Source organism: Macrobrachium rosenbergii, chromosome 45, assembly GCF_040412425.1.
Source record: "Macrobrachium rosenbergii isolate ZJJX-2024 chromosome 45, ASM4041242v1, whole genome shotgun sequence".
NCBI lineage: Eukaryota > Metazoa > Arthropoda > Malacostraca > Decapoda > Palaemonidae > Macrobrachium > Macrobrachium rosenbergii.
The window spans coordinates 30,606,470-30,667,417 of NC_089785.1; the positions used below are offsets into that span (position 1 = coordinate 30,606,470).

The following is a 60,948-nucleotide window of genomic DNA, read 5'->3' on the forward strand; positions in this document are numbered from 1 at the left end:
CGTTAAGTTATATACAATACCTTTAGTTTAAGGTGTCCCGAAAACACAGACTGAACTTTGTCGATGCTTTTCAAGACATAAAAAGGCAATTTTCTCTTAGAGCTAACCCAAATATATGTCATATTTGATCAAAGAAATTTTTTTCTTGAAAAAGAAAAAGTGATTTCCAAGAGCCTTCATAGTCTTAGTCAACACTCTGGTCTCCTGCACTTACAAAATGACAAGTGTGGGGATGAACAGTTCCCCACCGTTCTCAGAGATTCCAGTCAGAAACACACTGCACATTTATTTACTGTACATGGTCATCATATGGGTCTACATTCTGCAGATACAATGCTTCAATTACAGTAAGATGAATAATGCATGAGCGCCAGGTATAATGCAGAATGGAAAAGGAAATCTAGGCCGAAGGCCAAGCACTGGCACCTACGAGGTCATTCAGGGATGAAAGGGAAATTGAGAGTTGAGAGGTTTGAGAGGTGTAACAGGAGGAAATCCTCGCGGTTGCACTATGGAACAATGGTTAAGGGAGGGTGGAAAGTAAGATGGAAGAGTGAGAATATGAAAGGGAGCACAGTAAAAGGAATGAAAGAGGTTGCATCTAGGGGCCGAAGGGACACTAAAAGAGCCCTTAGTAATGCCTACAGTATACCACATGAGGCGCACTGTTGGTACTACACCGCCTCCCCCCCGGGGAAAATGAAAGGGGATACAGTAAAAGGAATGAAAGGGGTTGCAGCTAGGGAAGTCGCAAAGAACCTTATTAAGTAATGCCCACAGTGCATCATGTGAGGTGCACTGACAGCACTATCCCCCCCTATGGTGACAATACATGAATTCCAGTAAGAAGGGTGCATGAACACCCGGTATATCACAGATGTGGTAATCTGTTACATCAGAATTCCTGCCACTCTACAAACATCACAGTCAACTACTGTACTGTAGTAGACAGTCTTCAATTTTAACAACTAACCGAGGATACACAGACATAAATCCGTTTCTAGGTACCATCAGTCTGAAACAATAATATTTTGCATTCCAAGCAACTGTGCTTCCACTCAGTCCCTTGATGGACACAATAAGGCAAGAGGTCATATAAGACCGCATAGGAAGTAGGCCTATATATCTAAAACTACAGAATGAGGTATTAACACCAAACTGCTTTCAAAAACATTTCTGTGCTTTCTCTCTCTCTCTCTCTTTATGAACTCTTTCTTTACCAACAATTGAATGTATTGACGAAAGTCTGATTGCAGAGATCATGTGGCTCTCTCTGTAACTCAACAATTTGTAGACCTAGACATTTTACCTTTGTCCAACTGCCATTATGAAATGAAAATTCAAACGGGAGCAGTGATGCATGTAGCCCCATATGAATTATAATAATTATAATTTAGAAGATGAGCCCTATCATATGGAACATACCTGTAGTGGCCATTGACCTGAAATTCGAGCTTGCAAAGAATATGGCGTTCATTAAAAAGATGTAACAGAAGGTAATGGGAAATGCGGGATGAATTTCATTTCTTCTCTCCCGTGAAGATTTTCATCAAATATGTAGAATATCTTTGTCATTCATATATACATGGATGAAGTATACATATGTAACAGAACTGCTCATTACACTTACACCCAGCCAACAATGCCAGTTTCACGTGATCACTTTTCCATTGCCTAATTTAAATTTACGACTATTTTTTCACCGATATTAAAGCCACTTTTAAATTTCTTTGGGGAATTGTTATTAATAATGATAAGGACTAATCACAATTGGTGTAGGAAATTCCCCTTACGAGCATCTTTATATATAACAGAACCCCATCTATTCGAGAACGACTCTTATATTGTTTTGTTTGATTTCTTCCAAGAACATTAGATTTACTTGATTTATGAAGCTTTTCATTGCTGCTACATATATGGCATGTGGTCAAAGTTAAACATTGTTATGAGGTTGGCTGTCATCTGATAAACATTATACTGAGATACGAGTTACTATTTTGAACTTGAGCAAGAAGCTTTAGTCTCAAGGTGACATGATGAGTCCTCTACGGTCTGAAAATCTACCAGAGAGAGAAGAGAGAGAGAGAGAGAGAGAGAGAGAGAGAGAGAGAGAGAGAGAGAGAGAGAGGGGGGAGGCACTTCAGGAAGGAACCAAAAAGAATCGGCAATATCAAAGGAAAAGCACTTCCCCCCTCCCGAAAGACACAGGTGACCATCTTTTGGCCCTTACCTGCTGCTTCCTAACCTCTCCACTGTGAAAGATTCCAGCCAGAACACTTGCCCCAGGACCTACCCCTGTAGAACATCACTCCCCTCAGGACCTACCCCTGTAGAACAGCACTCCCCTCAGGACCTATCCCTGTAGAACAGCACTCCCCTCAGGACCTACCCCTGTAGAACAGCAAGCTTTCCTCAGGACCTACCCCTGTACAACAGCACTTGCTTCAGGACATACCCATGTAGAACAGCACACTTACCTCAGGACCTACCACTGTAAAACAGCACACTACCCTCAGGACCTACCCTGTAGAACAGCACACTTCCCTCAGGACCTGCCCCTGCAGAATAGCTCACTTGCATCAGGACCTATCCCTGTAGAACAGCACACTCTCTTCAGGACCTACCCCTGGAGAACAGCTCACTCACCTCAGGACTTACCCCTGTAGAACAGCACGCTCTACTCAGGATGCACCCCTGTAGAACAGCTCACTCGCCTCGGGACCTACCCCTTTACAACAGCACATCTGCCTATTTCAGAATTACCCCTTTATGACAGCACACTTGGATAATAAAAACCTGTACAACAGCACACATTTAGGAATTACAATCCTCATGGTAAACCACTGCAGAACAGCTCACTAAAACAGGATAAAAATGATAGAACAGCACACTTGCCTCAGTTTCTACCCCTGTAGAGCAGCACTCTCTCCTCAGAACCTACCCCCATAGAACAGCACAATTGCCTCAGGACCAGCACCAGTAAAAAGGCACACTCACCTCGGGACCTACACCTGTAAAACAACATTTTCCTTTTTTATTTTGTTAGAATTCATTACAGTTTATTATATATCCCTGCAGAACAGCACACTTGCCTCAGTACCTACCCTTGCAGAACAGCACACTTGCCTCAGGACCTACCCCTGTAGAACAGCTCACTTGCCTCAGGACCTATCCCTGTAGTTAACATAAATCCCCTCAGGATGACCCCCAGAACAACACTTGCCTCAGGAATAAAAAGTAGAACACACTTGCCTCAGGACCTATCCCTGTTGAACAGCACACTTGCCTCAGTACCTACCCCTGTAGGACAGCACACTTGCCTCAGGACCTATCCCTGTTGAACAGCACACTTACCTCAGTACCTACCCCTGTAGGACAGCACACTTGCCTCAGGACCTACCAATATAGAACAACAAACATACCTCAGGACCTACCCCTTTAGAATAGCACACTTGCCTCAGGACCTACCCCTGTCCAACAGCAAACTTGCTTCAGGACCTACCCCTGTAGAACAGCACACTCACCTCAAGACCTATCCCTGTACAACAGCACACTTGCCTCAGGACCTACCCCTGTTAAACTGCACACTTATTTTAGGCCCTACCCCTGGAGAACAGCTCACTCACCTCAGGACCTACCCTTGTAGAACAGCACACTTGCCTCGGGATCTACCACTGTACAACAGCACATTCACCTTGCCTGAGGACCTACAGCTGTAGAACAGCACACTCTATAGAACAGCTAACTTGCCTCAGGACCTACCCCTGTCCAACAGCACACTTGCCTCAGGACCTACCCTTGTAGAACAACACACTCGCCTCAAGACCTGTCCCTGTACAACAGCACACTTGCCTCAAGACCTATTCATGTAGAACAACACACTTGCCTTAGGACCTGTCCCTGTAGAACAGCACACTTGACTCAGGACCCACCCCTGTACAACAGCAAACTTGCCTCAGGACCTGCCCCTGTACAACAGCACACTTGCCTTAGGACCTACCCCTGTATAACAGCACACTTGCCTCAGGACCTACCCCTGTACAACAGCACACTTACCTTGGTTACAACAGCACACTGCCTTAGGACCTACCCCTATACAACAATTTTTTTGCCTCAGGATTTACCCTGTAGAACAGTACACTTGCATCAGGACCTATGCCTGTAGAACATCACACTTGCCTCAGGACCTACCCCTGTAGAACATCACACTCCCCTCAGGACCTACCCCTGTAGAACATCACACTTGCCTCAGGACCTACCCCTTTACAACAGCAAACTTGCCTCAGGACATACCCTTGTAGAACAGCACACATGCCTCTGGACCTACCCCTGTAGAACAGCACACTCCCCTCAGGCACTACCCCTGCAGAACAGCACACTCCCCTCTGGACCTACCCTTGTAGAAGGCCACACTTGCCTCAGGACCTACCCCTGTACAACAGCACACTTGCCTTAGGACCAACCCCTGTAAAACAGCACACTTACCTCAGGACCTACCCCTATACAAAAGCTCACTTGCCTCAGGGCCTACCCCTGTAGAATAACACACTTGCCTCAGGACATACCCTTGTAAAACAGCACGCTTGCCTCTGGACCTACCCCTGTAGAACAGCACACTCCCCTCAGGACCTATGCCTGTAGAACAGCAAACTTGCCTCAGGACCTACCCCTGTAGAACAGCACACTTGCCTCAGTACCTACCCTTCCAGAACAGTTACCTTGGACCTACCCCTGTTAGAACAGCACACTTGTTCAGTATCAGTATAAATGCAGAACAGTATATATGCCTTGGAAAAATATGTGGAACAGTTTTTTATCAGGACCTACCCCTGCAGAACAGCACACTTGCCTCAGGACCTACTCCTGAGGAACAGCACACTTCCCTCAGGACCTACCCCTGTAGGACAGCTCACTTGCCTCAGGATCTACCCCTGCAGAACAGCACACTTGCCTCAGGACCTACCTTTGTAGAACAGCACACTTGCCTCAGGACCTACCCCTATAGAACAGCACACATGCCTCAGGACCTACGCCGGTAGAACACCACAATTGCCTCAGGAGCTACACATGTAGAACAGCACACTCCCCTCTGGACCTACCCCAGTAGAAGGCCACACTAGCCTCAGGACCTACCCCTGTACAACAGCACACTTGCCTCAGGACCAACCCCTGTAAAACATCACACTTGCCTCAGGACCCTGTACAAAAGCTCACTTGTCTCAGGACCTACCCCTGTAGAACAACACTTGACTCAGGACCTACCCTTGTAAAACAGCACACGTGTCTCTGGAAACCCCTGTTGAAACACTTGTCAGGAGATGCCTGTAGAACAGCAAAACTGGAAGGAGAGAATAACAGCACACTTGCCTCGGGACCTAACCGTTATTATATATACTTGCCTCAGCACCTACCCTTCCAGAACAATTGCACTTGCCTCGGGACCGTTTTTTAGAACAGCACAATAATGTTTCAGGAAATTTATGCCTGCAGAACAGCACACTTGGAATCAGGATTATCTCTGTAGAAAATAAAACTGCCTCAGGAAAATCTTTTAGACTAAGCACCTTGCCCAGGACCTCCCCTCTAGAAAACACTTGCCTCAGGACCTACCCCTGTATAATACCACACTTGCCTCAGGACCTACCACTGTAGAACAACACACTTGCCTCAGGACCTACCCCTGTAGAACAACACACTTGCCTCAGGACCTACCCCTGTACAACAACACACTTGCCTTAGGACCTACCCCTTTACAACAACACACTTGCCTCAGGACCTACCCCTGTGCAACAACACACTTGCCTCAGGACCTACCCCTGTACAACAGCACACTTGCCTCAGGACCTACACCTGTAGAAGAAAAATAGTCCATAAAGAAAAAAAAGATGAAAGAAACTTGAACTTGACAGATAGTTAGTCAGAGTGCAGCATGATGTCTTAACTTGACCACTGCTGAAGGAAAAGTGCTGGCTTCATGCAGGGCAGAGAGGTTTCCCTTCACTCACCTGCCTACCTCCAATTGAACACTGTTGCCAAGTTTTGACAACCATTTCCAGATAGTCCTGAGGGAACCCCTACATACATGGTGATGGTTGCATTTTGTAGCAACAAATAACATTTTGAAAGTGGAAGGTTTATCAGTGGACTGTTCTGTTTTCATCATTACCTGCACTTCTCATGCAGTTTGTTGGGACAGCATAACATGGGGCTTTACAATACAGTTGCTTTATTCATGCTTTTCATTACAGACTATAGATAGAGGTACAATTACAACTGTGCAAATTACTGTTCAATACTGCGTGAGATACAGCTTCAACTTCAAAGTTGCAATAGGCCCTAGTGTGGTCTTACATTTTGACAAAGGATTTCTTTCTAAATGGCATTGCAAGACCAATGCTCCATTGCTTATCACTTCGTAAAACAAGCTTTTTGTTGACAACAAAATTAATGTCTCACCTACCTCAAAGTTGGCAAAAATTAATCTAGGTTGTTGCTTGACACACTTGAGACTTATGTATTGAGCATTGCCATGAATGTGGATAATGACGCAGTTTCTCCAGAAAAGAACAGTGATAATGAAAAATGTACATGATTTTGAAATATTTTATTGAACATTCTATAAAAATATTTTTATGAAAATTCTTAAGTATAATATTATCAAAACATGAAGGATTAAATTAACCAAAACTTATCATAATTAAAGAGTGCATACACAAAATACCTTAAATGTTCTAATGTGTGGAATAAAAATTGGCCCTTAATTCTTTCTTCTGCCTCACTTTCCAAACTTCATTCAAGTCTCAGAAGCAGGCCACATCCCCTTTAGACCTCTCAGCTTTCACAGAGGTTTGTGGTCATAAAGCTACAAATCTTATATCACTGTTTTCAAGCATATCCTTTGGTCAAATACAAACACTTTATGTGCATTTTAATCTGCATTTTAAAAGTCCATCTTAACAAGATTTCTTAAATTCATTATTCAGCCCACTTAAAATACATTTTAATCTTAACCTTTAAAGTTTAACCAAGAAAAAACTAAAACACACTTAACAAGTTCTTGCCATTTCATTCTTCACTGAACTTATGTCATTTGGCCCACCAGAGTTGGGGACTCAACCTGACCATCTTCTCCAGATCAATTTCTTGGCTGCTATTCTCACACCAGAAAAAGAGCAGAACCCTCAGTGTATTATCCTTCACATAATCACCATTTATTGGCCACGTTATTCCTAGTTTGGACAAAAACTACTGAAGCAACAACTGCATTACAGGTTCTTTGACAAAACTCTCTTCCAGATTACCAGCAAAATTTTTCCATAAAGGTTACAATGTCATATGAGAAAATCCTCTTCATCTAATCATTTTCAGGGAAAGGAATTACCATCATCTTGTGCATACAGCCACACAGGGTTTGATACTATGAAAACAGCTTTCCATAAAACTGCAACTGAGCTTCCATCGTAAGCTCACTTTTTTCCTATGGCCATAGCTTTCCACATTCCATATGGCTCCTGTCCTGTGTGAGTGATAATAATATGTTCCAAGACCAGTTGTGCAACCCTGAAATCCTGCATAATTGCAAACCCCTACCAATCATGCAACCCTGAAATCCTGCATAACTACAAACCCCTTATGTAACAGAGTACTAACACATGCCACTCATAACAAACAACCTGTACATGCCCATATAAACCCCATTATAACTTTATCATAACCATTACTGGTTATGCAATGCAGAAAAATTATACATTACAGTGTTAAGAGGAAAAAACATTTTCCAGTAAATGGAACCGTGCAAGAGTGAAACCACTATTAATAATAATAATAATAATAATAATAATAATAATAATAATAATATTTGAGAAGTCATAATGTTTCATTAAAGATTACTTTGTTCCAACAGAATTTCTTCTTTAACAACATTTCTCAATTTTTCTGACAACTGCCTTTTCTGTGGTAGGAAAGTCACATAACAATTGTCCTCTGTTCATTTCATTCATCATAGGGTATGGACAGTTTTAAGTAAATTTTCATTTGGCTAAAGAAATTATGCAAAGAATTATAAAATAGAAATATTGCAAATTCTTAAGAGCAATCTGTATTTTTCCTAGACAAGTATGAGTGTTCCTCAGCAAGAGTAGAATAATTTGTTGAATCTTGGGAACAAGGTCATTAACTGATTAAGGGGGAGCAGGCAGGGGAGTACCCCTCACCTACCATCACCAGTAACTTTTACCTTTAGTCACAGAGTCAAGGATGGGTGGCTGAGGTGGGTTTAAGTAGTAAAAGACCCTGGTTTGTAAACTGTATCTAAGAAAAATAAAAATGACTTAAAAAATCTGTGATTTGTTCCTATGGGAAACCAAGCCACGACCTCTCATATAGGAGACTTACTCCTTTGGTGGGAGTTCATCTCTCTTAACTGATTGGGAGTTGAAAACCACTTGGAAATGTCATGTCCCAGGTTGTGTACTGAGAACAATGCCACTGCAGTGAGGCTCAAAGCCTGAGTAACAGTGTCTGGAGTCTCGCGGTTGAGTAAATTCTCAGAGGATCAGATTGGACATGAGTTAGAAGGCAACTGAATCTGGCCCTGAATGATTAACTCTACTGCCACTACCTCCTCCACCTTTTGTAAAAAAGAGAGAGAGAGAGAGAGAGAGACTGCCTGCTGAAGCTCTAAGACTGGGTGCTCAACAAAGTAGAGACCTACATGATCTGCTGCCCCACAGAAGAATGAAGAAGCAAGAATGGGCAGAAGGCAGTCACTTTATCATTGGGCCCCAGGATTACACCCTACAAATGCCTTACGCATGATACTTGCCTGTCTGAAAGAAACTTGGATGCTACAAGACCTGATGAGCAGCCACCACAGGTCCTGAGTCAGGCCCTGTGGGTGACATCCCTCACGTTGAACACGGTTGAGGTGGTTTGTTGTTTCAGACACCTGCCCTCATAACCTGTACTACCAAAAAGTTACTCAAAAAAGCAGCAGTGGTTCCATGCCCCCTGACTTCATGAGGTTTTGCCTAGACTGTAGGACCATCTGCTTCACAAGAACTATTGTCAGCATTTGTGATTTGGCACAAAGCCCAGAGAGATGTAGGTATTCCTGGACACCCACTTTCTGTGTTCACCCACTACTAACAAGAGCTACTGGTACTCTGGCCTAAGAGGTAGCACCTATGTCTCACACCAGGCATAAAAGCTTCTTTACTGAACCACCTGTAGGGTCCCAAAGAGAGGAACAAAAACTCTTATGTCTCTCGTCAGGAATTGACAAGTTCTGGATTTCCAGAATACATTCATGAACTAATGAGACTGAAGAGACTCCACACCATATAACTCACCAACATGCTTTGTCAAGGTTAAGAATAGCAGGAAGACAAGAGAACATTCTTGTCAGGAGATATGAGACTGAAGCCTTTTTCAAGTGCTCATATGGCCCCTGAGTTATGCTGTGAAGTACAGAAGTCACATCCTACTCTGGAGGCCAAGATCCTCAGGATTGCAAGACTGCTTGTAGCTCTTTAAATGGGTCAACTGAAACTGAGAGACCTATGTCCTTCATTGTGAAGGCATGACTCAAGGCTGCAATAGCCTTCCATCATAGTGACTGAGAGGAGCTTGTCTTGAAGAAGGTACACTAGGAAGTCCAAGATCCATTAAACAGAGGCTCTGATTGTAGAGAGCCCTTCTATGACCTCAATCACAGAAGATGGCCCACTCTCCTTGGTAGCATTTCCAGAGGAAAGGGAGGGATACCAAGCTATTTCTTGAGCAATCCCATGAGAAAAAAGCCCCTCTCTCTCTCTCTCTCTCTCTTCACGGGTTGTAGAAGGTTGAGGCTCAAATGTGGTCGAAGGGGATGGCACCGGAGTCGTTTTCTTAAGGAAGGCATCTACTGTAACTTGCAAAGTGCATGTTTTTACATTCTTGAGCAAACCGTTCCAAATTCACATCCATTTTACTAAGCAGTTTCAACATAGTATCAGTTGAGGCAAATACCTCTGCCACTGTCTTCGTCGTAAACTTTTCCTCTGGCTCTTCTTCAATTTCTTCTTCCTCTTCTGCCTTTCTTCTATCTTCTGCCAGCTAAATTAAATCTTCTGCCGTTAGCTCTACATCTTGTACATCTATGAGCTCTTGGATATCATCCTCTTCAAGTTCTAAATCTAAACTTTTCCCAAGTGACACGATCTTTTCAAAGTGCCCACATACACTTTTAGCAGATTTTTCCAAATCCCATTTATACATTCTTTCTTTACCTCCATCCACAACCTTGAGATGTTCAGAATGGCATTCTGAACACTGAATTCCTTCCAGAAAGTTCTGAGCTCTTTGTCCTCATTATTCGTAGCCTCAACAGCCTGAACAAATGTGTTCCAAAGATAACAGACCTTGAATATAGCCATGGCACCCTGACCCATGGGTTGTAAGAGAGATGTTGTTTTGTGGCAGAAACACAACTTTTACGTTCTTGTTGATATCTCCGACGTGCTGAGGGTGGCCAGGAGCATCGTCAAGAATCAGCAGAATTTTGAAGGGGATGTTGCTTTCCCTACAATATTCCTTTACTTCTGGAATAAAGCAACGCACAAAGCAGTCTCTGAACAGGAGTACAGTCATCCATGCTTTCTTATTATGCTGGTAATGCTCAGGAAGCGTATGTTTGCCGATTCTTGCTAAAACCCTCTGATTTGCAGTGATAAATCATGAATGGCTTGAGTTTATACCCAGCCACATTACCCCCACGAAGAAGAGTCAGTCGATCTTCGTATGCCTGAAACCCAGGCATTGTTTTTGCCTCTTTGTGGATGTAGGACCATTCAGGCATCCACTTCCAATACAACCTTGTTTTGTCGACACTGAAGATTTGATCTGGCAAGTACCCTTCATCAACGATGATCTTATGCAAAGCGTCCCTAAATTTAATGGCTCCTTCAGCATCAGCATATATGCTGCTTCACCGCTAACTTTCGCACTATGATAATTACGGCGGTTTTTGAAACGCTGAAACCACCATGACTTGCTACAAAACCTTTGGTGTGGGTATCATCGTAGCTTTTCTTTAGTTCCTCAAAAAAGAAGCGCGCCTTTGTTTGAATGGTTGACGCTGAGTGTCATACGCTTTTGTATCTGGTCCTAAATCCACATGACCAGTAATCGCTCCATTTCTTCCAAAGGCCCTGATCTCTTCTTTCTTATAATCATGGAATGAATTAAAGCGGATGACTTTACAGCGTCCATTACCCATTTCTTATTTTCAGTGATGGTGGGTACCACTGACTGCGATAGATACTCGTCTCATGCTCTAAAGTGATGGAATGCCTCTTCTTTGTCCCACCACCAGCAGATTTACAATCATTGCATTTAAATGGCTTCTCTCTCGTGTGGACACTGATATGCCTTTCAAGATGAGTTTTCTGAGAAAATGCTTTCCCAGTCATTACATTTAAAAGACTTCTCTCCAGTGTGCACCCTCATATGAATGTTAAGATTACCTTTATGAGTAAATGCTTTCCCAGTCATTACATTTTAAAGGCTTCTCTTCTCCAGTGTGAACCCTCATACGACTTTTCTGAGAAAATACTTTCCCACAGTCATTACATTAAAATGGCTTCTCTCGTGTGAACCCTCATATGATAATCAAGACCAGTTTTCTGAGAAAATGCTTTCCCACAGTCATTACATTTAAATGGCTTCTGTCCAGTGTGAACCCTCATATGATATTCAAGATAAGTTTTCCGAGAAAATGCTTTCCCACACTCATTACATTTAAATGGTTTCTCTCCAGTGTGAACCTTCATATGCCTTTTAAGAGGACCCCTCCGATAAAAAGCCTTTCCACAGTCATTACATTTAAATGGCTTTTCTCCAGTGTGAACCATCATATGATATTCATGAAGACTTTTACAAGAAAATGCTTTCCCACACTCATTACATTTAAATGGCTTCTCTCCAGTGTGAACCCTCGTATGATATTCAAGATGAGTTTTCCGAGAATATACGTTCCCACACTCATTACATTTAAATGGCTTCTCTCCAGTGTGAACCCTCATATGATATTCAAGATGAGTTTTCCGAGAAAATACGTTCCCACACTCATTACATTTAAATGGCTTCTCTCCAGTGTGAACCCTCATATGCCTGTTAAGAATACCACTCTGAGAAAATGCTTTCTCACATTCATTACATTTAAATGGCTTCTCTCCAGTGTGAACCCTCGTATGATATTCAAGATGAGTTTTCCGAGAATATACGTTCCCACACTCATTACATTTAAATGGCTTCTCTCCAGTGTGAACCCTCATATGATATTCAAGATGAGTTTTCCGAGAAAATACGTTCCCACACTCATTACATTTAAATGGCTTCTCTCCAGTGTGAACCCTCATATGCCTGTTAAGAAGACCCCTCCCAGAAAATGCCTTCCCACAGTCATTACATTTAAATGGCTTCTCTCCAGTGTGAACCCTCATATGACTTTCAAGACTAGTTTTCTGAGAATATGCTTTCCCACAGTCAGTACATTTAAATGGCTCCTCTCCAGTGTGAACCCTCATGTGACTGGTAAGATGACCCCTCCGAGAAAAAGCCTTCCCACAGCCATTACATTTAAATGGCTTCTCTCCAGTGTGAACCCTACTATGACTTTCAAGATGAGCTTTCTGAAAAAATTCTTTCCCACAGTATTTACACTTGAATGGATTCCCCACAATGTGAGCCCTCATATGATATTCAAGATGAGTTTTCCGAGAAAAATCTTTCCCACTTCTAAGGCTTCTTTTCATGGTGAGTTTCAATATGCTTCAAGAGAATTTGTTACTTTGAAAATGCTTTGCCACATTCACAGAATCTGAACTGCCTCCCTCCAGTGTGAACTAACATTCAAGTAAGTTGGTGTTTCCAACCAAGTTGATTCCCAATACAGTATTTCACACACACATATGGCTCCTTTCTCATGTGACCCGTAGTATCTTTTCCCACAAGAGGTTTTTCAGAATTCACTTCAGTTTTTCTAATCAGGGAAAGTGTCCACTTACCATAGCTTTCAATGTGCTACATAACAAAAGCAGACTCTACACTTCATACACCAGGACATTAAACTTGACAAGAATATCTGGTAACATAAACCAATGTATGTCTCCTTTCTCCCTCAGTCCTAAATTTCTTGCAAAAATCTCCAGAAAGTTTCATACTCTTGATGGAAGGTTAAGTCTGGAATGAGAAAATACAACACAATTAAAGAAAAGAAAACAATGACAGAAGTATGTCTATGAAAATGAAATAACAATTCTTAAAGTAAATTGTATTTTTCCTAACTATACAAACCAGAGGTCCTTTACATTAGGAATTACTTTCAGGCGTAGGCTGGAAACGGCCATTAAACTCTTGAGCAAGGTGGTTAGGCAGTAACTACCACCAGGTAGGTGGGGATACCCTCCTGCCCACATGTAAACATTCCAGTTTGCCTTTCGGTCCAGGTTCAGATTGAGGGGTGGCATGAGGTGGGCATAAAGTGTAAAGGACTGGTTTGTATAGTTAGGAAAATACAATTTACTTTTAAAATTGTTATTTGTTTGTATGAAGACTAGTTGGAGGGAGGAAGGAAAAATACAATTTACTTTAAAATTGTTATTTGTTGTCAGATACACAATAATAGGCTGGAAGGAAACCGAGGCAGTAAGGAAAAGCCAAGATAGGGTTCCATTAGGAAGACTCACTTGTTGGAGGGAGGAAACTAAGAAAAGTAGAGTCTTCTGAACTGACTGGAGTTCTCCACACCTGGGAGTTACTCCTCCTGGTCGGGAAAGAAGAGGAAGAGAGGAGGAATCCTTCTCACTTCAGAACCAACGCCTCTGACATATTGCCCTCTTGAAGGAGTGTAAGGAACAAATTGTTGAGATCAAATGTCAGAATACTGGACCTTTTCACAAGAGAGAGGAAGAAAAGTGTGGTCTAAGAGAACTCCTCCAGACCGACAGAAACTTCCCGGAATGCAGGGGATGGACCAAGCCATCAACTTCGTGAGCTCAGGTGAAAGGAAATAGGCTGAAGGTACCTCCTTTGATCGCTCAGAAGTCAGGAGGAAGGTGTGTCATTAGACACTTCTTCCTAGGAAGGACAGTACTAGCGAAAAACTGAGACATCCAGGTTAGGAATGTCGAGCCTTTCGAAAGTACTACAGCTCCCAATAGGGTTCCCTACGACATCCGAGAAGGAGTTGCCATGTCCCTCCTTCCTCCATCTTGCTAGAGGAAGGAGAGATGGTCCTAAGATTGCATATCTCTATGATTCTATAAGAGCAAAATAGCCACCCAGGGTGAACACTTGATGTGTAGTCTTACTGCATCAGTGCCAGTTCCAGCAGCTATTGGTTCGAGTTTCTTCCAAATCCTCTCATCCCTAAGGAGGAAAAGTTGGAGGAACGGGGAAAGAAGAGGAAGAGAGGCCAGTCCCTGGGACAGTGTTGCAGAGGACTTCAAGGGATATCCACTTGGCGCAGAACCAAAGCCTTCCAGTCCTGGGGATGCTACTCAAGAACCCTCTTGAAGAGGTTGGAACCGAATTTTTCTCGATGCCTCGGCAATAAGACAACACAAATTGTTGAGCAGCCACGAAACACAGAGAAAAAAGGACACCAAAAGACAGCATGTTCCAACAGGGCCTGTGGGCGAGAAAAAAGACCAGGGAGGAGACCTTGAGTCCAGATCCCATGAAGAAAGAAAGCATGTTCCGTCCGACCCTCAAAACCCGGCTACCTGGTTATAATACATCCCCACCAGGAATGCATCTGGTTAATTCAGCTGTCGAGTGTGCTATAGAACAACACTCAAGTACCTACAAATGTCGAGATGAAAACAGGGGACCGATTGCCTCTTGTTTGTCGACAAATGCCACTACTGTAGTTTTGTTGTTCAACGAAACCAAAGCATGCCAGGCCCTGAGCCCAGGAAATCCGGTCACACAAATTCAAGACAAGGTCTTACCAGTGTGCGCCTATTCCTCAATCTGTGAATCCGTAAGCCGGAGACACTCGAAGGTTCTTCAATCATTAGCCTAACTCTTTCCTCATACATCAAGAGGAAAGAACGGAGGAAAGGGAAGCAGACTTCCATTCTCCACCATGGGAAAGCTTCTGCAAGATGACAAGGTACCGAGGCAATAAGCTCTAGCCGGCTGGCATTTCCTGAATCAGAGCATGGGAGAGGTGGTGGGATGGAAGTTCGATGGAAAGAAAGACCTAAGGGAAATAGGAGAGGTGGCCACTTCCAGAGACTCGATAAGTATCATTTCGTCCAGGCATCAGCAGTTCAATGTTCTTCTGAAGCCTAAGACTTCTTAGAGAGTTGAGGGGGCTGGCTTGAACTCGAGGTCGAGTTGAGATGACTAAGACCCAAAGTTCTTGGCCATTGTCCAAAGGACAAGTTGTGCCCTGGCAAAGCTTGCGGGGGAATTCTCTGGGAAGAGCAGAAAAAGTTCATTCCAACACAGCCAAAAGTCCTTCCCTAGCACCACAATTGCCCAAAAAAACTGCAGTCGGCAAGGAAAAACTCATATTCTGTCGGGCAGGGGTGGAAGCTTGGTGTCTCAGCCTGAATTAACCTTAGAAGAAAAGAATTCATCAGGTTGAGAACGCTCTTGGAAAACAGGACCGGGGCGGTCCCGACACTCGCCCCTCGGGAACTGCCAGCTGGTAATGGTATTGGGGGAGCCGCAGTCCTGTCCTGGGGACTGGGAAAACAGGGACGGGAAGTGACCTCGCTGCCGATGCCTGAAACTCCTATACCTCTCCCCTGGGAAGGAGACCAGCTACCTGGCAAGCCAAGTCAAAGAGTCGAGCCAGTCGTCGGAACAACCGAGAGGAGAAGAGAACAGGTGAGGAGAAAGACCTACCTGGGGCCAAGATGAGCCAATCAACCGAAGGAGATTACTGCCACATGGGGGAAGAAGAACTGGGCAGGCCGGACTCGCGCTGCTGGAGAGAAAATTGCTAGAATTGGAAAAACTCTAACGCTCCAGCCTTTGAGGCCCGCCGAGAGCCCTCAAGAAGGTTCAAGGTCGAGCCGAACGGGGCCGAGATGAGCCAATCGCCAACACGATCGTAACTGGGCAGGCCGGAATTCTGTGTCTGCTATCTTGCTCTAAACTCCGAACCCTCAAGAAGGTTGGAGACATCTTGCAAGAATGAGACACAGCCGAGCAACCGAAGCAGCTGGCGGGCAGATCGCACCCAGACACCCGGTCGTCTCGGCACCCAGACACCTGTGTGTCCCGGCAACCAGACACCTGGGTGTCTCAGCACTTTCTCTTGTCCTGTGCCTCTTGTAAGGAGAGCGCTCGTGATTCATAAAATTTGAGCTACCGACGAGGCTTCCAAAAATCGGGAGCGGCTGCTGTGTTTCCTAATAGATCGATAGAGCCAAGCACAGAACCAGTCTTAGACGCAGACTTCCAAGACTGGCAACGAGGGCGTGGCCTCGAGAGGCCGCGCTCTCATGGCCCCCGAAACGCAAGATCCCACAGGAGAATGCGAATCGGTTCCCGCCCGAGGGCAGCAAGAGCCAACGAGAGAAACTTGTCTCCCGGAAGAGAGTCAGTCCCTGAGAAGTCCCGCAGGACTGAAGGGAATCTCTTCCCTGCTTCTTCTGATGTTCGAACCAACAGGATCGAGACACCAGGCTGGGAACCCGACGGAGCACTGGCAAACAATCAGGGAGCGCTTGCGGTGCTGGCAGGAAGAGGAGCTGAGACACCTGGGTGCCTCGGCCCTTTCTCTCGCACTGCTCCCGAACTGGGCCGAGAAAAATCTCTCCAAACCAGATCGGGATACTCGATATTCCATAGAATCTTGAGCACTCGGAGCGGCTCGCGAAAGAGCGCCTGAAGCAGCCCCCGTCTTAGAGGCGGAACCTCTAGGACTGGGAATGGGATCGCAAACCCTGGGGCAGCTGGCAGGGACACAACGGAAGCGGCCCCGGGCACGACCGGCAGGAGGACAGCCGATGCAAGAACTACAGCAGGCAGGAGCTATTGCAACAGCCAGGAACGTCACTTCCACAAGGCGACTTCCTTCCCCTTCACGCCAATATCTTCTACAGGATGGCGGACATCGTAACCTCCAGGCCAGCTGGCAGGAACACAATGGAAGCAGCCCTGGGCACGACCACTAGGAGAAGTAGCGGGCACGATCAGGACACCCAATGCAGGAGCTACGTTAGCGGTTCGGAAGGCAGGAGATACTGCAACGGACAGAAATGTCACTTGAAAGTCACCAGCAGCGACAGGAACGATCAGGGCGGCTGCGGCAGGAGACCAGGAAGAGCAGCCCACAGTCTGTCGTCGAGTTGACAAGAGCATAACACAGGGAACAGCAGGAGCAGATGGACCACAGATACGCAGGAAGCATTGCAACAGCATACATGAAGACCAGCAATGACAGCGATCGATCCACATCGGCAGGAAAGAGTCAGAACGATCCAGACGTGGAAATATATCATCTAACCAGGTATTGTGGTCGATCCCGAAGCAACACTGAATGAATGTCAGGACTGCTTCATGCAAGGTATCCTTTGATATATCCAGCCAACTACTGCTGTGTCTGCAATGCTCACTGTCAACCTGAAAGAAAAGCAAAGATGATTAGTAGAGGGAGATTCCTCCCGCTACAAGGGGAACTGCCCTACGCAGCGGGAGGAGGTACTCTGCAAGAGGTCGCCCGATTGCTCCCTACCCCTGGAGTTCGCCCGACGAGCGGGCGAAGAGGGCGAAAGAGAGAGATCTACTAAAGGGGAGAAGGAAAAACCTACAGGAAGAGAAAAAAGGATGGAGGGGAGGCCATCAAGGGCGCAGTGGAAGCGCAACTTATCGACGACGCCCGCAACCTCCCACCCGGCCCGTAATTCTCCAAGCACTGGCAGCGAGCAACACTCAGCATAAGTAGGAAGAAATTAGTGATGCCCCTTATACACGGAGGGCGGAAGCCCAAGAAGGGAACAAACTCTTGCGTCCCGATGAATGTAGGGGAGTGAAGATATTACGTCCCAAACTATATCTCCGAAAGTACAGGGGCGCCTTCAGTATTTACGTAAAGGGCTGCTGGAAGAGAAGCATTACCATTTGGTTACTGTACTCCAGTTACGCCCTTGGCCGTCACACCCAAGACACAGGCAGGGAACAACGGCTTACGCAAGGTTATCACAAATCGTGGGTTTGTTTTAACAAATATCAAACACACGTATATATAAACAAAAATACAGAAAGATCCCACCGGGAAAAAAAGAGCTTAACGACAGTCAGCCAGAGAGAACGAAAACACGTCAGCAGCGCATGATGGCCGAAAGCAAAGTGGAATGTTTACATCCGGGCAGGCGGGTATCCCCGCCTACCTGGAGGTAGTTACTGCCTAACTACCCTGCTCAAGAGTTTAACGGCCGTTTCCAGCCTACGCCTGAAAGTAATCCCTAATGTAAAGGACCTCGGGTTTGTATACTGTGTCGGAACAAACGTTACTTAACAAATGTCCCTTACCCCTTTAAAGCTTTCCTGGAATTAACTAAACGTGCATATCCCTTAAATAGAGCCGTTTCAACACCCGCCAAATTGCGGTCTAATGTCGCCGAATCACAACAATCACGGGACGCCGCCATCCAAACGGATTAGTCAATTCCACAAGATCCTGTTCCCCCAATTCCAGATCCCGCCGAAAGCCAGTGCCCCAGCGCCAAAACGAAGAAGAATGGAGCCACTGATATCGGCCATTCCGGATTTCTCAGACAATTCCGACTTCGAATGAGGCACGTGCTATTACGAAAAGTTATAGATTTACTAATTCCACGGCCCTTCTGGGGGGGGGTCTGGGGGAGAAGCCCCCCCCCGGCCAGGTAGGGACATGCCGTCCTACGTTAGGTTAGGTTGGTTTCGGTCGCGACCTAGGTTTGTGGGGGGGTCCAGGGGGGGCGAAGCCCCCCCGCCCAGGTAAGAGCATGCTGTCCTAGGTTCGGTTAGGTCGGTTTCGTTAGGTTGGGTCGCCATCTTTTTGTATCCGTCCGCCGATTCTCTAGCCGGTACCCACTGCCACCTGGTGGTGGGTCACGGCTGGGAAATCGGCAGATGAAACCCACAGCACACGAAACTGTAACCGCGCCCAGACGACAAATCAAAAACCATTATATCTCATCTCTAACCGCCGACTCTTTAGAAATCACTCTCTCCTCCATCAAAATCACCCACAATCAACGGCAGACCTATATAGTTGCTCCGCGGCGACCGACTGCCTTCTAACTTAAATTTTTCTACAGGTATATATATGTCTGTTTTGAAAGGTTCACATCCAGTCCGGGGAGTGCAGTAACTCGTTAATGTATGGGTATCCAACCCCGCCCGGGACAGGACGGTACTAAACACAGGCGAAAAACCAGTTGAAAGGTGAAAACAGGCGCGGAGACACAGAATCACCTAATCCAATTGGTACCGACGACAAACAACCACAACAACAATCACTTTATGCATCGTAACAGACCATTTCTCTCCCACAGACTCCAACGAGAGAGAGAGAGAGAGAGAGAGAGAGAGAGAGAGAGAGAGAGAGAGAGAGAGAGAGAGAGTGTAATTGTCGTTAGTACTGCACTGGTTGTTGGAGAGGGATGATCAACATGGCCCTGTGTTGTGGGTTTTAAGATCCCGCCACACTCTGGGGCAGAGCCCGTGCTGGTCAGCTAAATCTGAAACAACAACAACAACCGCAACAACCGCAACTTTTGTATGCAACACGAGGGACAATCAAGATGACACGACAATCAAGATGACCACAGTAGACACGCGAGTCGGGAGACAAGGGGCACGAGTTAACGGGTCCTCGTTGCTTCCAAGACAAACTTGGCGGCCATTAGTAATAGTAGTAGTATTCGGAGCATTACCCCTTTGTAACGGCTCCCTCCCTCCCTCCTTCTACTTTACCTCTGGTCGTGTTTGTTGAAGACTATTTTCTCCTGGGTATCATATGATTATTTTATATATTCTTTCGCTTTTTCACATTTCCTCTTTACTGTTAATAGGTACCAAATGTTTACATTTCCTCTTTACTGTTAATAGGTACCAAATGTTTCCGATGAATTCTTCCCTATTTCCTCTTTCGACAGATGTCTCGAGAGTTCCTCTTCGTCTTTCTGGTATGGGTGCTGCTCGAATCCACCCCTATTCTTACTATATATATTGTTGCATTCTGGCCAGTCAAGTAGGAGTTCCTGGTTCCAGATAGGGTCTTCCTAATCATGGCTAGATTGCCCGCCAGATACGGCTAAAATTCGGCTATGAATTTTCGTTAATGGCTGACTTTTGAAAGTAGGAATGCAATAGATTTACTGTAGTTGATTTTCATGTAAATATACAATTAGTTTGTGTCAAATATAATGAAAACTGATAACTGCATAGTGTGTTCTTACCTAATACGATGGAATTCGTCGTGGAAGACATCAGTAGGATTTATTTACAAAGACGTGCATCTTCGGCGATTCTTCAGATCCACAAAAAATTACATATAGGCTGTGTATTTAAAACCTTATTCTAAATGCAGTTAGAACTTGTCTTTGAAGTAATCTATTCAGCGTCATTTGGCACTAAATCTAGGCTATCATCTTCATTGTCTATTGGTAGGGCCGATGAAGTTGAAGGATCGCCATCTTGCATTTTCTCACTCATACCAACTTCAAAACGTCATTTGGAAACTCATATATGAGAAGCATGTTTTTGACATCCGTTTGAGACCATGGCGAATGTGTAGCAATGCATTAACTGTATCTGTACTTAATTTGTTTCTTAGCTTATTCTTAACTAAATTCATTTGACTGAATACCCGCTCAATTTCTGCATTTGAATGGGGCAAGCTTAGCATAGGTAATGCAAATGCTGCAAGTTCTTGAAAGGGGCAGGAATCAGATGCATCTTCATGCTTGTAGACTTCAGCCCAAAATTTGACAATATCCTTTGTATCCCCGTGTTTTACTAAGATTATATTAGACCGTTGCATTTCACTTTTTGTTATTTCATCTTCATTGAGGTTGAATGATTCAAGTAATGGAGTAATCGTGTCTTTAATAACCGGTAGAGTCTGGGAAACTGAGAACAGGGATATGCTTGTCAAAATATGTACATTTTCGGGCAACCTTTGTCTGATTTGTGTGATAAGAGCAATAAAAAATTTGGGACCGTTTCCTGGTTTGAATTTAGATTCACCTCTGCCAGCTTCTTTCCGTGCCATAACCAAGATGGACCTTAGGAGCTTTGCATTCTTCCAAGTCACAAGTAAAAGGATCGATTCTCTGAAAAGGAAGCACAACTCTTCGAACTGACGCTTCAGTTAGAAGCATTAAATCTTGGAGTAGTCTTGCCAGATTAAAAAATTTTGTTCACCATTTGGACTTCACTGAAAACTGAATTTAAAATCAGCATATACACTAGATTAGTATCGTCATAATACATGTCTTTAAGCATTTCCGATGCATAGCTTTTGTCTGTTAATCGAACAGTATCAAAATGAGTTTTCAGTTCTACCCACTGATCACAAATTCTTTTCACAGCTGAAGCAATATACAACCATCGTGTTTGACAAGACTGAATGGTCTTGAGTGGCTCTAGACCATCATTGATAGCTTTGTAATGTCCCCGCTAAGCGGGTTTTCTATGATGGCTAACGGGTCATGCAGGATCAGCCATACCCAATCATTTAAACTGATGTGTAAATATTTACCTGATACCAACTTGTATGGCATATGTTTCTTTTGCTCATGTATCAGAATGTATTCAACTTCATTACTGTCCATTTTTGTAACTCAGAGTGTATTTATTCATTGTATTTATAGCCAAATGTTAGTGACCTCAGGTCACCCTGGCTCTCATTGTATTCCTCGGCGTGTCGCCTCTATATAAACCGCCTGCGTCCTCAATAAATCAGCAATAACTTTATCCTGTTCGTTTCTTTCGCACCTCTTAAAGCTTTAAAGAGGTCAACATACGCCTGCTGTCTACATGACGATCTTGAGAACCAATTGTAGGTTTCACTTATGAGATATTCGAGATTTCTTGGTAAAGTTTCAGCACCTGCATGCGACGCTGCCAATTGCATGGAATGGCAAACACATCTTATAAGCACCAAGGAAGGAAGTTCTTTTTTTCAATTTCTGAAAAACTCCATTATTTATCGTTGTCAGTTCCAGTGCCGATAAGATCATGTAAATCAAGATCATATAATTGTAGGGCATTTACAATACTGTCAGCATTACAGTCAGTAAGCGGTACTAGATGCAGAAAAGTAGAAACAGTTCTGTTGTCAGAAACGCTAAAATGTCCAATTGCAATGCCAAGGTATTTGTTAACTGCAATGTTCGTAGATTCATCTAACGATAAACTGAATTTCCGACCATTCAAATCATCTTTCAATGTTGTAACAAAATGTGGCATTGTTACACTTTTGAGGACGGAACTACATTTCGTTCTGTGCATTGCCATTTGTGCTGCGGTTTTGTATTCAGGAAAGCACGATTTCACAACGTTAAGGAGGTGATCACAAGTGTTGATTGAACAGTGCTCTGCTATGAATAAAGATAGTTTGGCTTCAGCACGAGCAACATCAAAATTTTGTACGGTTTTTGCAAAGTTCAACTTCTGCCGTGAAGATGAAAATGGTGTGCTGCACTCCAAGTGTTTTTTCACTTTTAGCATGATTCTTTATATCATAGAATTTTGCTCGAATTATTATTCTACAGTACTTGTGGTATCATCATTAGGAATTTCCAATATCCAATCTTTACCTATTTCTTCTTTCAGCCACTCTTTTCTAGTAGTAGTAGTATTTGGAGCATTGATCTTTGCAACGGCTCCCTCATTCCTTCTACTTTACTTAGGATCGTGTTTGTTCAAGATGGTTTTTCTCCTGAGTATCATACGATTACAATATATTCTTTTGCTTTTTCACTTTCCTCTTTACTGGTAATAAGTACCAAATGTTTCCGATAAATTCTTTCCTATGCCCTCTTTCCATTTAGAAGTGCAAACAGTGATTATGTAGCTATGATCTCCAAATGATAATTGGCAATATCCACACAGTTGCTGAAGCAGTGGCAAAAATAGTAAATTAACAATGGTAATGACAGTGCTAATAGTCAGAATGGTAGTACAAATATTAAAAACGATAACAATAAGAAACAAAATGCATACAACTGAATTCCAGCTGCGGACCTTAGGCGGTTAGAGAAGTCAGGTCAGGAGGGCTAAATACGACAAGTGAAAAAGATAAATCTCAATAATAACAATAGCATTAATGATACAGCAATAATAATAAAAAAGATATCATAACAAACATAGTAATACAATATAATAATAATAATAATAATAATAATAATAATAATAATAACAGATTCTGCAGATGACACTTTAATACATTACAAAAATAGAGAATAAGTACATACAGTAACTCAGATGCCTCATTAACCCATCTTTACCACAACTCAGATCTTCTTGCCTCACTGCTTAGGAGGCATCGTATAAGACAGTTGCTGCTGTTTCCAAGCTGGGTGATCAGACTGGACATTGTTCGCCTCACAATGATTTTTGAAATTATCCATGTGGTTTTCTATGAACATCTGAGTGGCAGAGTGGTAACAGGGAGTGTTTGTGAGGCGTCTCAGAATGTCATTGTGAACAACGATATGTCTCGTGGCCTCTCGGTTATAGTTCGTCCCTTCGTTTTTCGGTGACAGATGGCAACCCTCCTTGCAATCATTTTGCCTCTTAGGTCGTCCGTGATGACATGGCCCAAATACGGAAATTCATGCACGAATGCCGGACAACGGTTTCAGAGGAAAATTTGTGGTTCTGCAATATGTTTAAGCGATCTTGGGAGCAGCGACACACGCTGGGTCTTGGTTTCGTTGTATAGGATATTAAATCCCTCTGGATATCTGTGGCAAGTGTCGATTAGTCGCTGGAGACCTTGCACTGATGGGGAAATTAGAACCATATCGTCGGCGTACCAGATGTTGTTTATTGTTGCTTCTTTGACAGAGTATCCAATTGGAAGTTAGTTCAGTTTGAAATTCAGGGCATCTGTGTAAATGTTAAATAGGTATGGAGAGAGAATGCCCCCTTGCCGGAGACCGTTTAGGGAATCGAAGTTGTATGACAATTTGTTACCCCATTTGACACAACTGCTGTGTGGACAGCCAGCAATGCAGTTAAATATAGGGGTGTGCTTCTTTTATGCAGCTTCAGGTAGTTTACCCTGTCAAATGCTTTCCTCATATCTACAAAACAGGAATACAGGAGAGGCTGACAATGGGTAATAGTTCAGCAATTCTTTCAGGATGTAGATGCAGGTGTCAGTTGAGTGGTTTGCTTTAAAGCCGAACTGGTTGTCAGTAGTGTGTAGAAAAGGGAGAAGTCTCACTAGAGGAACTAATCAAGTACCTTTGACACAGTTGTAGTAATTGCAATCGGGTGATAATTGCCATGGTCAACTGCATCCTTTAGCTAAGAACAGGGAGTCTGGGAGAAACTGGTGAATTATGCATGCATTGAATAAGGCAGCTAACAAAATGTAAATCACTGGGTGGCAGAATTTGAGGGCTTCTACTGGAAGACCATCACAGCCGGGCGATTTATCATCGGGTAAGTTGTTCATGGCGTCGCTGCTGTTACCTGGCGTTTATGTGATCGGTGAAATGAAATTGAATGTTGTCAGTAAGGAGGTAATCTACATCCCTTCAGGGGTCTTGATCGTTTATACATATCTGAGGTGATCGCCCCACATTCTTGCGGTAGCCTCATCGCCAACGGTTTTTCCTGCTCCCTGTGATAGCTTCTTAGTTTTGGGATTTAGGGATTGAATGTCTTTCCAAAGGTGAGGGTAATCTCCAGATTATAATTTTCTAGATATTGCATCTGCTTTTAGTCGCTTTTCATTCAGTCTGCAGTGCTTAAGAGCAAGTTTGAACTGCACTCTCGCCTGCTTCATTAGCAATTCAAAGTGTCCTTCCCCTAGACTACCATTTTGCCTCCACAGTAAATACATTTCTCTTGGAGTGTGTTGTGTACAGATCTTTAACCAAGTCATGCCAGCCGGGTATGCTACGAGTGTTCCTTTGATGAAATCTAATGGTATCCCTGCTGGAGGCAAGCATAGCTGATATATTCGGATAGAATTCTTTAAGATCTCTCTCCTGTGGTGGTCATTTCTACATTTTGTGTTAGTGCAAAGTAAGGCGTATGCAAGTTGAACTGTTGACCACAACCTATTTTCCAAGGTCACACTTAAGGATCTGGTTTTCTGGTGGGTTTTAAAGTCCCAGTTTGACACCTGTAAGGGGATGTGATCGTAGCAAATGTCACAGGTCACAACTGATTCATGAAAATGCGGAGACGCGATGCAGTGGTCTAGCCAGGAGATTGTAATTGTGTCTGTTCTATTTTATACATAGGCTTGGGAAGAGAAGGGGAGGAACATTACATCACTAATTTGAAGAGCGTGATTTTGACAGAAGCGAATAAGTTCGTTATAAAATTGTTTTGTGAGATGAGAATCAAAGTCCCCAATTATACAAATAGAATCATAAATAATACTGTGTAACTCACCTAGGATCATGCAGTATTGATCAAAATTGTTATTTTCCTGAAGCATAAGAACATTAATTATTAGGATCTTAGAGTCCCCCACTGTCACTTGAAGCCCAAACAATCTATCACTCCTATAGGTCATCACATTCACTTATTGCCTATAGATTTGTGCCACAAGAAAGAAAGGCCCCCTTTTGGGTGACCAGCTACAACGTGGTCTGTAACTTGCATCAACAAGTCGAGAAGCTCTGAAAAGTCTTCATGCACTGAATCACAAATGACAAGGTCATGTGGCCAAAGGAACATTTCTTGCAATGCAATGGTGCCTTTGAAGTCTGCAGAACATGCTTAGGAGAGGAATGTTCAACTCGAGGCCAAAAATATTCCATGAAATTACAGTATATCTAATGTATCCATGGTGACTCACAAAGATGGGAAATGAATGAGTTCATCATTTGGGTGGGTGAGGGGTTGGCCAGCAGGGGTGGGCAGTCACTCGCTGTGGGAGGTTGGCTGGCACTGGTGGTAGAAGGGGAGCCTACGCCTGTACCCCTGAATGGTCAGTAGGTTCCCCTGGGGAAGGGGTTCCAGATTAGTTTATACAGTATCTTGAGACTTTTATATTATTAGCAAAATTCTCACCTTTAAGAACATCAAGGTGTTGAAATAGGCAGGTAGTCATTTAAGCCACTTTATGTATAAGTTTGCATGGGAGTTCATGGGAAAAAAGAGGGTCAGAGCCTGTGAGAAATTTGACTCTCTCTACTATGGCACTGATGAGCGCAAATAGTGAATAACAACGTGGTGTCTCTTCTCAGGTTTCAGGCAAGATGATTCATGATTGTTGGGCTTTGGTCCATGCTGCAATCGCGAGGCTCCTTTCTTTTTCTAGTTGCTTGTTGTCTACCAGCCATCATCCACAACAGGGGTTTGGGGGGAGAGATAGGGTTGGAAGACTCACGAGGGCTGGTGATCATCACTACGGAGCTATCTTCCACCGGAGGTACTGGGGAGGGTGAGGAGGTTGAGAGTCCATCAGTCCCCTTCAATAGGTCCATGGGTGACGTGGGTGTTTCATCCGAGGGAGAGAGGGCGGTTCCTAGTTCTTCACTATAATCAAGATCACACTTTATACCATTGCAGCCAGTGTAAACAGTGTGTCTCCTAAAAATCAACATCCTGCTGACACAGTAATCATTCCTACAGAACCTGGCGTTCATAGTTTTGATTCCAGTGGAGGCATCCTAGAAAAAATAAATCTACAGTACCGTGATAGCAGTAAACAGCCATGAAATACCAACATGCGCCTATACACAATGGCGGCAAGGAGAATTCTGGCAAGAGCTAAAACATTCGAAACACACCTGGTGAAGAACAGGTGTTTTAGAGTCACCTGGGCAGCCATTCGATCTTTTGTTTGAATGCCGACTCGCCTATTGGCGCTGAGGTATAAACTAACTTTAAGAGTAGGTAAGATTCATCACAAATAATAAAATTTAGGCCAAAGGCCAAGTGCTGGGACCAATGAGGTTATTCAGCATTGACAGGGAAATTGAGTAAAAAGGCTTTAACGGTGGAACAGGAGGAAAACCTTGCAGTTACACTATAAAACAATTGTTAGGAGAGAGAGGAAAGTAAGATGGAAGAGAATATGAATGGAGGCACAGTAAAAGGAATGAAAGGGATTGCAGCTAGGGGCCTATGGGATGCTGCGAAAAGACTAGAGTAATGCCTACAGGGCAACACATGAGATGAAATGATGGCACTACCCCGCTATGGGGATATGTGTCTCGAGAGAGAGACGGGACTCTAAATAATTCTAATGAAAACAGCAGTTATGAGAATTAGTGCAAGAATAAAAATTCACATAAAAAATATGGCAGGCTTAAAAAGACTTGGAAATATATAGATTGAAATTGCATACAAAAGTAAGATAATACGCAAGTCTAGTAAGAGCTGTATTACTATACAGGCAGGAATCTTGGTACGATAATGAAATTATATATAAAAGAGACTGTTGACTTCAGAATAGTTTTATGAAGAATATTACTTAGAAACGACACCATAACAGAAATTATGAGATTCAAATGTTGACGAGATAATGATGAAAGGGAAACGGAGATGGCTTGGAAATATCCTTCGCACAACCCCAGGAAGAACAGTATGTATGTGATAATGCCCACTTACCCTGTTTTGTATTTCCCCTATAATAATAATAATAATAATAATAATAATAATAATAATAATAATAATAATAATATTCAGAAGGTGTACCCTATTCATATGCAACAAGCCCACAAGGGCCATTGACTGGAAATTCACACTTCCAGAGAATATCGTGTTTATTTGCAAGAGGTAACAGAAAGTAAAATGATACACATAAAGAAGAGATAAGTTATCAGAAAAGAAAAATAAATTAACAAATTTCTCATAAGCGGAGACTTTACCACACCCACAACTGTTGTGGACCAACAACACTACCCAGTGGAACTCCAGACACAATATGAGCTCAACAGATGAAGGTAAGCTCAAGGAAAGCCTTAAACTACCTACCAGGTCCCAAGTTCTGGTCCTAATTTCTTGATATTTTTGTCCACTTGCAACCTGGTTCCCCTTCGAGCAGCCTCGGTTATTGGTGATCCGGTTTTACAACGCTTGTCTAGCGACAAGTACATAACTGGATTTTCGGCGCCGATATGTGCCGATCTCTAGTTATCGGCGCCGATGCCCACTTAACAGGGGCGCCAATCCTTGGATATCGGTGCCAACAAGTGCTGTTATTGCAGATTTTCGGTTATCAGCAATTTTTGGTTATCATCACGCTGTCGGTAACGAAACCCGCGCCGATAACTGGGGACTGCCTGTACTTCTCTTTACACTTTCTTTACGATATTTCATGTTACTTACATATTACTCCTAAATTAATCCATTTGAATCTGAGTTAGGTTATGACCATTGTACAAAACCAAAGAGAAAATTCCTTATAAAAAAAATTTATTCACTTGTGAAAGAGCTTAAAACATAACTTTTTACATCAAACCACACAAGCTTTTCCCAAAAATTTTAAATTTTTAAATAAAATAATTATTACCATGTCTAAGCTATTCAACCACAGGTACACAATTGTCATTAGAAATATTGTTAGACTGTATTTCTTTACAGTTTCTCTTTGGCTCTCCTACACCTGTAGAAATCAACACGTCCACCTGATAAAGGGAATGGAATGGCATTGATATTAAAATAAACATTTCCTAGAAAATATTTAAATTAGGCTTCCATAATTTTCACTTACTCCAGTACTCAGTCACTATCACTTAAATTCAGTCCACCAGACTTAACTTTCAAAGGATCGAAAGTCTTGTCCTCAACATCGCTTTCCCAAAGGCTGATGTCACCTTCGTCGCTCTCTTCATACTTAACAGTCTTTTGCGCCACCGATCGCCTCGGTACCCTTCTAGGTGCTACGTCTGATACGTCCTTCATATCAACTTCAGGAGTAGTTGAGCGACTGCTCCTGCCCGAATCACTTTCCTCATCAAGATCAGAGCTTGACCTTTGACCCCTCTTTTTCTGGCGATTCCCCAGTTTCTTTACGGCACTGAAATGTGAACTGTTAACAAAAGTGTTCAATGCAGATTCGAACTTAGAACAAGAAGGTTTGGAGTCACCTTCACAATCACTATCGTCACTGAGATTTGAAGCAGCATTACCAGACTTTGTTCCCCACTGTAAGATTGCTCTGATTTTCTCCTTCTTTTCTTCTTCGTCAGTTTCGTCCGAACTGTCATCAAGACAGCCTTCACCGGCCAGAGGAAGCTGTGAACTTTTGGCTTTTTCTTTCGCTGGCTTTGCTTTGCGTGCATTTTTCGTTTTCATCGTGCTCCTCCTGCTGGCTTTAGCCATTTCTACAACATTGGATGTCAGGTCAATCTGAAGGTTTTTGACACTGTGAGTCACAAGTGGAGGTCTAGCGGCATCAATGTCCGCCTGCGTGACTTTGGTTTTATTTTCTTCGTTCGCTCTGACTTTTTTAACCTTGGCTTTATTTTCACTTTCACTCTCGTCCTCGGCTTTGTCTTCAGGCACCTCGTAGCTCCCGTACTTCTCCCGAACGCGTTCCCTCACCAGCATTCCGTGGATGAGTTTCTTCCAGTTGTTGTAGATTCTCTTCTCTCGTTTTTCCTCTGCACGTTTCGCTTGTTCAGCTTGGTCCTGTAATAATAATAATAATAATAATAATAATAATAATAATAATAATAATAATAATAATAATAATAATAATAATAATAAAATCCACAATGGTGTGTGTAATATATATACAGTATATATACACAGTAAACCCCTGTATTCGCGTTCTCATGATTCGCGGGTTTCTCTGTGGAACACATCTACCCATTATTCGCCGAAAACGCGCCCATTCGCGGTATTTTTCACTGAGAAATATTCACTAATTACTGTATTTTCATATCATTTTCATGAATAAATGCACTTTTTGTGATAAAACTACTAAAATACTCTGGTATAAGCATTTTTACAGGGCTTTTCTTGTGTTTAAACTATCAAAATGGGCAGTTCTAAGTGTTTTTAGAGGGTTTTCAAGTATTTGCGGATTTTAGCTATTCGCGGGGGGGTGCAGTACGCATCCCCCCGAAAATACGGGGGGTTCATTGTATATATCAAGAGCTTGTACAAATTGAGGAGATTTGAGCAGGACCTCAAAGGCTCTCATTTGTATATATATTTGCAATATATATTTACATCTATACCACTGTGAGTTTCTTCACTATTTTAGTGACTCATGCTATTATGAGATTTTGATTTACAATAATAATAATAATAATAATAATAATAATAATAATAATAATAATAATAATAATGTCTTTTCCATCAAACTAAAATCTTAAAACAAATCAGTTTCACGTGACCAGTAAAACACATTTCCCAACTCTCACTAGACTCACCCAAACAATTTTTTATTGAATATGTGGCAAAAACCAGAGGAAGATAAAGTTAGAGAAGCTGGACAGCTCAAAATAAAATCCGAATCCAGCAGGAAATCAGCCATAATCTTAAGGACCTTATGTCCTCCAGAAAATTTAATTTATTGGCACACTAAACCAGTCAAATTAACTTTTGGTATTCTCAGCTTCAGAAGACATTAAAAATGGGTATCTGACAAAAACTGATATTTTTATCAGATGAAATCTGTTTTTTATGAAAATCTCATTCTTGTGGATTCTTGCGGAAAATTAAGCTTTTAACTCATCAGTTAGAATGCAGTAGCTCAGGTTGTAAGGAATAATATATATTCTAAATTTTATCACTGAAAGTATACCTTACACGATACAATTGATACCGTGGCTACAATTCGCAACCACCAAGTACTCTATTAATTGAATTCATTCACTACATCTCAAATCACGATTTCAATACCTTTGAAGATATCAATTAACTTTGTTAGAAACATTCAATAACACTGTCACCAAACAACTATTAAAGATTCAGTATTACAATTAGATTCTGCTATCAACACCAGGTCATCTGCGGTAGTAGCCATCAAAGGAATTTTTTTCTGCACTCCTTTATACCTTAATCCATTGCGTTGTTAAACAGCAGAGGGGTCAACACTGATCCTTGAAGGATACTATTTATCTCAAATTCTTTAACTGTCTTCACTCTAGATCTATCAATATGGTATCATAACATCACCCACTACTTTGACAAGTCTTCCTGATACCCTACGATGTTCTGCGAGTTAACTCGCAAGCAGACGGCTGGCTGTGAGTCTGGAAGAATCTGAGCACCAAAACGATACATCCAGGAGGAGGCACTGTACTAAGGAGTATCCCCTACCGACTTCTTACAGGAATTGAGGGGAAACATACTGATCTGGTTATCCCCTTAAAAACAAGAGGAGCCTTTATCTGAGACCTCCTTGAGGGAACACAGCCCCTATAAAGTGGCAAGGAACAGTCACAGATCCTCCAACATCTCCACTCCTCAAAACCCTGGAATGGCTGCAGTCTCTACTACTGCTCAGAACATGATAAAGGTGATAGTGTACCAAGGGAGTAAGGTTCTGAAGAAGATGGTCATAGAGAAGCATACCAAGAATGGTCAACAGTCTTCCAACTCCCTTAGCACCGAAAAAGGTTAGGCTTTGACGGTGAGTACAGAAAGAGGGATATTCAGTGAAGGAGATTGTCAGCTACTACGTCCTGGCTAAGGGATGTCCTACAGTTGTGGCAACGAGATTTCAAGAGGAGCCACAGAATACAAGGAGAGCTGTGAAATTCAGTTAAAAAGTCATCTACAAGGTCCATCTAACCAGCTACTATTCGACCTGGGTCCACACATGCAATCACATGTTGAATTAAGGATCTTTTAGGGTCCAGGAGTCAGCAGAAGGGGAAAGGAATCATCAGATGGAGAACAATTTTCACTGAGATTTGAGTCAATAAAAGACCACAACTGAGAGTGCATAGCAGAAAAAACTAGTTCCTGGGCCAAGAAAATTAGTCGTACTCCATGAATTTTAGACACTCTCTGGAAGAGCAGGCTAATCATAGTATGAGATAGCTAGGTACAATGTTTGCATAAAACACTATGGCTGGCAAAAAACACCGAAATTTATTACTGTAGTCGACCATCATAGAAAATAGTATAAATAGAATATATACCAAAGTAAAATGAGAAAATGAGAGCGCAATACTCCAGTAGAGAAATAAGTAAAAATACTTTAGATAAGATAAACCACATAACCAAGAACTAGTGAGCTAACCAGCGGACGTTGTCAGGTGGTTAACATAACAGCAAAAATTGAATTTATGCTTACTGCAAGTTATAAAGCTAGCTTTTAGCCAAAAGAAATCAGTAACAAAGCTAAACTAAAGCAATACAAAAAACAAGAAATGATATAGAGTAGCACCTCACCTTAACAGAAACATTGGGGGGTCTGGTTTTCTGCTAAGTAACAAAGATCCTCTATTAAAGCCCACACTCAAACATTTTCCAGATATCTTGGTTAACAGCCATTCCACATAATTCCTGACCTAACCTAACCTGCATTTTACACTTAACATTCAATTCAAGAGATTTATTTTAAAATGTATGAAATCTAAAAAGGTAGCCAAGTACACAATATAACAGTAATAATAATAATGCGTCCTCGACTTATGACGATTTGATCTTTTGGCACCTTTTCAGCACCAATAACAGCATTTTACAGCGCCAGAACTTGATGTTGCAACAAGTTACGGCTCTAACAGCAAGAATAGGCATCAAGTTAAAGGTGCTTACAGCGCCGTAACTTGATGCCATAAGAGCCGTTAACGGCAAAAAACTGACTTACAGAAGAAATCAACTTATGGAGCGGCGCTGGAATGGATCCCCTACCGTAAGTCAAGGACGCACTGTAATAATGTAGATGATAAATACAAACCCCGTCAAGTTGCGGTCTGTTACATTAAGGTGTTTACAAAAATCCACTTATAACAGTGACTATGTAAAAAGAAGCCAAGCTCCATCAAAACACTAAGACCAAAAGGCATAATTTATTACTCACACCTACGAAATAAAAGGAATGAGGTAGGCTACAACAATGACAGAGGAAATAATGAAAAAACTGGGAAATATTGTAGAAAATAATCCTGGAAGTAACAAACTACAGTACGTATGTTGTTAATAGTTTAAAGACTCAGAAAAAAGTGAACAAGGTAATGTATATTCAAGTCTCATGAGTCAGTATAAATGAAACATATATGATTAATGGCTTTGCACAAAAAAAAAATGCATTTTGTATCATAAAAACAGTATTAATCACTGCAGTCCACTGCCCCTCTAGAGTGATAAACCTCAAAAAACCAATTAAAGCTGATGTAACTAAGCATCTGCAAGCTAAAACTTCAAGGGTTTTACCCTGATTCCACGCATCTAGTAAGACATCTTTGTACTCTTCACAAACCACAAAGCCTTCGTACACAGGGTGTGACCAACCAGAGTGAAAGTCGAATCCGGTTATTGCAGAAGCACAGTCGATGTTCAGCTTTCGGGCAATACGATTCAGACCAGCAACTGAAAAGATGGAAAAGAATGAGATATTATGGACTAGTTTATCTTATTCATTTGTACAGTAATAATATTCTCAGGGTTTAAGAGGCCTTGATGAAAAATTTCCAGGGAATTTTGTTACATTAATCAGAAAGACTTCAGCGTTATACATAATTTTTACATCAAGTTTTCCCTTTATGGAATGGAATGGAATATAAAATTTTGGCCAAGGGCAAAGCACAGGGACCTATAAGGTCATTCAGCCCTGAATAAGAAACTGAAAGTGAAAAGGTTTAAGGGTGCAACAGGAGGAAAACCTCGCAGTTGCACTATGAAACAATTGTTAGGAGAGGGTGGAAAGTCAGATGGAAGATTGAGATTATGAAGAGAGACACAATCAAAGGAACGAAAGGGATTGCAGCTAGGGGCCGAAGGGACGCTGCAAAGAACCGTAAGTAATGCCTGCAGTGCCCTGCTTGAGGTGCACTGATGGCATTACCTCCCTACAGGATGTTTTGTTTATTACTAATAATATTCTCAGGATTTTAAAGGCCACGATAAATCCCAAAAGACTTTGGTTACATTAATCAGAAAAATTTCAGCACCATAAACATTTTTACATATGATTTTCCCTTTATGGAGTCAGACCTATAGAATAAGTTCTCTCTGCACTCCTCTGTCTTGTGTTCTTTCTCCTGAACTCCCATCAGGTCTAGGTCTCGACTTCTACCCTCATCTCCATGATTTCCTGAGCCACCCTGCACCTTTTCTTATTTGACAGTGAATTACAGGCAGTCCCCAGGTTACGACAGGCTCAGCTTACGACGTTCCGAGCTTACGACACTCTCTAAATATATTCATCAAAAATTATTTCCCAGTTTACGACACACCCCGGGGTTACGACATTGATCCTACAGAAGAAATATGGCTCCAAAACGGCAGAATGGTCAAAATTTGGAGTTTTTTTAAATTAAAACTCAATAAAAATGCAGATTACGTTGTTTTCAAGACACCCAAACGATTAAAAGTAAGGTTTTCCTACAATTTTTGATGATTTTTTGGCTTACGATGATTTTTGGGTTAAGATGCGGCTTAAGAGCGGAACTCCCATTGTAAACCCGGGACTGCCTGTACTTGCATTTTAGAATAATAACTGGTCATTGATCCAAAACAGTTTGTCAAGGTCACTTATCCATGAATCAAATGATCAAATTGGACAGGGGTTCCTACTGATCTAAGGACAAAAATGAGGAAGCAAAGGTAAGTATACCTTAGTTTAACCAGACCACTGAGCTGATTAACAGCTCTCCTAGAGGAGCTGGCGGAAGGATTAGATTTATTTTACGTGGCTAAGAACCAATTGGTTACCTAGCAACGGGACCTACAACTTATTGTGGAATCTGAACCACATTATAGCGAGAAATAAATTTCTATCACCAGAAATAAATTCCTCTTATTCTTCATTGGCTGATCTGAGATTCGAACTCGCGTCCAGCAGAGTGCTAGCTGAGAACGGAACCCACTCGCCCAACGAGGAACTAATGAGGAAGCAGAAGACAATAGAAAACATAACTACAAAACATAAGATACAGTACAATGAGTGAAAATAACCATCAATATCACCATAAACTTTTAACTTCACTTTTCTCTTTGAGGGTCAGATGCAAAATGAGTTTTCTTGACCATCTTTGGTCTCGTCTTTGTTTCATGCCTTCATCTACGCCCTTTTACCATGATTTTCTAGGATTTCTTATCAGTTCTCAATCTTGCAACTCCATATCTATTACTTTTTTAACTAAATGCTTTCGTCACCTTGTCACTGCATGACCAAATGTCAAAAAATCTTAATCCTTGACCACTCTCGCAACTTTATCGTTAGTAAGATGATTTGTGATTCCACTCCACCTGTGAATCTTCAAAGCCCCCTTCCATCATCTCTGTGCGTAATACGCACATAGGTACTGATAAATAAGGATACAGTATTTGATTTGTAAGCAAAACAACCGATGCAGTAGTACCTCAGTTTAACGGATGCTTTGGGGGTCTGGTTTCCCAATAAGTAACAGTGTCTGTTAATAACAAAGAGCCTACATTGCAGTATGCATTTCAATGTTTGCTAGATACCTTACAGCTAACTGCAATTCTGCATAGCTCATGACTTAATCTAATATGCACCTTACACTCACAATTTAAGTTTGGGGATTTATTTGAAAATGTATTACTGGACATCAAAAATTGTAGCACAACAAGAAATAATAACAATAATATAACTAGTAAGTACAGAAGTCTATTAAGCTGCAGTCTCGTTGTGTCTATAACATACATATAGGCACAACAAGATGCAGGTAAATAGACTTCTGTACTTACTAAGTACATTATTCTTATTATTGCTTGCTGTGCTACAATTTTCATGTGATATAATAAATCTCTAAACAGACAGTAAATGTTAAGTGTAAAGTACATGTTAGATTAGGTCATGAACTATGGAATTGCAGTTAACTAAAGTATCTAGCAAACAGTCAAAGCAAACTGTAATACAGTAAACATCCTGTATTCCCAGTCTCACTATTTGCGGAATCACCTATTCACAGATTTCTCTGTGGAACATACATACACATTACTGTGGAAAATTCAACATTCGAGGTATTTTTCACTGAGAAATATTCAATAATTACTGTATTTTCATATCACTTTCATGATTAAACACACTTTTTGTGATAAAACTATTAAAATACTCAGGTATAAGCAATTTTAGTTTTTTTGTGTTTAAACTATCAAAATAGGGCAGTTCCAAGTGTTTTTAGAGGGTTGTAAGTATTCGTGAGTTTTAGCTATTCACAGGGGGTGTGGTACGCACTGCCCTGCTTAGTCTGGGGGGTTTACCGTATAAGCTCTTTGTTACTTAACATACATTGTTACTTATCAGAAGCCAGACCCACAAAGCATCCGTTACGTTAAAGTGCTACTGTATCAGATTTTTGTTCTGCTTATCAATAAAATAGTGTACAGTACTCTTATTTACCAGTATCCTAACAAACTCCTTCCACTTCATCAATAGAGCAGCAACTTTTTTCTTTTAAAAACTGCCCTTTCTATTCCTGCTTCAAGTACCAGCGCATCGCCAAGTTAACCAAAAATGTTCTGCCTCTACTAATGCTTACATGTTTTCCTTCTCTTCCCCTATTTGCTCTTCTTAAATGTTTTGACCAAGGAAAAACTCCTTCTCCACTTCTATTTTGAAATTCGGGGCATCCCTTGTGACACCATCTGAATTGTTCAGTATATGCATACAGGTAGTACTATACTGAGTCCAACCCCTCTCCTCTCTCTCTCTCTCTCTCTCTCTCTCTCTCTCTCTCTCTCTCTCTCTCTCTCTCTCTCTCTCTCTCTCTCTGCACCTACATGACCACTTTCTTAAGTGTCTTTTCCTGTTGCCTTTCTGGTCGTCATAAGCTTTGCTTTCCCGAAGATTAATCCATGAATGCATTTAATATCAAATTCACTATACAGTACCTCAGGAATAACTTACAGCCAAGGGAGAATTATAACTGATAAATGCTTCATCACCCTTGGAATTCGTTTGACCGCTGAGGCATCAAGAGAGGTATAAGGTGATGTCGACTCTACTATACATACGCCTGTCAAATTCAGGTTTTTGTACTTAAAATTTATATCAACCAAACTCCACCGTGACAGCTGACAGGTAGGTTTGTAGCATGTGGCTAATTATAAATCTTGGTCACATACACCATGTGCATGAAAAAATACACTGTTTTTTTGGGTTCATGCTGATTTCAAATCCTCTCCTCCCCTCTCCAGCTGGTTCTTCCATTTTTTAACCGGTAAAATGTACTATTGATCGGAATTTTTTAAAAACCCCTCTTTACTTTATCCTACAGAAAAAAAATGCAGAAGTGATCACATAAAATTAAACAAACCCTCCTTACATAATTCGAAATAAAAACCAACCCTCCCATAGACAGTAAGCTAGTTTCCTTTGAAGTAAGCATATTTTCTTTAGTAGAAAAGTAAAAATCATACCTAATGAGCAACTCCTATAATCCTTGTTAATAAAAACCCTGTGAAAATGGTGTGTTCTAGTTAGGAAATCCTGAGCTGTCTATCACAACCCAAGGGTTAAAATATTTCCACAGCCTCTGAATCTGTTATTAACATTAGATCATCTGCAAACTACAGCTCCCAGTTAATAATAATGACAATCTGGAGAGTTTCTAGATTTAGGAATGGAATGGAATATAAAATTTAGGACAAAGGTCAATCAGCACTGAAAGGGAAATAGAAGTAAAGGGGGTTTTCAAGGAGTAACATGAGAAAACCTCACTTGGTTGCTCTATGAAGCAATTGTTAGGAGAGGGTTTAAAGTAAGATGAAAGAAAGAGAATATGTACAGAGGTACAGTAAAAGTAAAGAAAGGGGTTGCAGCTAGGGGTCAAAGGGATGCTGCAAAAGAACCGTAAGTAATGCCTACAATGCACCGCATGAGGTGTACCGACAGCACTAACCACGCTGCAGAGAACCTAAGAGTCTCTAGAATTAGGGACGATACAAAAACAACAAGTATCAATCACACTCAAACTTCCACGCAAGAACGATAAAACAAGATGACCTTATTAATCCCAACCCTATGAAAACAGAGAAGCTACTATTAACTTACTAGGTATGTGGACACATCCCTTGGGAAGCATGGATGGTTTAAACAGCTCGACATTGCCATACTCATTGCGGGGCACCTTCCCTCCCACAGCTACGGGCGGTTCGTAGTCCTCGACCTGCCACTCTCCGAACACTTCCAGTGGTCTGTCCTTGATCACTTGGCACGTTTCCTGAAAATGGCACCTGAACAGTAATTTCTGGTAATGAAATTGGAATATGAAATTAAGGCCAAAGGCCAATTGCTGGGATCTATGAGGTCATTTGGCACTAAAAGGGAAACTGAAAGTTGAAGGGTTTCAAGGTGTAACAGGAGAAAGACAGTAAAGTTGCACCTAAGAAAAATTGTTAGGAAAAGGCTGGAAAGTAAGATGGAAGACGGAAAATATGAACAGAGGTAAAGTAAGAGAAATGAGAGGAGCTGCAGCTAGGAGCCAAGGGACGTCGGAAAAGGGACCTCACGTAATGCCTACAGTGCACTGCATGAGGTGCAATGATGGCAATAACCCACTATGGGAATGAGTTTATGATATTCCTGTAAAATCTACAAAAATTATCCATATAGGTCCATTTAGAATACATACCAAAAGTTTTATAAATGTATTACTCCATTTTTTGGTAGCAAGAGCTTCCATATAAAATGAATGTTACAGTGTAATAGTAAATACAAGAGGCGTGGCTGACTTTCCATTCTAAGGCTTAAAAGGGGAAGGGGACTTTATGCCATACATAACATACCATAGGTTATGAAATATCAAAATTTTAATAAAAAATAAATGACATTTTTATAATAAAATAAAGTTTTTATATATTTACCATGTAATTATATTGCTGTTATATCTAACTTCATGCAGCAGCTTAAATTTTCAAAATTTCAGGGTAGCACTTATATTGTTGGTGTGGGTAGAATGCCTGACAAAACCCCACACGACATAACCCCACAACAAAACCCCCATGCAATGAAACCCCACGACAAAACCCCATGCGACAAAACCCCCACACGACAAAACCCCAGCGACAAAACCCCCACACGACCAAAACCCACACGAATAATGAAAGTGCGGATAGTTAATAAAATATATATATATATATATATATATATATATATATATATATATATGATGAGAGAGAGAGAGAGAGAGAGAGAGAGAGAGGCGACATATTAACAAATTACCTATTGTTATTCGATAAGTTATGTACAGTGGTTACCAGGAAAGCTTTTACTGTTTTAGTCTGTTAACTAGGAAACTATCAACAAATTTGTATTGACAATACTCCTTTGCTAGTTATTTACAATTATTACAAAATGACTTTTTTTTTCTTAAGGCAGTGTGAAACTTGGAACAATACTTTTAAATACCTGGTTGGTTATAGTCATCCCACAGTTTGGGTTGCAATTGAAGTTCTGAACAAAGATGCACTGATGGCTCAAACTTGCTCTGAAAAAGAATGCCATCGGAGAACCTCTTCGTAAGAAAATTAAGAGAGAAACTGTAAAATTGCAATCGTCGATTGCAAAATCTTTGTATCTTGATTTTAGTAATGGGAAGAAGGACATCGAAGAATTTCTTAATGGTGTAGCAAAAAATATAAGAATATATAAATTCTGACTTCCTATATGTTTTGTGTAATAAATATTACGAAACTGTAAATTTTTACTTTATAATCTTATCTTCTTTAATAAACAATTTGTAAAATCTGTAAAATCGATAACTCCTGTTTCTAATAAAATATTTAGATTCAATAAATTTTCTTTGATAAAATCCATAAATATATATATAAAAAACTATATATACACTAGTCATTTCAGTAGCTGCTTCTAAAATATATGGGTGTTTTTTTTTGCCGGTGGGGTTTTGTTGGTGGGGTTTTTTGTCGTGGGGTTTTGTCGGTGGAAGTTTTTTGTGACCGGTGGGGTTTTGTCATGTGGGGTTTGTCGCCTCCCGTGGGTAACAGACCCCACCCACTTTTGAAAAATAAGTACAACCAACTCAGGTATTCAATTCGTTCATACATAATGTCCATTAAGAGGGGAGTCTTGGGGAAGTCCACTAAGAGGCTTAGAAGGTCCAGAAACCATTCTCTGGCGGTCAAAATGGGGCCGCCACTAGAGTCATCTACGAGCTGCTGAAAGATTGAAATTTGTTGATGACTTCCCTCACCATACTGAATGGTGGGAAAGCATACATGTTCAGGTCAGACCATTCCTGGAGCATTACATCTGTTGCCCAAGCCAGAGGATCTGGAACTGACGAGCAATACAGGGGAAGACAATGATTCTTTGACATCTGCAAGAACGTTCATCTTGCCTGGAATGAAGTGGGTGACTATCCGAGTACGGTTGTTCCGGGCCCAAATGAGAAGATCTCTGGCTGCCTGGCAAAGAGAGAAAGAGTGCATGCCTCCTTGGTTCCTAATGTAGGCCAGCGCTGTCATGTTGTCTTCCGTAAGTCCTCCATGCAACCGTTTCTTGACAGGGAGCGTAGGAGCCAGTCATCAAGATACAGGCATATATTGATGCCCAACAAATGTAGCCACTTTGCTACTGGGGTGAGAACCCTGGTGAAGACCTGTGGGGCTGTTAAAAGACAAACAGAGGGCTCAAAACTGGTAGATCCTGCCCTGGACTCAAAACTGGTACATAATGCCCCAGAACACGAATCTCAAGTACTTTCTGGATTCTGGGTGGAATGGAACGTGAAAGTACTGTATGAGTCTTCCATGTCTGTCATAACCACCCGAATCCCCCTTGATGAATGAAGGACAGCACTGACTGATTGGTTTCTATCCTGAATTTCGTGGTCCTTACGAAAAAATGACTTGGGTACGATGAAGATGCGCTTGTAAAACCCCTTTGAATTCACGTCTTTCACAACTTCTATAGTCCCTTTTTTGAGCAGAGAGGTAACCTCCTTTGACAGGGCCAAAAACCTCTGTGAGTCTATGGAGTAGGCTGTCAAGTTGATGGGCGCCGACGCCAATGGGGACTTTGCATTGAATGGGATTGAGTACCCCTCTCTCATAACTTCCATCACCCATGGTTCCACACTCTTGACTTCCTATTTCCTCCAAAAATGGAAAGTCTTGCTCCTACCAGTACACGGAGGACTGGATCCTCACTTGCTAGAAGAGGGTCTGGTAGATGGCTTGATGACCATGGCACCACACGGGGCTTGGTATGTGGTCAGGACTGATACCTTGCTCTGCCGCCATGAAAAGACTGCTGTTGCCAAGGAGAGGCACACCTTTACACTAACAGGTGCTGCAGGTGTCCAAATGAGCTGCCATGGGCATTTAGTGGACTGCGTTAGCAAGTCCTGGGTAGTCTTCTGAAGCTCTGAAGGTACACACTCCAAAGTAGCCCTGGGAAACAGACTATCTCGGTCCAACTGGGCGAAGAGTAGAGATGATTTCTGAGAAGAAGTGACTCCTCTAGTGACAAACAAACACACCAGCTCCCTCTTCTTTAATACGCCTAAGGCAAAGAGAGTAGCCAATTCTTGCAGTCCATCATGAACCGCCTTGTCCGCACAGGATAAAACTCCTAGCCAGTCTGCAGTAAAATTGTCCGGTAGGGCTATGCAATCTTCAATCTTCTTTGTCAAAGCACCCACTGTCCAATCAAGGAAGCAAAATATTTTGAAGACTTTGAATAAGTCTTTTACTAAATGATCCAACTCCGTTGACGAAAAGCCTATCTTGGCCGAAGGACGAGATCAAAGAAGAAGCTAAGTCCTCGGACGTTTGGTTTTCCTCCTGCCAGGTTTAGGGGAGTTTGACAGGGACCTAGGTCTAGGAGCGTTGGCGGGACAAGTAGCCACCTCCTCCACTGACACGGCACTTGTGCTAGTAACACTTTTTGCACTCAACTGATTCATCAAGATCTTAACAGAAGCAGTTCTTCATTGGGAAAGTGGGTTCCATTCTCAGCTAGCACTCTGCTGGCCCCGCGTTCGAATCTCCGGCCGGCCAATGAAGAATAAGAGGAATTTATTTCTGGTGATAGAAATTCACTTCTCGCTATAATGTGGTTTGGATTCCACAATAAGCTGTAGGTCCCGTTGCTAGGTAACCAGTTGGTTCTTAGCCACATAAAATAAATCTAATCCTTCAGGCCAGCCCTAAGAGAGCTGTTAATCAGCTCAGTGGTCTGGTTAAACTAAGGTACTTAACAGAAGCGCCCAATTGGGTTACAGTATCTACCATAATGCTAAACTTCCTATCTACTCGGGCTTCAAGGCTGGCTAAGGTACCAGGCTCGGAAGGTAGGGAGCCAGGTAAAGGAGTTACTGGTAGAGACAGAGGACTTGGAATAAAGGAAAAGGCTGTCATAAGAGTCGAAAGGACAGACACCTCTGGAGGATGCTGCAACCTAACCTTGGCTTTAGCAGCCGCCTTTCTCTCTCTCTCTCTCTCTCTCTTTGAAGTCTTGCTAAATAAGAATTTAAAGTCTTCCATTTCCCCTGATCCCACTCCTTACACTCGTCACAGTTAATGTCAGAACAATTTTGCTCTCTACAAGAGATGCAGATGTTATGAGTGTCATACTTAGCAGATGTCAGTCTCGTCTTGCAGCCATTGCTGCGATACCTAACACTACGAGCACCCGAGTCTGACATATCCCGTCACAATTAAGGAAAAAAGCTGATTAGCGCTACCAAAAACTACAAAGTACTTCACCAAATTCGGCAACGTCCGTAAACAACAGGTGAAAACAAATCAAAACAAAAGCTACCCTGCGACCGATGTTCAGTTGACGAGTGGCAGGAACGAATTGAATACCCGGGCCGGTTGTACCTATTCTTCCCTGAAAGTGGGCGGGGTCTGTTACCTACACCAAAATAATATGAGCGCTACCGCGAAATTTTTAAAACTTAAGCTACTGCAAAAAGTAGGAACTAATAGCAATGTAATTGGTAAGTTACTTATATAAAAATGAGTATTTATGCTTTAGAACTCCTCTCAGCTCACATTCATCACCCAATACTATGTTAACAGTAAGTAATGCACCTTCCAGGGGGGACTCTTGCTATCAATAATCTGAATATCAACAAAGGTCCTGGAGTTTTGTCTTGGACTTTATTACAGAATTTCTGTTGGGATAGAGTACAGGTAGTCCTTTACATACAAACCAATTCTGTTCTGATTATTATTACAAAAGAACCAATTCTGTTCTGGGCCATTGACTTAAGGGAAATGGGCTTAAAAAGTTTCGACACTATTCATAACTGGAACAACCCCAATTAGAAGAGGTTAGAGAATTTCCACTGACTTAACATTCAAGCTTCCACAGAATATGGTGTGCATTTGAAAGAAGTAACAGAAGGTAATGGAAAACACAAAATAAAATTTTAGTAAATTATACAATACAAGAATGGTTTTAGGGTAGTAATGCATTGCATCTTCACTTGAACCTTTGAGGTTCCAATTACACAACATCCTCTGAAGGGAGACTGTTCCAAAGTCCAGTGGTGTGAGGAACGAAGGGCCTCTGGAACTGTCAAGTCTGACAGCGAGGTAAGAGCTGGTTTGTAAGCTGAATTGGTTTGTAAATTGAATAAAGTTAGCCTAGGCATCCAGCATTGCAGTTAGTCTATGGGACATAATACTTGGTCAATAATAAAGCTTTTATATCAAGACAACTGGATCTTTGTGAATAAAATGAAGCTGATAATAAATAACAATCTTTACTCTTTCCTCAAAAAAAGTGGCAATGAAATACATGATAAAAAGATCATACAGAACAGAACAGAATGCAGAGTTTAGGCCTAAGGCCAAGTGCTGGAACCTGTGTGTCATTCAGCGCTGAAACAGAAATTGACAGTAAAAAAAGTCTGAAAGTTGTAACTGCAGGAAAACCTCGCAGTTGCACTATGAATCCACTCTTGGGAGAAGGTGGAAAGTAAGACGGAAGAAAAGAATATGAACAGAGGTACAGTAAACGGAATGAAAGGGGTTACAGCTAGGGGTTGAAGGGACGCTGCAAAGAACCTTAAGTGACACCTACAGTGCACCACATGAGGTGCACTAAAGGCACTATCCCCATCCAATACACTACTATGCATACTTGGAAGCTTGTATCTTTGAAAGTTTGTCTGAAAGAGGGCTGACTGTACTTCCTACAAGCATTTTTCCTCGAGATGCCAGCAGCCAATATACCACAATAAAAAATACTCACCCTATCCCATTTAGGTCTAGCCTTCACAATCTTGTACGGCTCCTCCCCTACGCGCACCGTTTTAGCTTCCTTCATCCAAATATCTCGAGAATGCAGGGTGTAAATGCTCGAGCGAGGGTACACCGGCTCACCTTTGATGTACCCTACCGGAGTTTCATCGGGGGGATAAATTGCTTCAAATTTCAAAAGATGTCGTTGCAAGGCATAGAGTGGGTGATTTTTATATCTGAAAAGATGTTCGGTGACTTTGTAAATTTTATGTTTTTAAAAAAAGTGTAATAAATACACCATTACAAGAAATTTAAATTTTTTGTCATAAGCTAAAATGTGGACCTATGATGTACATGAATTATCACAAATTTGAAGCTAAAAGACATACAGTACTTTAAAGCTTGAAAACTTTAACGAGACATTTTAATAATGGTAAATTTATAACATATGCAAAAAATAATCACACAGGTAGCCAAGATGGTTCTAAAGAGGTCATAATAATTTTAGGTAGTTTCTATGTTTTCTAAAAGCAAACCTATATTTAAAGACGGCAAGGTAGGCTTAGCCAAAATGCCTCAACACATGAAAATCTTGAGTTATTCACCCACATGATAATTCTCTTACCATCAACAGGGAGAAAACACCTGATCCCATTTGATGCCTTACCGATCTGAAGCAACTGATAGCAGCTCTTATGAAGACCCCACAACAACATTTATTAATTGCATATTTTGTACCTGTACAAATTTTCTATTCTTTGTTCAACCTAGAACATTATCGTGCTCAAGTGTAGAAAGGGGCTTCTAAGCCTCTTTTTTTTTTTGCCAACAGAAGGAAGGCGGGGCAGACGAGAAGGAAAAGTTCAATGACATGGAGAAGGAAGAAGATATGCCCTTGCATTTCATGTGATAAAAAATGACATTTTATAATAAAATAAAGTTTTATATATACTTACCAAGTAATTACATTGGTATTAGTTCCTACTTTCTGCTGCAGCTTAAGTTTTCAAAATTTCGTGGTAAAACTCATATTATTTTGGTGTAGGTAACAGACCCCACCCACTTTTGGGGAAGAATAGGTACAACCGGCTCAGGTATTCATTCATAAATAATGTCCATTAGAGGGAAAGAGGGAGGGCTCTGATCATGTAATTACTTGGTAAGTATATATATAAAACTTAATTTTACTATAAAAATGTCATTTTATATAAGTAACTTGCCAAGTAATTACAATGCTGAATCCCACAGAGAAAGGAGGTGGGATACATGGACACTAACTAATCAAAATCAATCAGTAATGGAGATGAATTTGAAACAGATAGATAGCCAGCACTGGACAATGCTTGATGTAACCTTACCTGTTGAGAGAGCTACAGCAGACGGGTGCTGCCTCTGGTCGGTGCTCATCATCAACCTGTAGCGGAGCATCAGTAAAGCTGAGAATCGCCTCTACTTAGAGGGTGCTTTGTCACCAAGGAGTACTCCGATGGTTGCCAAAACCTTTTACAAAAGGGTATGCCCTTGCCCTGGGTGCAGTACAAGAAAAATTTGACCAAATATATTGTTACCTACACCTTATGTAAAACACCAAACCCATCCACTAGAAGACTCAATCACCTAAATTCAAGGCAAGGAGATACAGAAATAGGAGACATGCTCTCCTACCTTTCCTCCCCCCAGTACCAAGCCAGACACGGATAACAATCTTGATGTACTGCAGTTTCCATAAGTGGTTTCTACATCATGCAAATAATAAGAAGCAAACACAAATCTGCATGTCCAGTACGTAGATTGAAGAATAGTCTGACAGTGACAGATTGCATTCAAAAGCCAGTGAAGTGGCAACTACCCAGACTTTGTGAGCTTTAACTTTCAATAATGGTAGGGCCTCTTTCTTAATTCCCCTGTGGGGTTCAGAGATCACTTCTCTAAGAAAAAGGGATAACGTTTTCTTGGACGTACAACAAGATATGTTCTTTACGGAACACCAGAGGTTACGAGAGGGGCTTCTGATGTTCTTAGTCCTCTCCATAACATTTCAATGCTTTGACCAGACAGAGAATTCTCTCCTGGTCTGTAGGTCTCAGGATATCTGAAAGGTTCTTGATAGAGAACAAACGGGGCCAAGGATTGGCTGGGGTTTCATTCTTTGCAAGAAACCCAAGGGTAAACATGCAGACTACATCACCTTGTGAAAAGCCAACCTGCTTGTCCAAGACCTGTAATCCACTAACTCTTTTGGCTGTTGCTAGAGCAACCAAAAAGAGAGTCTTCCTCATTAAGTTCTCAAGGAAGATGTATGAAGAGGCTCGAAGGGAGGCCCTGAGAGCCAATGAAACACAATGTCTAGGTTCCAAGGAATATAAAAAAGCGGTCTGTTTTCCCTTGAAGTATCGGAAAGATTTAATCAAGTCACTAAGATCCAACTTGTTGCAAGATCCAGACCTCTGTGCCTAAAGACAGATTTGAGCATGGATCTATAGCCCTTAAGAGTCAAAGTTGTTAGCCCAAAAATGCGTCTGGAAGATTAAAAAAATACGCTATTTAAGCTGAAAAAGGTCTCAGAAGACAAGATACTGTGTCACCAACACCAGTCACAAAAAAACTGACCACTTAGTCTTGTAGATGTTGGATGAAGATTATCGTCTACGGTTGGCAATAGCCTTCACAGCTGCCTTTGAAAATCCTTTTGCTCTGACAAGCTTCCTGACAGTCTGAAGCCTGTCAGAGTGAGAGTGGACAAACCTTGATGATAGTGGAGGAAATGAGGTTGTTTGACAAGACTTCGACGCTGTGGAAGAAGTCTTGGGAAGTCCACTAAGAGACTTAGAAGGTCTGGGAACCATTCCCTCTGCAGCCAAAATGGGGCCACTAGCGTCACTGACGAGTTGCTGTGAGACTGGAACTTGTTGATGACTTCCCTCACCATACTGAATGGTGGAAAGGCATACATGTTCAGGTCAGACCATTCCTGGAGCAGTGCGTCTGTTGCCCAAGCCAGAGGGTCTGGAACTGACAAGCAATACAGGGGAAGACTATGATTCTTCAACACCTGCAAGAACATTCATCTTGCCCTGAATGAAGCACGTGACGATCCGAGTACAGTTGTTCTGGGCCTGAGAAGATCTCTGGCTGCCTGGCAAAGAGAAAGAGTGCGTGCCTCCTTGGTTCCCTATTCTGGATGGACTGGAACGTGAAAGTATCCGTCCTCTATGTCCATCGTAAGCATCCAATCCCCTTGATGAATGGAGGACAGCACTGACTGATTGGTTTCCATCCTGAATTTCATTGTCTTTACGAAAAAATTCAGAGCACGTAAGTCTAGGACAGGTCTCCACCCTCCCGATGAAACATCCAGTCACAATTAAGGAAAAAAAGCTGATTAGTGCTACCAAAAACTAAAATGTACTTCACCAAATTTGGCAATGTCCGTCAACAACCGGTGAAAGCAAATAAAAACAAAAGTTAAACAGCGACCAACGTTCAGTCGACGAGCAGCAGGAAAGCATCGAATATCTGAGCCAGTTGTACCTATTCTTCCCTGAAAGTGGGCGGGGTCTGTTACCTACACCAAAACAATACGAGCACTACCCCGAAATTTTTACAACTAAACTGCCGCGAAAAGTAGGAACTAATAGCAAATGTAATTACTTGGTAAGTTACTTATGTAAAAATAATGTATTAGTACAGTACACCCATTACTACTTACTCGCCAATAGATTTTGGGAGTGGCTGTTGCTTGAGACTCTGATCCATTTCCTCGTCCTCTTCTCTATCCAGCCTGGTCTTCTTCCCAATGAATCCCCGAACAGACTTCTGCCACCACTTGCTGTCGCATCGCAGCTGTCACGAGAAACGCCAGGTCTATAGTTTCACTCTTTCGACGAATAAGTTACATAAATTCAAAGGATAAGCCCAGTGTTTCATAAAAATGCAAATCTAGTTTGCATGCTTTGTCATTTTTATACAAAAGCCCAACAGGGTAATTTACCTTATTTTCATTAGATAACCAAGTTGAAATGTATCTCCTCGTCACGTCTTTCACGGTAAGGTCGGCGTTGTAAGCTGTTATGTATCCTGAGGTGGAGGGTGTTCGTGCCTTACAAAGAAAAAGAGAATTACTGTTCGTGAGTTATATGCTGGTGCATATACATATATGTATAGGAAGAATGAAACAGGAATTATTGCCTATGTTACACACAATATCATTTAAAATAAGGTTCATCCATATGAATCCTGAATTAGTCAATTAAATCATGAAACATGTAAACCTGGGCTTGAAACCAGGCAGTGGCTTCAGCAGGAGTGAGAGAATGTTCCCGCAACTCCGGGAAATGAGTGGCTTCAGAAGGGCTTCCTTAGAGCAGGACAGGAAGCAACCTAGCAACAGAGGGTACTTAAGCAGTGCTGAATGACCAAGCATGGCCTTGAATGCACTGGCCTGGAATCCAGTAACCTGCTTAATGTCTCTTGTAAAAAGGAGCAGCTTAGACGAAAAACAAAGGAACTTGAGCTGCTTGCGAGAGGGCAATGCTTTAGTACCAAAAGTTGAACAGTAATGTTAACTATTAATAAATAAAATTCACGTTCATACACTCATTGCTCTAAATGTGTGTAATGGTTGAAATCAAATCAGGAAATTAATATCAGAGAAAGTGCTTCGACCACATCTTCCTGTAAGTATGGCAGACTGGGCCCCCTCCCAAACAAAAAATTAGCACACAGTTAAGTCAAATGCCTCCCAACTTGATAGCAGGCATTACAAAACTTACAGGACAATGCAGTACCTGAACATATCAATAAATTACAAATACCTTTACAGAACAGTACTGAATCAGACAAGGCAGGGAATTAGTAACACTATTATAATCTGAGTGTCAACAAGATTATTAGAAATACAGGTATTCCCCTACTTACGATGGGGTTAGGTTCCAAAAAACCTATCGTTTGTTGAAAAAATCGTAACTCAAATATGGCCTAGCCTAAACTAGGGTAATCAGTACCATCTATACATACAGTATATGGTAGCCTAGCCTACACTACACAGTATACTTTATACATATATGGTATAGTAATTATTAGTGTCAGCTAATTCTGCAGGTTCAATGCAGACTGACATGATAAGTCAGTATAAAGAGAAATTGAATAACAAACAAGGCCTGGCCTGCACTTTCGTATATCATATCACGGTAGCCTAGCCTACATTATACTGTATTCTATTTTCACATAACACCGCGTATTATACAAACATCAAAATAACAAATGTGCATATTTTTCCATGGATCTTTTAAAAGTTATGCTTTACTACACTGTATCAATCGTAAATATTCTTATACTGCTTTTGCATTATAAATTCCGATCATAGCGATCAAATGTTTTAGTTTGGAATCGATCACGCGGTCTTTATTTCGATGCATTTAACTCAGTTCAGAGGCATTTCTTGCTTCTAGTTAGCGTAAATGAATCTCTAGATACTTTATTTATAAAGGGACATATGTATTTTTCGTTATACGAAGTGTTTTATGTCGAAATATAACTTAAATAAGTCTCGTTGTGAAATTATTTTAGCCATTTTTTCGTTAGTAGATGGCGTTGGCGGCTGGCGTTTGTTTTGTGTAAACAAAAAAAATCAAGATTCCGTTCGCTATTTTCTCTTGATTTCATCATCATACCACGAGCTTTTTCGTATGTATCTTTTATCGGCGTGAAAACAGCAGTAATATGTGTTCTTTCATGTCCAGTAGTTTTGATTAAAATACTTTCCAATTTTATTTGCGGTCGAGTTTCATCCATGTTGCCAATGTACGATAATTTATAGTCATTAGCAGCTTGAACATTCTTTTCTCAGCGTCAGCTACAACTTGCAGCTTAATTTTACTGCAGCAGTATATTTCCTTGCCGATCTTTTCTCCAAAGTGGATAAGGGTAGTGTAAAAACATATCAGTACTTAACGTCATTTTTAACATAACTACGATAATTGTTTAACCGTACGATGGTTGAAATACAAGCAAAACAGTTGTTATCCGATTCGGTTATTAGCAAAACAACAGTCTCGTTCGGTTGTTTATGGCTGTCACGCATTTTTCGCAAGAGTATAAGGTTACTAACAATGCTTTTATTATTCTCTTACTTTTTAACTAGAAGATGGAATATAGAGATGGAGAAAAAGAAGTTGGTCTATTGTAAGTTGGTCTTTCTTGCTGCCTGATTCTACAGCAATTGTAGTGTGCGCTGTTGCTTGTGCCAGCTTCGAAATTTAAAAATATTTTCTAAATATTGTCGCATGCAGTATTAATTGCTAACTCCATCGTAAACTCGAATTATCGTAAGACGAATTATCGTCACTCGTGCACTACCTGTATTTACAAGCGCACAAAAATTGCAAACGAACACTGACCTATTTTAACTTCCGACACAACGAGGGCCAGTGAGGTCAGCTCATTGAATTAATGTACCTATTCCAGCCTCTCGGGCCAACGTATCGTACAATCGTCGCTGCCTGATTGTACGTTGTTGCCTGCGCCAGTCGCCAGCGAAATTTAAAAATACGTATTTTCAAAATACTGTCGTATCGATATTAATTGCTAATCCCATCGTAAAAGCGAATTATCGTAAGTCGAATTATCATAACTCAAGCACTACCTGTATTATCAAGAGATGGTTTAAGCCTTCGCCAAGTAAAATACCCTATGCCATAGCATCTTACACTGAGCCAAAGATGATGAAAGTAACAACTTTCTTTTTCTTTCTTTCTTTCTTTCTTTGCATCTTGAGCTGAAGAGAAAAGAAAATAAAACTGATACATCTTAACTCAGGAGGCAACAGCAGAGTACAGGAGTGAATTTGCTCATTGCATAAACACTCGGAGATCAGAGGATTCCACAATGGCACTATGCAAACTATTTCACATTTTAGTTGTAGCCATGACAAAACTTCTGGCCAACTGAGTAGTACATATTAAACCTAGTACAGTACTAGAAAATGACACACTGTTTGCAGCAGCAGCCTGCCTAGTGTTGCAAGCAAAAGCAGCTATGCCAGGTAAAGAAGAGTGCAGAGGATGTTTGTTGTTGTAGTACATTTTACACAACAAAAATAATGAAGTCACTCTACATCTATGACACACGTCAACATTAAGAGTCAGCAAAATAAACTCAACTGAAGACACAACTCTATCCAAGAATAAGAGTCAGTACCACAAGACCACACTAGGGAATAGTACTGCAAAACAAGGAAGAACATAAGAATTAAAAATTTCTGCAAGATACCGCTCAATACAATGCACTACTATATCTCTTAACCCTTCTACTAAAATATGTCTGAGTTCTTAACACCATGTTCAAACACTGCTTGCACAGCAGGACTTCTGCAAAAGAGAACGAGACAAAGGACATGAATATAATAAGTAAATTATTATTTCAAATGCCCATGAGTTTCACAGTAACAAAGCAAATGAAGCTAACAGCCTTTGTAAGTCATTCAAGAAACTGAAACCCTCAAATGAAAATGGAAAACAACATACTGTAGAGTACAGACTATACAAAACATAGACACTCTATTGCATAAAATCAAAATGAATACAGTACTTGTAAAATGGGTAACTGTGGTTACACTATCATTCACAAACTCAACAGTCATGCAAGGAATACCTCAAAAACACACAATAACCTCTAAAAAAGATCACCTAAGGTAAAATAAAAAATGAATGAAAGGAAATACAGTATACAGTACACACATATCTGAATCTTAGAGAACATCTTCCTTAAATGCTAATATTTCACAGATGAGGAAAAATGTCTTGGTTTGGCAAATAATTAACACATTTTGTGGAACCCAAAGACATTAAGTCAAAGTAAAAATAGAGGTTTGTAACTGGCATGGACAAAACTCGTTAAGAATCTGAAATCTTGAAATTTAAGGGCTACAGTAACTTTAGAGAATATACTATAATACAGTAAATATTTTCTTAATATAGTAACAAGTTTCTCAACACTGCAATGGATATCTTTTCTTACCTCAATTTCTAGTATGCAATGGATTTTTGCCTTTGTCACATCAATGCACATCCACTTTTCTTCTTCTTCCACGTAAACCTCAGCCCATTCTACCAAGGGTCCTGTCTTCCTACGATTCCCATCCTTCTCCTTCTTTTCACTGAGCTTCCTCTTCTTACTACGATCCGCGCTGTCGTCGCTGGAGTTTTTTCTCTTGGAGCCGCGAGACCCCTTAGGACCTTTCTTGATTTTGTCACTGGAAGGATCAAAGTCGCTGTCACTTCCGTCCAGAGAACTCGCGGGTCTCTTACCGGTTTTACTGGAGCTAGGACTTGCCTTTTTACTCGTCTTTCCCTTCCCTAGGTTTTCGTTCACATCCGAGTCTGACGATAGCATCTTTCGGTTGTTCTTCACCTTTGGTTTTTCCTCTTTTACCACGGCTAGAGTAACGTTGCGCGCCGCACAAGAGGAATCACTGACACTAGCTCCAGTCGGTTTATTCTCTTTGATTCGTTTTATCAAAGCATCGGCATTGGGTTTCCAACTCATAGGCTGAAGCGACAGGACGAGACGAACGTTCATCCCCAGGGCTCGTGCAATTATGACAAACATAAAGACCAACTCTCTATGTGTTAGGGCAGTTTTACTCCCAAACCTTTTAACCAATAAGGCTTCCAGTGGAATGTTCCAGTAATCTTCCTCTAGATCTTCGGCTTGTAAAGTTATCTTGCGCGAAAACCAACTGACAAACTTTTCCAAGTAGCTCATGTCCAGTCTCTTAGGTGGATAGGCATTTTTTTCGGTTATGATGGAAAGCGCAGAGCCCAGCAAGATTTCTGAATTCAGAGTTTTGTTCACAAATTGCCCGTGGGCGAAGAGGCAAAGAATGTGGGCCTTGTGCATGTTTTCATACAGCTCTCTGACAGAGCGATTAACGTGACGTCTTAGGTACTCCTCAATCTGGAAGTAAAATCATTGGTCAAATACTGTATTACTTAAATCAATTATTTTCATTAAATGGATTTTTCTTTGGTCTTTGATAAAATGCATAATGCAAAGTAGAGTATGGTACTCGTGTAAAAATGTTCTTCATTGGAAAAAAGGAAAATATTCTTTTACTTCCCTCAATGCTGTCAACTACGAAATAATAATAAGAGAGAATGTGTCCCTCTCATATGAAATACTTCTTAATGTGATAGTAATCAAAAATGACTGACAACTGCAATAATCTAATTAAAAATAATGATGTATGCATTCATGTAAGTACATGTGCACTCATTTTACTCAGTAAAACGAAGACTGGTATAATTCACAGCACAATTTAGTGTTAATCAACACACAACAGACCTTAAAATGCTAAAAAGTTACCACCTTATGCATCTCATGAGATGGTAAATATGTACTGGGATGAGTTCACAGTCTACAGAGTAGAAGTCAGTACCTAATTCTATCTTACATGCTGTACTTGAACATTTTTCAAAAGGTCATCTATATTTAACCATCATTTCCTGAGGTACTCAGCTGCTACAGAGCAGTTTATGATCAGAAAAAGAAAAGTTACGAGGAAATTCCCCCACTTTCCCGTTTCAACAGAAGGACTTCATCAGAAAACGTCCCATTCGACAACAACAGAATTAAATATCAACTCTCCCACATCAAAGCCCTTCCAATAAGGAATGGAATGGAATATAAACTTCAGGCCTCTGTGAGGTCATCCAGCCCTGAGAGGGAAACTGAGAGTAAAAAGGTTTTAAAGGTGTAACAGGAGGAAAACCTCGCAATTGCACTATGAGACAACTGTTAGGAGAGGGTGGAAAGCAAGGTGGAAGAAAGAGAATATGCGCAGAGATGCAGTAAAAGGAATGAAAGGGGTTGCAGCGAAGGGATGCTGCAAAGAACCTTATGCAATACCTAAGTGTATTGTGTGAGGTACACTGCCAGCACCACTCCCTTATAGGGGTCATATTCTACGGGCATGTAAAACAGAGCCGTACTTTTGTTGTAAAGTATAAATATTCTCTGGGTGGAAAGGTTCAACTTCCCAATTCATGTATATCCAATAAATGATTCTAAATGTGTCATAGTGCCACTGGAACTGGAGACATACTTCTTTTTGTATTTTGACCTAACAACATTCCCCCCCAACACTTCTGGCCAAAGTTATCTAATGACCTGCTTCTTTACTATCAACAGAATAATCATCTTACCATTTCCTCCTCCGTCCTCCTTTTCTTCCTCCTCTTCAAACCCCAGATCAAATCCGGTGCGTCTAACTCGATCTTCACAGATTCCTTGGCCGAGACCTTTGTATCCATCGAGTCATTCAAGAGGGCTTCCAGCTCATTTATTCCACCCTCTTCATCCACTTCCTCCCAGTCACTGGCATCGGAATCGGAGCCGTCCGCTTTTTCCTTCTTCTTTCCCTTGGGGGTGCCAGGCGCCGGTTTTTTCCCTCGGTCGGCAGTCTTCCTCCTGCCGCCATCCGGCGTTTGCTTCGTAACCTTTGGTTTCTTACTCGAGCTGCCACTGGTACCCGAAGGGCTTTCTGCTTTCTTAGGCCTACCTCTCGTTTTCGCAGGGGCACTCTTCTTCTTCTCAGAATGACCTTCAAAAATCATGCTCTCGATTTTGGAGAAGTCGTTTCCAGCATCGTTTGTTTCTGCAGAATGCTTCGCTTTTGAGACGTCTCCACTCCTCCCCTTTCCCGAGCTCTCTCTGGAACCCTTTCTTTCTTTCTTGATCTTCCCTGTCTCTTTCTCATGCTCATCTTTCATTAATTTCTTCACATCTCCTCCTTTCTTGTTAGGGTTGGTGCGCTTTGCAGGTTTCACATCCGCGGCATTATCTTGCACTTTTGAAATGTTCTTCGGAACCTTACCAGCGCATTTGGAAGAGTTCACCTCTCCCAGCCGATCAGACGACTTCGTGGCACTTTCTGTTTTGCTGCCCTTTTCAGAAGTGACCGTGTCAACCTTTAACTGTTTTTTTCTCCCTGTCTCTACACTTCCTTTCTGTGCTGGGACTTTGCATGACTGTGAACAGGAACGGATGCCCCTTGATGAGGTCCTTTTGATGCCATCAGCTGCCATACTGACACTGAAAGAAAATAGGTCATAATTATTTCACGTTTAATAACAAATTCAGATAAGCAATCTTCATGACCTTTGAAAGCGGGTAATAATCCCCAAACATAGCTACCATATATCCTTCCATATACTGTATATAAATTTATCTACAATAAAAGAAATATTTATCTTTTCCATATAAACCCATTACTTATGATCTAAACGACATTTGTGGTTAGCAACACTAAGCAAGCTGCTGCTGCAAACCGTGTGTCATTTTCTAGCATCAGGGTTAATGCTACTGTGCTCAGCTTGCCATGAGTTTCAGCTTGGCTACAACTATACTGAGGAATAATTTGCCTAGTGCAGTTGTGGAGTCGAGTGTGTCAGTCCTATTTATTATTTTCTGTTCCCTAACATTCATTTATCTCTCACCTTTCCCTTTGGAACCCTCTTGGGTTTATAAAGTCTGTTGATTCTGGCTGTAAGGGTTTTCAGGTAAAGATTTAAAGAAATAAAAGCAACTCAATCCTGACTTGAAAATAAAATCGTCTAATGGGTGAAAGCACTATGCACATGTCTCCTGGTAGATAAGAATCGAATAGAATGTAGAATTTAGGCCAAAGGCCAAGCACTGGGACCTATGAGGTCATCCAGCGCTGAAATGAAAACTGAGAGTAAAAAGGCTTGAAAGGTGTTAACAGGAAGAAAGCCTTTCGCGGTTGCACTATGAATCAACTGTTAGGATAGGTTGGAAAGTACGACAGAGGGAAGAGAATATGAAAGGAGGTACAGTAAAAGGAATGACAGGAGTTGCAGCTAGGGGCTGATGGAATGTTGCAAAGGACCTTAAGTAATGCACTGCATGAGGTGTCTGATGGCACTAACCCACTACGAGATCCCGGTAGATAAGAAACTCACTTTTCACGTAATCTGGCTCATAACCAACTGTAAGGAACAAGCAGGTTTGGAAGGGGGCACTTTCATTGTATAAAACAGGCGTATGGAAATTGAAAATTTACGACAACTTGCATTTTTCTTAGATTTTCAAGTCTTAGTTTTCTTTATACAGATATACCTTCAGTGAAAGCTGATCCAATCACTGAATCTTGCTAACACAGTACAGTAGTTAACTCCTGCAAAGTGAGTGAGAGGGTTGCGAACTCACTCTATTACGTACATTATTGTCACCACTTTCTCCATCGACAACTGGAGCCAAGCAGCATCAGTTGGAGGTGGGATTATAACAGAAGACTTCAGGTTGTGTATCTAGACTTTGTTCCCACAACACACAAACCTTTGTCTTCTACCCAAAGACTCTCTGGTTGAGTGGGATGACATGAGCAGGGGAAAGAAGACTATGTAACAAAGGAACCTGTACAGCCCAACACAGGTGTTGAAGAGATCAATTTAGGAGGTAGTAGTATTGTCAGAAGCAAACCCAGCATCAACAATACTCTAAAGTCAACCCACCCTTACTGAAAGGTACATTAAGTCATGTCTAACAACTACAGTAAAAAAAAAATAACAAAATCATTTCATTTTTCTGTTCCCTACAGAATTCACTGATTTCTACACGATTCTTAGTATTACAAATATGAACCTTATGAGGAATATCAGTTCTGATCAAATTGTCATAATCATAAAAAAAAGACATCCGGGATTATATATGTAACCATAGGTTTGAAAAGCAAATGGATCAGACTAAATACACACACAAAACAAAGCCACTACAACACCTGAAAAACATCAAATTCTCATAATCAGAAAGGGCGTTGGGTCTGGTATGATACATGAAACATACGTGCACCGGGTCTAGCGATGTCAGGCAGGGCAGCCGATGAAAAAAAAAGAAATCAAAGTCCTTCAAAGAAGGCATGATAGATACAAAAATGGGAATAAAAGCACATAAATAAAATTATAGGCAACTCAGTACTACTATATAGTTATGGCACCATATGTAAATAAACTCCAAATGTAATTTCTGCATCACAGGCTACCCAATATCTTAGGAAATGAGAGAGCCGGTTTAAATGCAGGAGAAGATAAAGAAAAACAGATCTTTAGAACATAAGTCGAGTGGGAAAATGAAGATGCTGTTTGTTAATATAATAATTCTCTGGCGAAATAATACAGAAATGGGTGTAGGGTATAAATGCCTACTGCAGTAAAGGTGAGATAATCTGCGAAGCCTCCTGAGATAAAGTAGAGATTTACCAACCTCTGTTAGTGGCTTTCCGTTCATCCCCTAGTGGCTGGTACTAAACACAGTGGGCCATATGTTTAGTGTCAGCCCTTTGGGGGTGACAGCAAAACATAAACCAAAGATGGTAAGTTTCTAAATTTATATCACCTATATATAAATTTTCTACATTCTTCACTCAAACAGTGATGTTAATTAACATTATCTTCATGAGGCTGTCAAACGCATAAGCAATAGGGAGTAGCCTAGGTTTCCCAAGCTGCCTCACCTAAACTGCATTACATATATATATTCTTTTCTCCTTCAGTCAAAAGTAAGCTAAGTATACCTTAGTTTAACCAGACCACTGAGGAGCTGATTAACAGCTCTCCTAGGGCTGGCCCGAAGGATTAGATTTATTTAACGTGGCTAAGAACCAATTGGTTACCTTGCAACGGGACCTACAGCTTATCGTGGAATCCAAACCACATTATATTGAGAAATGAATTTCTATCACCAGAAATAAATTCCTCTAATTCTTCCTTGGCCGGTCGGAGAATCGAACGCAGGCCCAGCAGAATGCTAGTCGAGAACGACACCGACCAGTCCAGTGAAGAACTTCGGTCAAAAAAGTCACGGTAATAAACAGTAACTTCTTGCGGCCGGCTCCTTTACATTTACCACTCAGAGAAACGTCACTAATCAGGCCGCGTCTAGCCGCCTCGCGACTGAGCGCTGCTGTCGCGCTCTCCGCCGAGCGTCGAGGAACGTTCCGTGCAGGCTGCGACATTAGGCTACGGTGAATGGTTGTCGAGTGACTTCACACACATTGGACAGAATGCACGACCTGAGGCAAAAGCCAAGCGCTGGGACCTACGAGGTCATTCAGCGCTGAAACGGAAACCGACAGCGAGAAGGTCTGAAAGGTGGGAAAGGACCTTCTCAAAGGTGGAAAAGGAGTTGGACAGCCTGAAAGCACTTGCGCGTGAAAAGATTTGGAAGAGAATGTGGAGAGAGGCAAGGTCAACGGAATTAGAAGGGGCTGCAGCTACGCGTCGAAAGGACGCCGCAACGTAACTCCGGCAACGCCTACAGCGCACTGCATGAGGTGGACTGACAGCACTTGGTATCCTCCCTGCCGGGGGATTTCAACGACGGGCCGAAGGGATGCTCTGGACAGGATTAAAGCGCCGTGTCAGGTCAGAGGTCAGGGTCAGAGATGATTCTTGGGGAAGATCGGCTAAGTGATGACTGACATGACCCATCTATGTCCCTCGGTTGTTCCTCTCCCTGCAGCTTTATGAAAGCCTTAACCTATTTTAAACTAAGGGGATATTGGTAGGGAAATGTCTTATATATTACCTTTCGTTTAGCCTGTCACGAGAGGAATTCCTCCGGGCGCCAAATTTCTAAACCGTTTCGTAAGGATCGCGTCGACTATGCCATTAGGACGGTGTCTGTCTGCGAAGGCTTCGTTCATGAGCATTGTTTGCCCGACGGTAATATGCCTATCAAAACGAATCGTTATTATTTCAGGTGATTTTCGACTTTAATCTTCTATAAAGTAATATTAATATCAAAATAATTATCAAAATTATAATTATAAATGTTATAAAGTAAAATACGGATATTTTTTGCCATGAGCAGCAAACCGATTGCCCCCTCGTAGCGAACGCTCTGTTACGTCGATGATTATGAACGAAGCCAAACATTGTATAACAACAAACATGGTAGGGTGAGGTTCCGCCGAGAGGGATCGCCTCTACAACGGCTCCTCTACCTTGTTTTCTTTTCCTAAGTCTGAAATTTTCTTTCTTTTAGTTTTAGTTCTTCTTCTTCCTATATTATATAGCTCTTTTTTTCTCTCTCTCGACGTTTCTGCCGTGCTTATTATCTTACGTAGGTATTCTTTACAGGCCGTTTAGGATGATTTTTAGGTTTCTGTGAGAGAAAACTTTTGTGACGGATGTTTATTTAGCGGTTCCTCATGTCTGGGGTTCCGTAAAAAGTAAATTTTGACCGGTTTCTCATGCCTCGTCGTTTACGACACCCACGACCCCGCTTTCCCTAGGGGTCCCCTAAATTGTAGGGTAGAAACGTGCGGGTGAGCCGTTACATAGCCAAATACGGTCACCCCGGGGAACATCCCACCAAGAACCCAGGATTCCCACTGGTCCCCCTTGTTGGTTGGTTGGGAGGGAGACGATCACCAGTCCCCGGGGAATATCCCCCCCCCAAAAAAAAACCCGAATTCCCCAAAAAACCCGAATTCCCATCGGGTCCCCTACCCTGTTGGATGAACTTCAGATGTTAATTACAGGTTAATTACACTCGAGCGCCAAAAATTGAAGGTGAAATCATAATTATCAACCAAAAAACTGTACAAAAGTCAAGTTATAGTGCCGTCGCCGTCCGCAGAGCTACTATACATTTCTACCGCAGCCCTCTAGCGAGTCTAGCTCCCTCAGTATTTTTATTTTATCGAAGGTTAAAGTTAGCCATAACCGTACTTCTGGCACCGATATAGGTACTAACAACATAGGACCGTGGCTGAAAGTTTCCTACAGCCTTATGTGCTGTACAGAAAAGTGAGAAAACTCGACTGCGCTGAAGAAACTACGGAGTATGTTTTGCTTGTTCTCATCGTATACGCGAAAATTAATTTTATCGTAATAATCTCAGTTATTCACAAGTGGAAATCTGGTCCGTTCTTTTAGTTTAAGTGTTCATTATAAACGGAATAACCGTTCCAAACTGTAATTATATGTTTGTATCTATGAAACAAGACGACACAGCCACTCGCCCGCCGGCTTTAGAAGGTTTTGTCGCACTGCGATGGACTTGATAAAAGTATGTTATTTTTCCGCAAACGTTTGCCTTAATGCGATTATCATTCCCGAATTTTATTCTGGCTTTTTATAAACGATTTTTAAAGAATTTTTAGTTATAGTTTTAATGAGCACTAGTATTTGTTTCCCCATGAACACTTAGTATACAACCAGTAGTTTTTCTCGTATATTTTTTTTTTTAAACAAGGACAAACAAAAAAAAGAGAATCTAAGCTTGGTTGACTTGAGATCAAACAAAAATTTTACGTTGTAATCTTTTTTTCTTGCTTTGTGTCATTCTAACAAGTATTGTTCCAAAAAGAACGAAAATTGCGGCTATAAAAGCGTTGACAAGAGTGCAACGTTCGAACGCGTTTCT

The 60,948-nt window shown here is 41.5% G+C and overlaps 2 protein-coding genes across 2 annotated transcripts; both read right to left on the reverse strand.

The window, feature by feature from the left end:
• Positions 1-7,512: 7,512 nt before the first annotated feature.
• On the reverse strand, positions 7,513-13,051 carry LOC136829855 (zinc finger protein 83-like). The gene has a single exon (XM_067088865.1). The coding sequence runs from the start codon at positions 12,792-12,794 to the stop codon at positions 11,607-11,609; it is 1,188 nt and encodes a 395-aa protein (XP_066944966.1). The 5' UTR covers positions 12,795-13,051; the 3' UTR covers positions 7,513-11,606.
• A 15,545-nt stretch (positions 13,052-28,596) lies between these two features.
• On the reverse strand, positions 28,597-59,232 carry Xpc (DNA repair protein complementing XP-C cells homolog). The gene is made up of 9 exons (XM_067088867.1): positions 59,104-59,232; positions 54,702-55,590; positions 52,516-53,454; positions 48,491-48,598; positions 48,209-48,342; positions 44,510-44,735; positions 38,336-38,504; positions 33,515-33,684; positions 28,597-29,823 (listed from the first exon to the last, which is right to left on the reverse strand). Exons 2-9 carry the CDS (start codon positions 55,581-55,583, stop codon positions 28,912-28,914), a joined length of 3,540 nt encoding a protein of 1,179 aa, XP_066944968.1. The 5' UTR covers positions 55,584-55,590; positions 59,104-59,232; the 3' UTR covers positions 28,597-28,911.
• Between the last annotated feature and the right edge of the window lie 1,716 nt (positions 59,233-60,948).

Coding starts and splice junctions, on each gene's coding strand:
- Xpc (XM_067088867.1), bottom strand. CDS start 55,583: ATGGCAGCTGATGGCATCAAAAGGACCTCATCAAGGGGCATCCGTTCC. Junction 53,455..54,701: donor GGAGGACGGAGGAGGAAATG/GTAAGATGATTA, acceptor TTTTACTTCCAG/ATTGAGGAGTACCTAAGACG. Junction 48,343..48,490: donor GGTTATCTAATGAAAATAAG/GTAAATTACCCT, acceptor TTCTCGTGACAG/CTGCGATGCGACAGCAAGTG.
- LOC136829855 (XM_067088865.1), bottom strand. CDS start 12,794: ATGAAAAGAAGCCTTAGAAGTGGGAAAGATTTTTCTCGGAAAACTCAT.